The 57151-nt window shown below is 38.8% G+C and overlaps 3 protein-coding genes across 5 annotated transcripts; 1 reads left to right on the forward strand and 2 right to left on the reverse strand.

The window, feature by feature from the left end:
- Positions 1–1849: 1849 nt before the first annotated feature.
- LOC127160925 (complement C1q-like protein 4) lies at positions 1850–3196 on the reverse strand. 2 transcript variants are annotated; one of them, XM_051103555.1, is made up of 4 exons: positions 2921–3195; positions 2707–2769; positions 2483–2614; positions 1850–2394 (listed from the first exon to the last, which is right to left on the reverse strand). In XM_051103555.1, exons 1-4 carry the CDS (start codon positions 3087–3089, stop codon positions 2117–2119), a joined length of 642 nt encoding a protein of 213 aa, XP_050959512.1. In that variant the 5' UTR covers positions 3090–3195; the 3' UTR covers positions 1850–2116. The 2 variants fall into 2 exon arrangements, with proteins under 2 accessions (XP_050959512.1, XP_050959513.1); XM_051103556.1 differs by lacking the exon at positions 2707–2769 and having other exon boundaries at positions 2921–3196.
- A 3910-nt stretch (positions 3197–7106) lies between these two features.
- LOC127160924 (complement C1q-like protein 2) lies at positions 7107–44700 on the reverse strand. Of its 2 annotated transcripts, XM_051103553.1 has the most exons (4): positions 44420–44691; positions 44205–44267; positions 43981–44112; positions 43331–43900 (listed from the first exon to the last, which is right to left on the reverse strand). In XM_051103553.1, the coding sequence occupies exons 1-4, from the start codon at positions 44586–44588 to the stop codon at positions 43623–43625; spliced, it is 642 nt and encodes a 213-aa protein (XP_050959510.1). In that variant the 5' UTR covers positions 44589–44691; the 3' UTR covers positions 43331–43622. The 2 variants fall into 2 exon arrangements, with proteins under 2 accessions (XP_050959511.1, XP_050959510.1); XM_051103554.1 differs by lacking the exons at positions 43331–43900; positions 43981–44112; positions 44205–44267 and adding exons at positions 7107–7650; positions 7741–7872 and having other exon boundaries at positions 44420–44700.
- Positions 44701–47547: 2847 nt separating this feature from the next.
- Positions 47548–54025, forward strand: cuzd1.1 (CUB and zona pellucida-like domains 1, tandem duplicate 1). The gene has a single exon (XM_051103552.1). The coding sequence runs from the start codon at positions 48983–48985 to the stop codon at positions 54023–54025; it is 5043 nt and encodes a 1680-aa protein (XP_050959509.1). The 5' UTR covers positions 47548–48982.
- The last annotated feature ends 3126 nt before the right edge of the window (positions 54026–57151 follow it).

Raw genomic sequence — 57151 nt, forward strand, 5'->3', positions numbered from 1 at the left:
TTAGACTGATGTTGTGAGAATTTGTTTATTTCCATAAGCCATCGGGACAAGTCAGATATAGAACTGAGTGCACTAAAACTGCATTTTCAGCATTTTGCAGATTATTAACTACATGCAGACCTACATGTAAATGCATTAAAATAGATTATTAAAAACTTTTTCAATCATGCAGACCTAATATTAATCATTATAAATAAGTCTAATCTGACCTGTATTATAAACTCATGCTTCCTGCATACTACTTATAAAGTTGCTCTAATACATGTTCTCTTCTCTACTTTGGGCATAAATAAGTCATCTGTAGAGCAGCCTCATCCTTATAACTTTGACCTCAAATTATTGTTAAGCACAATTACACTTATTTCTGGTGCAATGGGGTATTTATAAAGGTTGGTGATTCAGATAGTATCATAACAGTGTCTGTGTACTGTGTTGATGTACTTGCGTGAGTTAAGGCAAATAAATGAAGTTTGTTAGTGATTCACTGGCTCAAAACGTCTTTTCTTAGCAGGTTTGTTCTTTCATTTGTGATTGGATACATTTTTACATATTTGTTTGGAGAAACTGCAATTTGGACCTTCAACTCTCCACTATGGAAAAATATCCTGTAATGTTTTCCTCAAAAACATTAATTTCTTTTCAGCTGAAGAAAGAAAGACATGAACATGTGTTCTTGGATCACATGTCAATTAATGTGTGATTATGATCTCTATCTTGTGATCTCTAACTCGTAGAACTGTAGCAGAATAATTTTCCATCAACTAATCTGTTCGCCCAGCAAACATTCAGTATAATGTAGCATCTGGACCAATCAGACATACAATTATTTGTTACATTTAACAAATAATCTTTAAAACCAACAACCCAGCTATATGCTGGAGTTTTGAAGACAACCCCCCAAAGCAACTAACACCCCAAAAGGGCTTAGTTGCCAGGGTGACCATCTGATATCACAGGTTTTATTGCTTCAAGGAATGCAAACAGAGCACACTACATTTCTCTATAGGAAAGACACAATGCCTAAAGAAATGGACTCTTTCCTATTCATTCACAGACAAACCTTTCTTTGACCTTCCTATCACACATAGCCCAGGTCATTGTGTACAGTACTACTGCATTGTATTTTAATTTTGTCTGTTGTATTTGTATTTGTCTTTCTACTGTTTTATGCATGCATTATGATAGATGACTAGTCATATAACCCACCTATGTCATGCTTGGTTTCTTTGAATTCGTATTTTGATGATCTAAAAGAGTAGAGTCGTAAACTTTCCCTCCAGAGGTGAAAGTTACCATTGGTTCGTGGACCTCCACGAAGCTTAAAGGCAAATGGTTGACCGCCTCCCTTTTTCTTCTCTTCCTTTCTATTCTCTCCTTCTTCACTCTCTTCACTCGTCTGCAACATCTTCCGATTGCTGCCCGTGTGGAGGAACCCACGGGGAGCCTGAGCCGGCACAGGGCGTGCCCGGCGTGCCCGACAGGCCCAACACTGGCTCTCGACCACAAAGAGCTAGACAGTTCCACTTAACCCTGGAATTCATCTTTATGACTCGCCTCAGTCAGTCAGTGGTTCTTGGAGAACCTAAGAAGATGAGCTAGAACTCTTTAGGACTTCCTTAAGCGTGCGCCAGGCCTTGCGGCCTTGTCTTTCCATTCCCCAAAGATCACAGGACTTCAGCTGAGTCCCTCTCAGCTCTTGGTTCTGCCAAATAATCAAAACCTGTTAAAAAGCAAGTCTTGTCTGGTAAAAACCATTGTTTGTCTGGTACCTAAACCCGTATTAACAGTCTTCTGTCAGCCAATACATTGACTGAGCAATGACAGAGAAAAGCAGAAGCAGGAGACAGACTGATGCTGATAAAGAGTTTATTGAATAGTCTAGTTGCATATGTTTCAATGCTCAGACTTCGTTTGATGAATACAAATCCAACAAGCCCACTTATCTCTTATTCATGTAGACAAACAGCCCTTGAAACAGTCATAAGACTAAACAACAATGGAAAAATAATAGAAGAAAGGAAACAAAACACAAATGTATGGTCGCTGTTTTGAAGCAAAAGACACACAGTTTGCATTTGAGGATCCTTAGGTTATGGGTTATACAAGATTCAGACATTCACATGGGGAAAAGCAGAAAGCCACCGAAACTGGTGTAACTTGCTGGATCATCGTAAACCCAGGTGTTCGCCCAAAGTTGGGTATAAATTTGATCACCGGTCTCCAGTGTGAGAACAACACCATTGCTGCCATTACCATTGGAGGTAGGCTTCCAAGCAAACACAGAGCACTGGGTTTTACCATTCTTCAAGAGACTGACTGCCATATTGGTTCCACCATGGGAATGAGCGTAAAATCTGAAGTAATAGGCTCCTTTTTTTGGTGCTGTGAAAATACCTGCAATGTACATGTAAAAAGTAGCCACAGAAAATTATATGTGAACAGGATTCTGCACTTGTCATGATATTCTCTTTATAGAACTTACCGGTATTTGAGTCATAGGCACCTCCAATATTACTGAAGACTTTTTTGTAGATCAGAGTTTTCGCAGCATTAATGGGTCCAGTGTTTCCTGTTCCAGATTCCAGAAGTCCAGCAGAAAAGGCGACTTTTTTGGCTGTGAATGAACAAAAAGACTGGTATAAAATATACAAAAAAATAAAATACGTAATTACATTTAAATGTCAACAAAGTGTGCCTTTTACTTGCCTTCGTTCTCTTTCTGGAAAGATTCAAGCTTATTTTGTGAATCTTGTACTGTGGTTTTCAATGCTGTTTGAATACACAAAGATATGATAATGTCACAGCGTTGCTAAACAATCATTTTAAACTCATGCGCAAGTTGCAGTTTCTTTAAAATAGGTAAATAAATAATAGTTTTCCACAATGATGTTCAAAAAATGTAGTTACTGTTCCACCTTACCTTCATTTTCACTCAACACTTTGGCCAGTGTTTCTTCTAACTTTTGTATCCTTTCATTCATGCTTTTCAGTTTCTCAAGCTCAGCAATAATGTTCACAGTTGGTGAAAAGAACTCCTCTGCAAGTGAACTCCCAGCACAGAGCAGCAGTACCATTTGTAACACCGCCATTGTCAGTTATTTTTCAGGTCCACAAATTACTCCTGTAATTATTCTACAGTTCAGCTTGGACGCTATTACAAATGCTTTGAAACCTTGTATTATGGTTGCACAAGTTTGTAAACAGTTGTACTTTAGATGATGTGGAGTTTTGTTTATTTTAGTAATCCATTAGGACACATCAGATGTACAGATGTTGAGTGCACTTAAAGTACACTGTCAATAGAAAAATAGAAGTTAATTTATTGATTACAGTTAGTATTTGTAGCAGTATAAGTCATCTTTTTTAAATGCTCTATATAAGTTAAAGTACAAATATCAAAAAGTTTTTCAGTCAAGGCAAAATCAACGATGGTTCTGATGTCACCGTCATCACAGATATTTAAAGTTTTAGCGACTTCCCCAAATGAGGTCATCCAGACTGAGAATGCCCCCAGATTGATTTTGGGACAGATTGTTTTTAGTTCAGCTTTAGTTTAGTTCAGTTTTTAAACTTTCTTCTTCTTTGTCTGTGTCTGACCACATGTGGATAAGAATGAAAGCGAAACATAATTCAGTGATGTATTTGGTTTATTTAATTAAATGCTCAGCATTTCATATGCCAGAAATGTGGGTAACACTTTAGAATAATGGTCCATTGTTAACAAGTATCATGAAGTAATAGGTACTACATTAACACTGAGCTTAAAAATACTAACTAATATGGAAGCAAGATGAACTAAGTAGTAAGTAATAGCACATTTAGGACAAAGGTAGTTCCTTATTAGGTATTCAGTAATTACCAAATAAAAAATCCTTATTAAGAATTACTTGATAAACTAACTATGAACTAACTATGATCAATTAATACAGAATAACCAATTAATTAGTAATCACAACAGTACTGTCTAAAAAGTGTTAAATTACTTGTGAATTTGATGTCGATCCCTCACTAATTACTCAAGAGTTACCTTGTCAGCCCACAGTGATCTGGGTCATTATGAAACCCGTCAGTAATTACTCTAGCATTACGTTGTCAGCCCTCAAGAACTACTAGTGATCTGGATCAATATTTTTTTTAAATGAAAGACATGTTAAAGGAGAAGTCCACTTACAGAGCAACAATTTACAAATAATTTATTCACCCCCCTGTCATCCACGATGTTCATATCTTTCTTTCTTCAGTCATAAAGAAATTATGTTTTTTGAGAAAACATTTCAGCTTTTTTTTTCCATATAATGGATTGATATGGTGCCCTGATTTTAAACTTCCAAAAAGCAGTCTAAATGCGGCTTCAAATGATCCCAGATGCGGTTGTAAGCGATCCCAGCCAAGAAAGAAGGGTCTTATCTAGCGTAACGATCGGTAATTTTAATAAAAATAATACAATTTATATACTTTTTAATCTCAAATGCTTATCTTGTCTTACTTTGCCTGGACTGTTTTTGTTCTGGTTCTGGTATGTCGGGTATGGTATGTTGAAAAACTCCCATCTCATGTTCTCCCTCAACTTCGTAATCGTCCTATATCGCTGTTTTACCTTTCTTGTTAGGGGTTTTGATCTTTTCTGCATGTTCACTTTGCAAAGACTGGGTCGGAACTTCTGCAGCGATGTAGGATGATTTTGAAATGATTTTTGAAGTTAAGGGGGAAAATACGGTCAGAGTTTTTCGACATTTTTCGTCTATTTTTTTTAATGAAAATAACCGATCGTTTCGCTAGATAAGACCCTTCTTCCTCGGCTGGGATTGTTTACAACCACATTTGGGATCGTTTGAAGCCGCATTTAAACTGCATTTTGGAAGTTCAAAATCGGGGCACCATAGCAGTCCATTATATGGAGAAAAATGCGGAAATGTTTTCCTCAAAAAAACATAATTTCTTTACGACTGAAGAAAGAAAGACATGAACACCTTGGAAGGCAAGGGGGTGAGTACATTATACACTGTAAAAAATAAAAAACACACTTTGTTGAGTCAGCTTAAAATAATTTGTTACCCTGCTGCCTTACAATTTTAAGTTCAGTCAACTAAAATAAGTTTAGTCAACTTGAAATCTTAAGTTGTACTAAGTAACAATTTGTGTTTGCTAAACTTAACAGATGCGTAAGTAACCCAGCTGCCTTCAAATTTTAAGTTGATTCAAATCAAATATCTAAGTTGTCATTTAGTATAATTTAACATTTCAAGTTGAATAAACTTTTTGAGTTGACTGAACTTAAAATTTTAAGGCAATCAGGTTACAAATTATTTTAAGTTGACTCAGCAAATTGTTTTTTACAGTGTATGTGAATCTTTGTTTTGGAAGTGGACTTCTCCTTTAACAAGTTAAACAACTTAACTGCTCACTAATACTCAAGCATCACCTTGTCAGCCCCCAGGAACTACTAGTGATCTGGATGTTTATTTTAAAGTGAAAACACATTAACCAGTTACACTTTATTTTGATAGTCCACTTTAGACATTCTACTAGCTGTAAGTAACTTTGCAACTACATGTCAACTAATTTTTATTAATTTGCAACTACATGTCTACTAACTCTCAGAGCAGACTTTTAGGTTAGGTTTAGGGTTAGTAGAATAAGTTGACATAAAAAGTTTAGAAGGGTGTTAGAAGATATTAAGCAGACAGTCTACTAATACTCTAATGACAAGTTGACATGCAGTTGCAAAGTTACTTACTGTTAGTAGAATGTCTAAATTGCACTATTAAAATAAAGTGTTACCCATTAACCCCTCACTAACTATTCAAGTGTTACCTTGTCAGTCCACTTGAGTATTGGTGACATGTTAAGTTATTTAACTTGTTAATGTGTTTTTCACTTTAAAATAATGGTCCAGGTCACTAGTAGTTCCTGTGGGCTGAAATAATTTATATTAAATATAATTTAATATATTTCATATCTGACATATACTGTACAGTCCTACATTTCTGAGGCCCTAGTGATATTTTAACCTAACAGACAATTGTTTTATGCTTAACACAATGCAGTCAATGTCTTTATTAAGGATGCAAATTGTTTTTGACAAGAGACCATCATTGTTTATATTCATATCCTAAAGAGAAGTCTTTGCCAGGATACTGTCACTAGGTGCTTTGGAGTCGGAGACATTGAACTGACACTGAATACAGCTCATAATAGTGAATTAATCCAATCATAGGCTTGTCAGCATCTCTTCATAGTTATTTTAAATTTTAAATGAATTATTATCATTGTTATTATTATTCTGCGTTTAAGTTTAAAATAAACTACTTTTGGTGAGAGTATAGTAGACACAATCTCAATCTGTAGCCAACTTATTTGTGGGCATATTCATAAATTAGTCTCCACAAAGAGCCTATTTGAGGTGCAAGCTTCTGAAAAAGGCATTTTATGACCATGTTAAGAATAAAACAAGACAGTAGTTTACTTTTAGACATGTTACTGTTGTTATTAGTAATTAAGTGATTATTCTTTATTAATTGATCATAATTAGCAAGTAGTTCTCAATGCAAATATTTTTGTTTGTAATTACTGAATACCTAACAAGGAACTACTTTAGTCCTATATTTGCTTTTACTTACTGTTTAGTTAATATTGCTTCCATATTAGTTAACAATATTAAGCTCAGTGTTAATGTAGTACAACCTATTACTTCCTGCATAGTTATTTGTTAATAACGGACCATTACTCTAAAGTGTTACCGAAATGTGTTCTTAGAAAAATCATATGATCTCCCTAACTAAAAAGCAATAATCTCTCTTTCTTTATGCCTATTATTTACTCTTATTTACTAAAATGTAGTTCACTTACATGTTAGATCATGCTTCCATGCCAGATAATAAAGATCCAGCCCTGGACGCCAGATACTGTTAGAAAATATCCATTTATTCTGGTACCTGAACAACTTGTCAGCAAAATTGCCTAATAACCAAAACCTGTTAAAAAGCAAGTCTTGTCTGGTAAAAACCATTGTTTGTTTGTCTTGACTGAGCAATGACAGAGAAAAGCAGAAGCAGGAGACAGACTGATGCTGATAAAGAGTTTATTGAATAGTCTAGTTGCGTATGTTTCAATGCTCAGACTTCGTTTGATGAATACAAATCCAACAAGCAGTGTTATACCAAACTGCTTCACAACAACATCCCATAAACTTTGAATTTCCATAAACATTCCCACTTATCTCTTATTCATGAAGACAAACAGCCCTTGAAACAGTCATAAGACTAAACAACAATGGAAAAATAATAGAAGAAAGGAAACAAAACACAAATGTATGGTTGCTGTCTTGAAGCAAAAGAGGGTTATATATATGGGTTATATAAGATTCAGACATTCACATGGGGAAAAGCAAAAAACCACCAAAACTGGTGTAACCAAATGGATTATCAAAAACCTGGGTGTCCGGCATAAGCTGTGTATAAATTTGATCACCGGTCTCCAGTGTGAGAACAACACCATTGCTGCCATTACCATTGGAGGTATGCTTCCAAGCATGCACAGAGCACTGGGTTTGACCATTCTTGAAGAGAGTGACTGTCATTGTGGTTCCACCATGACAATGAGCGTAAAATCTGAAGTAATACACTCCTTTCCTTGGTGCTGTAAAAATGCCTGCAATGCACATGTAAAAGGAGCCACAGAAAATATCATCATGTGAACAAGATTCTGCATTTGTCATGATATTCTCTTTAGAGAACTTACCAGTATTTGGGTCATAGCCACCTCCAATATTGCTGAAGACTTTTTTGTAGATCAGAGTTATCTCAGTATTAATGGGCCCAGTGTGTCCTTCTCCAGATTCCAGAAGTCCAGCAGAAAAGGCAACCTTTTTGGCTGTGAATAAACAAATAGACTGGTATGACACATATAATTAAAAAAATATGTAATTTAAAACATGTTAATAAAGTGTGCCTTTTACTTGCCTTCGTTCTCCTTTTGTAAAGATTTAAGCTTATTTTGTAAATCTTGTACTGTGGTTTTCAAAGCTGTTGGAATACACAAAGATATGATAATGTTGCAGTATTGCTAAACAATGATTGTAAACTAATGTGCAAATTGCAATTTCTATAAAACAGTAGTTTTTCCACAATGATGTTCAAAAAATACAACCACAGTTCCACTTTACCTTTATTCATTTCTTCTAATTTTTGCATCGTTTGATCCATGGTTTTTAGTTTCTCGAGCTCAGCATAAATGTTCACATTTGTTGAACATGAATCTTTTGCAAGTGAACTCCCAGCACAGAGTAGCACCAGTACCATTTGTAACACCGCCATCATCAGTTACTTTTCAGGTACACAAATTACTTCTGTAATTATTCCACAATTCAACTTTAAACTGCAAACATTACAAAATCATTAATACATTTTCTTAAGGTTGCATAAGTTTGTAAACATTTGTACTTTAGACTGATGTTATGAGAATTTGTTTATTTCCGTAAGCCATCAGGACAAATCAGATGTAGAACTGAGTGCACTAAAACTGCATTTTCAGCATAATAAATGCATTAATAGATTATTAACTACATGCAGACCTAATATTAATCATTATAAATAAGTCTAATCTGACCTGTATTATAAACTACTTAAAATACTTACAATTGGACAGAAGTTGAAGTACAAATATCAAAACCTTTTTCAATCAAGGCAATATCAGCGATGGTTCTGGTCCGTACTGAAGCTCTTCAGGTGGTCATGAAGCATCATCTAATGTCACTGTCATTGTCACGGATATTTAATGATAAGTTAGTGACCTCCCCAAATGAGGTCATCCAGACTGGGAACGCCCCCTTTTAAAAAGGCCTGTTTAATGTGTTAATATGCACTGACAGAGCTCCTCTCCTCTTTGCTTTTCATCCATGGCAGCATGCTTCCTGCATACTACTTATAAAGTTGCTCTAATACATGTTCTCTTCTCTACTTTGGGCATAAATAAGTCATCTGTAGAGCAACCTCATCCTTATAACTTTGACCTCAAATTATTATTAAGCACAATTACACTTATTTCTGGTGTAATGATGTATTTATAAAGGTTGGTTTTACAAGGAAATTTAACAGTAAAATGCTGTTTTCATATAATAACAGTAAGTTACTGTATTTTGCAATGCATTGTGGGATATGTTGATCAGCAACAGTATGACACTGTTGTTTAACAGCATAATACCATATTTTCCATTGTACATGTGCAGGGAAAGGAAGACATTTTGGTTTATCTGCACGAGGTCATTTTGCAGCTCTGCCTTTTATTGTTTTATTTCTAAAGTACTTATTACTTTTAAAAATTTATGTTTCAACATCAAATTAGGCTTTTGGGATTTAAATTGGATTCGTGACCGTGTTTTAATCAGCAAGTTACGGTAGGAGTGTCAGCCCTTCGTACAGACTGGCATCATATAACACACAACTGGTAAGAAACTTTTTTTCTCTAACCCGCACATCTTAAACTTTATCTGAGTAAAAATATGACGTTTTGTGAAATTATGTTTTTGTTTTTTCTTTTGTGGTTACAATTTTAGCGTGAGGTTCAAACCGGCTATTATCTGCTGCAGTTATTTGCAACCACACTTTTGGTTTTATCTTACCGCGTACACTTCTAAATATTAACATTATAAAGAGCCACCAAAGCATAATTTGATGAAAGGATAGCATGTTTTAATCATGGAACAGTAACCAAATAAGATATGATAGCACTGTTAGCTCGTTAGCATATACTCCGACTGCATTTTATTTGTTATTTATTACCATCACACAATTTATGTAACTGAAACATGCTCCGAACTTCATCTAAGCAAAAGATACACCTGTATGAACAAAATTCATAATTCTTGCACGATTACTGTAAACGTACTCAAAACGCTGCTAAGGATTGCAAAAATAGCAGCAGATTGACGGAAAGAATCTGTCGGGTTTTATTTTATTTTTAAACTTTATTTTTAATGTTTTGTGTGTGGGATGTCTGTAATTAGTTAACTAAAGAAGCTATCTATTCTTTACATTATGTTTTCCTTATCCTTGTAGTTCAAAGGCTGACTTTGTAGAGAAGTAAATGACTCATTCTTTAAGACAATGTAAGTTTGCCTATTGTTTGTTCATGAAATCATTCACTAAAAATCTCATTATTTACTCAACCTTATGCTGTCTTAAACTCATAGGACTTTCTCTTGGAGGACAAATGAAGATATTGTCCTGGAGAACTGATGTCTGTTTTGCCCATATGGAAGACCAGTGGGACCCAAACCTTCGAGCTGCAAAAGGAACATAACGGTATAATTAATTACCAGTAATTTTGTCTGATATCAAAATATCAGACCAAAGAACCACAAATTAGAACCTGGAACTGCAAAATTCAAAATTGTTTTCACCCAAACAAATTGAATCACTTCAGAAAACTGGCTAAACCATGCAATTAATTACCTTTATCCTCCATTTACTGTATATCTGTTGGTATTAAAGTTTGGTCCCCATTTTCTTTTGCATTGTAGGGACAAACAGACATCACATCTCCATTAAATATCATCTATCGCATCATCAGAATTTAAATCAGCATACGGGTAAGTAAAGAAGAAAATTATCAGTTTTGAATTCTACTCTGAGTATAATAGTTTTATTGCCTCTGTAGAATATTGCAACAAGTAGCACATTAGTTTTGTTGTTGTTGTTGTTGTTGTTGATCATTTTAAATTGTTTTCTTTACTAATAGATGTCTGCCACTCCTTCTGACCTTGAGAAAATGGGTGACCTGCCTGTGACTCCTAGCTTGATCCTTCTTGGTAAGTATATGTCTGCATTTTGTTTCACTAAAACAAAGCTACTAGTTTCTATGACTTGTGCAGTGTATTCCGAGGCTTCAGTCAAAGGAGAAGTCCACTTCCAGAACAACAATTTACAAATAATTTACTCACTCCCTTGTTATCCAGGATGCTCATGTCTTTCTGTCTTCAGTCGTACAGAAATTATGGTTTTTGAGAAAAGCATTTAATGATTTTTCTCCATATAATGGACTTCATTGGTGCCCTGATTTTGAACTTCTAAAATGTAGTTTAAATGCAGCTTCAAAGGGCTCTAAATGATCCCAGCTGAGGAAGAAGGGTCTTTGACCGAAATGATTGGTCATTTTTAAAAAAAAAAATAAAAATGTATACTTTTTAAGCACAAAAGCTTGTGTAGCACAGGCTCTGGGATGCGTGTCCACGATGCTATGAATTAGTGATGGGTCGTTCTTGAACGATTTGTTCATTTTAAACAAATCTTTAATGTGACTCGGGAAGAATGAGTCGTCTCAGGGAGTGATTCGTTCAGTCGCGCATGCGCAACATCCTATTAGGTTCTGTGCTGGAATTAGTTCACCTGTTTCGAGTCTTCGGGTTTTTCGAGTCTTTGGTTCATCTTATGGGGCTGTCACGTGATGAAGAAACGATTCAAACCTGAAAACTTGTCAGGTAAGAGGTGAGGTGAGCTAATCATAGACTAAAGACCCAGGTAAACAATGAATGAATCTTTTCTGTTTCTTATAGCATTATAGTTTTGTCTTGTTTGTAGTGTGATCAACGTTTGTGTAAGCAGTAGATGTATTAGGGAAGTGACACGTAACATTTTAATTATATTTTGCTAAAATGAACGAAATGACTCGAAAAAAGATTTGTTCATTTTGCTGAACGAGACTCAAAGGTCTGAGTTGGTAAAATGATCTGAACTTCCCATCACTACTACGAATCACGTGTAAGTTCATCGTCTGTGTACTGAGTATGGCGAAAAACTCCATCTTATTTTCTCCTACAACTTCGGAATCGTCTGACATCATTGTACTTTTTTGTTTGTAAACAGCGTTTGACTTACTTGCACTTTCTTAGTCTTTGCGCGTTCGCTTTGTAAACACTGGATCTATAGTTAAGCGTGACCTTTCGACGTGATTCAATAGTATGTAGTGTCCTGAACGCGCATCTCAGAGCCTGTGCTACACAAACTTTTGTGTTTAAAAAGTATACAAATTTTTATTTTCCAAAAAAAAATGTCAATCTTTTCGCTAGATTCTTCCTCGGCTGGGATCGTTCAGAGTTCTTTGAAGCTGCATTTAAACTACATTTTGGAAGTTCAAAATCGGGGCACCAATCAAGTCCATTATATGGAGAAAAATCCTGAAATGCTTTCCTTAAAACACATAATTTCTTTACAACTGAAGACAAAAAGACATGAACATCTTGGATGACAAGGGGGTGAGTAAATTATTTGTGAATTGTTGTTCTGGAAGTGGACTACTTTAATTATAGGCTAGTTTTTAGTTAGAAAGTTCAATTTGACCAAATCAAATTATACACAAGAATATGTTCTGAAGCTTTTTTCTTCTAATTTTTCAGATACTTTATTGGAATAAATCCAGAAAAGAGGATCAAAGCTGCATGGAGAAAAGAGGTGTCTAAAATAACTGGAAAAACTGCAGAAGAAGACCCAAGATGATGAAGAAGAACATCAGTTCAGAAGTATCTCATCCTTAACTCAACCTTATGCTGTCTCAAACCAGTAGGACTTTCTCTTAGAGGACAAATTAAGATATTGTCATAGAGAAATGTTTGCCCATACAATGGAAGACAAATGGGAACCAAACATTTGAGCTCCAAAAGGAACATAAAGGTACGATTAATTAAAGACATTAGTCATTTCATCTGATATCTTTTATAAACCATTTGTTTAAAAAAAAAAAAAAAACATTAGCTGGTGTTCACTGAAACCTAATTTGAGAGTACATTTGTATTTTATGAATAAATAAAGACTTATGCATGTTTGTATGTTTGTATGCATGCCTGTTTTAGGGAATATTGTAAAAGTTTATCTAGTGTTATATCAGAATAAAATAACAAAACATAACTGGACTTTGTTCTTTTTGTAATAGTCAAATAGAAAATGCAGGGTATAATATGCATTGAAAATTGAGATCATGGAGTTATGAGTAGTATGTATTTTAACAGATACAGTATACTGTAGATGACAAAACGGCATTTTGCTGTTAATTTAAAAAACAGTAGCACATTGTATTTTTACAGTAAAATGCTGGCAACCACAGCTGCCAGTAGATTACTGGTTTTTTTTACAGGGAATTTTTTTACAGTGTAATTTAACAGATAAATGCTGCTAAATTACAGTTGTATACTGTAGATGACAAAACGGCATTTTGCTGTTAATTTCAAAAACAGTAGCATTGTATTTTTACAGTATAATGCTGGCAACCACAGCTGCCAGTAGATTACCGTTTTTTTACAGGGAAATTTTTTACAGTGCACCCTCCATAAGGAGGAAAAGTCTCAAAAGGCAATTGCAAAAGAAGCTGGATGCTCACAGAGCGCAGTATCAAAGCATATTAACAGAGTGTTAAGAGGAAGGGAAAAATGTGGCCGGAAAAGGTGCACAAGTGACAGAGATGACCGTAGCCTTGAGAGGATTGTCAAGCAAGGGCGGTTCAGAAATCTGGGGGGAGCTTCATAAGGAGTGGACTGAGGCTGGTGTCAGTACATCAAGAACCAGCACATACAGATGTGTGCATGACATGGAATTCCATGCGTCAAGCCACTCCTGAACCAAAAACAACATCAGAAGCGTCTGTGCTGGGCTAAGGAGAAAAAGTACTGGTCTGTTGCCCAGTGGTCCCAAGTCCTGTTTTCAGATGAAAGCAAATTTTGCATTTCATTTGGAAATCAAGGTCCAAGAGTCTGGAGGAGTCTGGAGTCATCTGTAGAGCAGCCTCATCCTTATAACTTTGACCTCAAATTATTATTAAGCACAATTACACGTATTTCTGGTGTAATGATGTATTTATAAAGGTTGGTGATTCAGATAGTATCATAACAGTGTCTGTGTACTGTGTTAATGTACTTGCGTAACTTAAGGCAAATATGAAGTTTTTTAGTGATTCACCGGCTCAAAACATGTCTTTTTTTAGCAGGTTTGTTCTTCCATTTGTGATTGGATTCATTTGTACTTATTCCCACCCCGTGAGTATAATGAGAATGCTGTTTGGAGAAAAGAGAGGGGAGACAAAGTAGAGAGGTCTGTTGTTTCTCTGTGAGTTTTAAGCCTAAAATAGAGTATCTAACTGCTAGCTAAGAGTTTTAAACGGACATTTTAACAAGTGTTGTGGCCACTTTTGTTCATTTGGTTGGTGATTTATCCACTTTATTATTCAATGCGGACGTAAGCCGTTTTCGGTGAATGTGCGAGACTTCCAGTTCATTAGCCACTGTAGGGAAATAATGAGAAAGTGCTGTAAACTGTTTGCACTTAAAACCAGTGTGTCCTTAATTAGGATAGAACATTTTAAAAGGCTCTACCCAATCCCATCTGAGGAATAAGGGTCTTATCTAGCGAAACGAGCAGTCATTTTCTAAAAAAAAAAAACATATATGCTTTTTAACCATAAATGCTCATCTTGCACTGGCTCTGCGATCACGACTTCAAGCATTATGTAATCACGCTGGAAAGGGCACGTGTGACGTAGGCGGAAGTACCAACCCAGTGTTTACAAAGCGTACGTGCAAAGAAAGTCAAATGCCCTTTACAAAAAAAGGTAAAACAACGATGTCAGACAATTTTGAAATTGGAGGAGAAAATGAAAATTTTCACCCTACCCTACCTTTTTAAATCGCGTCGGTACTTGACTACATGACTACATAATGCGTGAAGTCATGGACACGCATCCCAGAGCTAGTGCAAGATGAGCATTTATGGTTTAAAGAAAATATGTCATTTTTATTTTTGCCTTTTAGAAAATGACCGTACGTTTTGCTAGATAAGACCCTTATTTCTAGGCTGGGATCGCGTAGAGTCCTTTGAAGCTGTACTGAAACTGTAATTTGGACCTTCAACTCATTTGTCCCTGTTAAGGTCCACTATATGGAAAAAAAATCCTGGAATGTTTTCCTCAGAAACATTAATTTCTTTTCAGCTGAAGAAAGAAAGACATGGGGTTGAGTAAATTATCATGAAATTTTAATTCTGGAGTGAACTATTTCTTTGAGGTACGTGACTGGTGTGTGAGTGGGCCCACACATGTATATTGACTGCTAATATTTACTTTCCATTTATTTGCAAGAAGTAAGGCTTGGTGTTTTATAATATTGTTTGGGATAGTGAAAGTGCATTCTGAGGAACTGATTTTCTCATGTCAATTTACAGGTATGTGCCAAAAAATTAGAATATCGAGGGAAAGTCCATTTATTTCAATAATTAGTTTTAAAAAGTGAAACTTGTATGTTATATTAGTTCACTACACACCAAGTGAAGTACTTCAGTCCTTTATTTATTTATTTCAATTTTAATGATTATGGATTAAAGATAAAAAAAAACAAAAAAAAACAAATCCCTGTTGTTACAGTCGGAGTGAGACGAGAGGCGAGCGGATCAATGTGCAAACTTTTGTTCAAAGGACGAGACAAAGACATGGTCGAGACAGGCAGTGTCAAACAGTGGCAAACAGGTATTTAGACAGCAAGACGAAGAATAGTCCATAAAGCAGGCTAGGGTCAATCAGCGGCGAACGTTATCCGAAGGGCTAGCCATTCTCCAGTGTATTGTTCAAGAGTGCGTGGTCCTTGTTTGAGTCGGAATAAAATTTTTGTAGTGTCCATACCTGTATAATGTCCATGAAAAAAGCTGCTGGATCCTGTTGTGACCGAGTATTCTGTCATGTGGAGAGGGAGACGAGAGGCGAGGGGATCCATATGTGAGCTTTTATTTAAACGATGAGATAAAGGCATGGTCAGACAGGCAGGGTCAGAATCACAGTAACAAACAGTTATGTTGGGGTGAGGATCAAGAGTAGTCCGTGAGGCAGGCGTGGGTTGATCAGCGGCGAACATAATCCATGACGTGAGACAGAAGAGTAATCCTTATAGTCCAGAAAGGCAAGCGGCGAGACTGACGAAAACGAGGTAGCCAGGCGAGAATACAAAACTAAGGAAACTCAGGAACTCAGGAACACGGGAACTAGGAAACTAGAAACTAGGAAACACAGAAACAAGGAAACTTAGGAAACTAGGAAACAGAGCTAGCACTAGGAGAGCGCTAAACGCAACTGATACAGTTCTCCACCTAACACTCCACAATACTCGGTGCTTACCGAGTGAAAGTCTGGGGCTTAAATAGGGCTGCTGATTGGCCACAGGTGTATGGCGCAATCAGCGTGGTGGATGATGGGAGGTGAAGTCCGGGGTGCAGAGCAACAGTCTGTGTGTGATGATAGAGCGACATCTGGTGGTGAGCGGACCGCAGGTCACCAACCAGATTCATGACATAGCCACCTCCTCCCCAACAAAGAGCGGCTTCCAGACGCTCCAACAGAACAACAGTCCAGGGGAGCGGTGGGGCGGGAGCGAGACAGGACGAGGGTTGGAGGACCAGGTCCATGCGGAGGACCCGGTAACTGAGGCAGGACCGGCAGAGCAGGAACCCTCGAGGGCAGAGCAGGAGCGGAGCAGGAGGCGCAGGAGCCCTCCAGGGCGGAGCAGGAGGCACAGGAGCCCTCCAGGGTGGAGCAGGAGGCGCAGGGGCCCTCCAGGGCAGAGCAAGAGGCGCAGAGGCCCTCCAGGGCAAAGCAAGAGGCGCAGGGGCCCTCCAGGGCAGAGCAGGAGGCAGAGCAGGAGGCGCAGGAACCCTCCAGGACAGAGCAGGAGGCGCAGAAGCCCTCCAGGGCAGAGCAAGAGGCGCAGGGGCCCTCCAGGGCAAAGCAAAAGGCGCAGGGGCCCTCCAGGGCAGAGCAGGAGGCAGAGCAGGAGGCGCAGGAACCCTCCAGGACAGAGCAGGAGGCGCAGAAGCCCTCCAGGGAGGAACAGGAGGCGCAGGGGCCCTCCAGGGAGGAACAGGAGGCGCAGGGGCCCTCCAGGGCAGAGCAGGCACCTGCGTCAAGGACTGGGACCTGGGGAGAGCAGGGATAGAGGAGGCAAACAGAATAGGGAGAGAAGCAGAGAGTTCAAAAGTTAACGCCGCCACCATGGGAGGTTCTACAGCCGGAGCTGACACCTCTGGAGGCATTGGCGCGGCTTCTCCGGCGGAAGAGGCCTCTGGAGCGGACATGAGACCAGACGGGACCTCTGGAGCAGACTTGAGACCAGGCTTGGTGAAAGACGGGAGCTCTGGAGTGTAGTGTGCGGCCCACATACTGAGAACGGTGATTGCCATCACACTGGCAGACGTGTCGTGACGAGACCCTGGACAGACAGAGGAGACGTGAGGAGGCTCTGGACGAACATACGAGACGTGACTTGGCTCTGGAACGGCAGCAATAACTTGACTTGGCTCATGAAGATCAGCTGTGACTTGACCTGGCTCATGAAGATCAACTGTGGCTTGACTTGATTCGTGGTGACTGGCTGAGGCCTGACTTGGCTCATGGGGATCAGCTGTGGCTTGACTAGGCTCATGGGAATCAGCAGTGACTTGACCTGACTTATGAGGATCAGCGATGACTTGACTTGGTTCGTAGAGACCAGCTGTGACTTTACTTGACTCAGGAACGACGGCTCTGACTTGGCTTGGCTCAGGAATGTTGGCTCTGACTTGGCTTGACTCAGGAACGACGGCTCTGACTTGGCTTGACTCAGGAACGACGGCTCTGACTTGGCCTGACTCAGGAACCATGGCTGTGACTTTGCTTGACTCAGGAACCACGGCTGTGACTTTGCTTGACTTGGGAGATACAGCTGTAGCTTTACTTGACACAGGAACAACAGCTGTAACTTGACTGGACTTAGGAAGAGCGGCTCTGACCGGACTTGACACAGAAAACACAGCTTTAACTTGACTTGACCTTGGAAACATGGCTGTAACTTGACTTGACACTGGAAATACAACTGTGACTTGACTTGACAAAGGAAATACAGCTGTAGCTCAACTTGACTTAGGAAGAGCAGCTTTGACTTGCCTTGACACAGGAAACACAGCTTTAACTCGACTTGACACTGGAACAACAGCGGTAACTTGACTTGACACAGGAACGGCTGCTGTAATCTTGCTTGACTCTGGAGTGGCAGCCATATCTTGACTAGGCTCAGGAACAGCAACTGTAGCTTGACTAGACTCGGAAACCTGACTTGACTTGGGAAACACAGCTGTAACTTGACTGGACTCAGGAAACGTAGCTGCAACTTGACTGGACTCAGGAAACACAGCTGCAACTTGACTGGACTTGGAAACTTGACTCAGGAAACGCAGCTGCAACTTGACTTGACTCGGGAAACGCAGCTGCAACTTTACATGGCTCTGGTGTGGCAGCTGTGACGACTTAACACAGGAACGGCAGCTGTAGCTTGACTTGACACTGGAACAGCAGCTGTAGCTTGACTTGACACAGGAACAGCAGCTGTAGCTTGACTTGACTCGGGAAACACAGCTGCGACTTGACTGGACTCGGAAACTTGCCTTGACTCAGGAAACACAGTTGCAACTTGCCTTGCCTCTGGTAACACAGCTGCAACTTGACTGGACTCAGAAACTTGACTTGACTCAGGAAACACAGTTGCAACTTGACTTGCTTCTGGAAACGCAGCTGCAACTTGACTTGACTCAGGAAACACAGCTGCAACTTGACTTGACTCTGGAAATGCAGCTGCTACTTGACTTGACTCGGGAAATGCAGCTGTAAATTTACATGGCTCTGGTATGGCAGCTGTGACGTGACGGAGCTCCGTTTTCGCCGCCTTTTTGTGAACGGGCTCCGTAGTCGCCGCCATTGCATGAGCGCGCACCAGCGCAGCCTCCATTTTGTGAACGAGCATCGTAGTCGCCGCCATTGCATGAGCGCGATCCGGCGCGGCCGCCATTTGATGAGCGGGTTGCACGGCTGGCGTTACCACGATGACGCGTTGCTCCTCCTCCATCCACAGTAAACGACGAACCCACACAAAGCAATACATAATCCATGAAGCGAGACAGAAGAGTAATCCTTATAACAAGCTAGAGTGGCAGGTTAAATTGTCTCAGTCTGGCTTAGTAGGCTTCAGAATCATGTGGAAGACTGCTGACTTGACGGTTGTGCAGAAGACCATCATTGACACCCTCCATAAGGAGGAAAAGTCTCAAAAGGCAATTGCAAAAGAAGCTGGATGCTCACAGAGCGCAGTATCAAAGCATATTAACAGAGTGTTAAGAGGAAGGGAAAAATGTGGCCGGAAAAGGTGCACAAGTGACAGGGATGACCGTAGCCTTGGGAGGATTGTCAAGCAAGGGCGGTTCAGAAATCTGGGGGAGCTTCATAAGGAGTGGACTGAGGCTGGTGTCAGTACATCAAGAACCAGCACATACAGATGTCTGCATGACATAGGCTACAGCTGTAGAATTCCATGCGTCAAGCCACTCCTAAACCAAAAACAACATCAGATGCGTCTTTGCTGGGCTAAGGAGAAAACGTACTGGTCTGTTGCCCAGTGGTCCCAAGTCCTGTTTTCAGATGAAAGCAAATTTTGCATTTCATTTGGAAATCAAGGTCCCAGAGTCTGGAGGAAGACCGGAGAGGCACAAAAGTCAAGCTGCTTAAAGTCCAGTGTGAAGTTTCCACAGTCAGTGATGGTTTGGGGAGCCATGTCATCTGCTGGTGTGGGTCCACTGTCTTTTATCAAGTCCACAGTCAACGCAGCTGTCTACCAGGAAATTTTAGAGCACTTCATGCTTCCTGCTGCCGACAAGCTTTTTGGAGATGATGATTTTATTTTCCAGCAGGATTTGGCACCTGCCCACAAAGCCAAAACTACCAGTACCTGGTTTAATAGCCATGGAATAACTGTACTTGATTGGCCAGCAAACTGAAATGCAGACGAGCTGAAGGCCAATATCAAAGCAACTTGGGCTACCATAACACCTCACCACCTCCATGCCACGCCGCCTTGATGCTGTAATTAGTGCAAAAGGAGGCCCAACAAAGTACTGAGGACATAATACAGTAGATTAACACACTTTTCAGAAGGCCATCATGTGTTTAAGATCCTTTTTTTATTGGTCACATGAAATATTCTAATTTTGTGAAATACTGGATTTTTTTTTTTTTTTGTCTTTAATCCTTAATCATCAAAATTGAAACAAATAAAGGCTTCACTTTGTGTGTAGTGAACTAATATAACATACAAGTTTCACTATTTGAAACAAATTATTGAAATAAATAGACTTTCCCTCGATATTCAAATTTTTTGGCACATACCTGTAAATTGTATCTTTTGTTCCTGGTGGTTTTGGGCTACCAGTTAATGTTAAGTTTATTTGTATATATGATACCTCATTTTGTGAGAATGTGAGTTTCTGAACATGCAGTTTAAAAGGTATTTCTAAGAAAAAAACAACACAACAGACTGTTTGATAATCTATACTAGTCTTCGTTGATTTCTCTGTTATACATATACATAATTCATTTATTTCATTTTCCCTATTTGTTTAAAAAAAATACATCTAATTGTTAGCTTTCTTAAACGTATCTTTTGTGTTGTTTGAGGTTATTCTCTGTTGGGTTAACTGCTATCTGTTATAGGGTAAGTGTACCCATTAAGCCAACCAAAATCTAAGTGTACACCTTCTCACATATTGACATGGTTTGTAAGAAAAAAAATAATTTGTTAAAATGCAAGATTTATCTCTTATTTTAAAATGTAATAACTAGTTGATGTACATTTTAGAATATAAAAATAAGATATTTTATGAATAAAGTAAAAATTCTGGCATCATGTTTTATTCACAAAATAAAAAAAAAAATGTACTGATCTTAAAGAAGTAAAATATTTGTATATTTATTGAAAAAAAAAAAACTTTTAATAATGTTTGCTAGCACTCATCACCTTTCCAGTCATGTTTACAAAGACATGTATGAAGCCGAAATACAGTGTGTATATTTAAGTATTTTTTATTCATGTTAGCTTGTGTTGGCTGTAGTTTACACAATCTAACACAGGGTTAGTTGTAACACACAATTTAAAAATTCCCACACATCCTAGCATAACAAACTTTACGGTTAGTATCTAGTTGCCACGTCAACACTATATAAAGAAAACATTGTGCCAAAATTCAAAAATCTTTTGAAGATATCGCTGAACATTTATTTTATCATAGCAAAAGTAAACTGGCTGAAGTAAATTTTTCATCTCAGTTTAAGTGTTCATTTAAAATTAGACAAATCTGCTATTATTTCAATCACCGATCTGTAATTTAGCAGTTTAGATCAGTTTTTAAATGCTTCGCTAACTAACAGAAGACACTAACCGTTCTTAAATTTCAGTTGCGCAGATGAGGAACGTTGTGACACTGCGTTACAATGTACGCTATTATTAAACTATGCTATTCTATGACATTAACCCCCCGGTTTTACAGACAAGTCTGAGCTGTTTCAACTGAAAGAAACTTGCACTTACTGATCTTTAAATATATCAGTGCCTTTGTTTAGTTTTAAGATGCACACCAGTAATGTTTTTTCTAAGGCACGTTTATAAAAATTACTTAAATGTCCTATTTGAACTATGGCCTAATCCTGGCTTAGTCTAAGCCCTGTCTGTGAAACCAGGCCTATGTAAGTTAAACTATTTACATTCATGAATTTTAATAAGAATCCATGAGAAATTGGTGAATAAAGACTGAGAGTCAATGTTCAGAAATTACTATTTCAAAAATTGTAAAGCATTCTGGCTCATTTATGTGACTCCTGTTCTGTAAGAGCTGTGTGTGGAGGGAGGGGAATATTGTATTCATCTCTGTTAAGAGAGAGAGAGTGTTACACCACTCTCTCATATAAACAGAGATAAAGGATACAGGATGTGGTGTAGTGCAAATACATTGAGTGTCCCTCATTTCCCTATAAAGATTCACAATTTTGCTTATTTTACATGTTTGTATTACAGGTTGGCAACTCTACTGCCAATATTTACTTTCCACTGTCCCCCTAGGGACGCCAATTAAGGTAGTGAATTTAACTTTCGCCAACCTAGGGAGGTGAAGTAGGGTAGTAATGGGTACTCATGTCACAGCTGACATTATGATTCTTGGATCACGTGTCAATTAATTTTTGGTTATGAGTACATCACATAAGAAAGATTGGTGGGATCTCTAACTTGTAGAACCTCTTCTGTATTATCAACACAAGGAAGACACAAGCTGTAATTAAATAAATTTTATTAACAAAAGATAGACAAGAGTAATCAACAACTACTAAATGAATACCATGAATGAAAAAGGAATAAAGTGCATAAGATGCATAAAAAGCAAGTGATAATGTTGGGAGTTGCTGTGTCAGAGCTACGTTATCTGGAAAGATAAACTGTTGCTACTTTGAAACAAATAAGGTAAATAACCTTACTAGGCATCAAACAAATATGTGTAATATTTGTTATCAACTGCAATCAGCTATATAATATCTAATGTAAATTAGAAAATCATATACTGATATATACAACAATGCCAAGGTCTCTGGAAGAGGTTTGGAAGTGATATTTACGTTCTCTGTGGTTGATGAGCAGTCTGGTGGCGGCGACTTCTTCCACTGGTTGCGCTGGTGGCCGTACAGTGGGGAAAGGAGCAGGAATCCGTTTTGACAGCCTTGAAGATGAAGCGCTGTAGGATGCTGATCTCCTGGAGCACCAAGGGTCCTAAGATCTGGAACAGGCAGATGTGGCACTGGAGTAGGTCCTGAAGGTCCTTAGCTTGGAACACGCAAGCAAAAGTACCTGAAGTGAAGGAGCTTAACCTTGTTGCGAATGTCTGTGTACCTTCTGCCTCTCTGGGCTAGAGACTCAGAACTGGGTCAATACGCTTTGTCTCTCTAGGATGGAGACTCAGGACGCTGCATCTGTTGTTGTCTCGCTGGACAAAGACTCTGAACGTAAATTATCTCTTTCCTCGCAGGCTGGAGGCTCAGAACGTGGTCGTATCTGTTGCTGCCTCAAAAGCTGGAAACTTGGACTTGTTATCTGTTATTGTCTCACCTTTGCAGGCCGGAGACTCAGAACGTAGGTGATCTGCTATTGTCTCACCCTGACAGGCGGCAGACTCAGAGCTGGTTTCTGTTGCTGCCTTCCTTGCAACGGGCTGGAGACTCAGAAAGTTGTTGCTCTGTTACAGTCCTTACCTTAACGGGCGGCAAACTCAGAACGTGTTTCCTCGACAGACCGCAGACTCAGAACGAAGGTGTCTTTTGGAAGGGTACCTTTATCCCTTTCCGATGAGGAGGAGATTGCAATTTGGTGCTTCTCCACTTCCGTGCTGTGATTGGCTGGTTCCATCAGAGTGGGGGGACACATGGTGGCCCACCCTTCTTTCCCCCTGTGGAATTTATTTGCATAGTCCAAACACAAAGCTAGAAAAGTGTCACTAAAGTTTTATCGGTGCATTTAACACTTTCCAAACCATAACCAGAATGCATTTTGCAATGTTACAAACACATTAAGTCCAAACATGATGGGAAAAGATTGAACTGTCATGCATGCATTCATTTGTCCATTAAAAGCTGAGTTTGTGTAAGATGTTGCACTACACGTTGCTGTCACAAGGAATACTTATTTCTCTGAATAAGTATAAAATGTGTGTGTTGTAGTGTACATCAGTTTTAAGGTTTGAAAACAGTTATGAATGGATTTGGATGGATCCCCCGATCTCTTTTAGTTTCACCCAATGCTGCTGCATCTGGAGGTCCTAAGGAATTTTATGGTCGGTCACCGGCCAAACCCCTAGGAATCAGTCTCAAGATGGGTAAAGGGCACAAACTGCATTTTGACCAATAGGAAGTTCTGTCCTTCCCGGGCTTTGTACCAAAGGTCTTCTTCTTGTGCTCTAAGTCTAAGAGATGTCTGGCTGTTGTCCTGGCATCTTTATCTGATGGCGTTGGACAGTTTGCTTATGTTAGCTCACCAAGATCCAATCAAAATGTAGCAAACCTCTGTCCACTATGGTCACTATGGCCTCCTTGCCATAAACTGGGCCCTGGAATGTGCTGTCCACTACACCACTTATATTTACAGTATCTCACAAAAGTGAGTACACCCCTCACATTTCAGCAAAATTTTTAGTATATCTTCTTAGGGAATAATACTATAGAAATGAAACTTGGATATATTTTAGAGTAGTCAATGTGCAGCTTGTATAGCAGTGTATATTTACTGTCCCCTGAAAATAACTCAACATACAGCTATTATTGTCAAAATAGCTGGCAAAAAAGTGAGTACACCCTAAGTGATAACAGCACTATGTCATTTAACCATGCAAAGCCACATGTCCTATTCATGTTCATGTTTTTGTCTGCTTGACAAGACCATACAAAGTTGTGTTTTTTGTATTAGAGCAGTTAAAATTTAGTGCTTTGAGTACAATTCTCTCATACTGACCACTGGATGTTCAACAAGGCACCCCATGGTAAACTCTCTGAAGATCTGAGATTAGAATTGTTGCTCTCCACAAAGATCACAAAGTAGTCCTAGGCTATATGAGGTTCAGTAACAACCTGAAACTGAGTTACAGTACTGTGGCCAGGGTCATGCAGAGGTTTTTTCAAGACGGGTTCCATTCGGAATAGGCCTCGCAAGTGTCGATCAATGAAGTTGAGTGCTCGTTCTGTGCATCAAGGTGCAGAACCTGGCTTTAAAAAACAGATGCATGAGTGCTGCCAGCATTGCTTTAGTGGTTGCAGAAGTAGAAGGTCCGCTTGTCAATGCTCAGACCATACGCTGCACAATGCAACAGGTCGGTTTGCATTGGCGTCATCCGAAAGGAAGCCTCTTCTGAAGCTGGCTTACAAGCTGAACACAACCTGTCCAAGAGCATGAATTACTGGAACCATGTCCTATGGTCTGATGAGACTAAGATAAACTTGTTTGGCTCAAATGGTGTCCAGCATGTGTGGTAATGCCCTGGTGAGGAGTACCAAGAAAACTGTGTCTCTCCTACAGTCAAGCATGGTAGCATCATGGTCTGGGGCTGCATGAGTGTTGCTGGTACTGGGGAGCTGCGGTTCATGATGGATTCCATTTATGTATTGTACATTTCTGAAGCAGAACATGATGCCTTCCCTTCGGAAACTGGGCCGAACGGCAGTTTTCCAACATGTTAATGACCCCAAACACACCACCAAGATGACAATTGCTTTGCTGAGGAAGGTGCAGGTGAAGGTGATCTGACCTGAACCCTATTGAGCACCTATAGGGCATCCTCAAGTGGAAGGTGGAGAAGCACCATGTGTCTAACATCCAGCAGCTCCATGATGTCATTATATAGGATTTGAAGAGGATCCCTGTAACAACCTGTGCAGTTCTGGTGAATTCCATGCGCTCAGGACAATTGGACATTGTAGTTGGACAGTGCACAGAGATTGTGGGTATGACGGCTACTTAAAATGGTAATTACTTGTGCTTATACTAATTGTTGCAATGGATTAAAAACTAAAAGATTACGTTATTGGGCTAGTTAACACTACAAAAGACGCTAGCGTAGTAACAGCTCCAGTGCAGTTAGTAAAGCGCATGCTGTAGTCTTTTCAACGTGATTGACCCGGGTTCGAATCTGGCAAACTGTTTTTGTATGAAGGAAATATGAAGGAAATAATCAAAAAGTAAAAAAAAAAAGAATCGTTAAGGTTAAAGTAGGTGTAGGGAGGGCTTATTGTCCCAATAAGTCAAGTCAAGTCAAGTCACCTTGATTTATATACCGCCTTTAACAATACAGAATTGTGACAAGGCAGCTGTACAGTATTAAATAGGAAATAGTACATCAACAGTGCCAAGGGCAACAGTAAACACTCAATTTTCAGGTAAAGGTAGTTTATCAAATACAATAAAATAAAATACAATATTGTGTGAAGATAAAGTGTCCCCAACTAAGCAAGCCAGAGGCACAGAGGACTCACCAGGTCCCATGATCCTGTGCCGACAGCCGTCTAGGTGACGAGGTCTTCACTGGGGATCCGTCTCTTGGGCTCATCTAGTCGATGTGGTCTCCGCTGACATTCAGGGTTGTAGAGGTCGTCTCTAGGTGCTGATCCACCGTCTGGGCTGGGTACGGACTGGATCCGGAGAACTGCAGTGACCATCTAATCTGGAAACAGACTGGATCTGGTGGTTAAGGTGACCTCGGAATAAGAAAGAAACAGACTAATATTAGCGTAGATGCCATTCTTCTGACGATGCACTGAGTACATTGGGTGTCATGGGAAGTGTTCCCGGTTCCGGTTGACCTAATTAGTGCAGCCTAACAATCCTTTAACGGATTTGAATTATAGAAATGTGTTAATGTGTTATGTGTAAGCCAGGTTAAAGAGATGGGTCTTTAATCTACATTTAAACTGACAGAGTGTGTCTGCGTCCCGAACAGTGTTGGGTAGGTTGTTCCAAAGATTGGGTGCTAAATATGAAAATGATCTGCCACCCGCGGTTGATTTTAATATTCTAGGTATTATCAAATTGCCAGAGTTTTGAGAACACAGCGAACGTGAGGGACTATAATGCGATAAGAGCTCAATCAGGTACTGAGGAGCTAAACCATTCAGGGCTTTATAAATAATTAGCAAGATTTTAAAATCTATACAATGTTCAATAGGGAGCCAGTGCAGTGTTGACAGAACCGGGCTAATATGATCATACTTTTTGGTTCTAGTAAGAACTCTAGCTGCTGCATTTTGGACCAGCTGGAGTTTGTTTATTAAGCGAGCAGAACAACCACCTAATAAAGCAGTACAATAATCTAATCTTGAGGTCATAAACGCATGAATTAATGTTTCAGCATTTGACATTGAGAGCATAGGTCGTAATTTTGATATATTTTTGAGATGGAAAAATGCAGTTTTGCAAATACTAGAGATGTGGTTTTCAAAGGAAAGACTGCCATCAAATAGCACACCTAGGTTCCTAACTGATGACGAAGAACTGACAGCAGCATAAGGCAGCATCAATTTAATAATTTGAATTAAAACTATAATTTATGCTCAGTACATTATTACTGCATACTGTTTTATAATGTACTACAATACTGAGGTGCAGATAATTGCCTCTGTTTGCAATAAGTATTATAAATAGCATAAAAACCTGCTATTTTAATGGTGTAAATAAAATCTGTAGCTATTTGCATTTAGTGTACACCTTTAAAAATAAATGTAATTTTACATGTAAATGTCTGTATTTTTTTTTACAGTATTTTACCTTTTTTTCATTATACGATGAAATACCTGTTGTTTTACAGATATTTTCTGTATTTTAAAGTTCCACCATTAAATTTACAGATAATTGCTCCTATTTTGATATTACATACATTTTCTGTTTTTTAAAAGGAAATTTTCCGTATTTTCACAGAGTAATGTGTAATTTAACATAAAATGTCATGTAATAAATACAGATTATTCCTGTACAAAATAAGAAAAATTGAACCACATATCATTTAGTTAAAGTGTTTTTATTACCATTGTAAATCGTTAATTATGTGAAGGTTAATGTGAGGTATTAAGGTCAAATAATAGTATTTGTACATACAATAGCCTACATGCACTGCTAGTAAACAGTAGGTTTATAGAGTGTGTGTACGCGCGCGCGCCGCGCACAATCCGCTAATGAACGCAGATTCAAATTTGCCGCTAGTTTAGCTCTGCCCACGACGGTTGGCTGGGTTGTGTAGCGACGCATTTGTGTTATTTAGTTTTGAAGCTAAAGCTAATGCATTAGCATTTCTAAACAAGCTTTAGTAAACTTGTTATTCGTATCAACATAAATTCGAGTGTATATAAAGTTAAAGTCTTTGCTTATCCGGAAGTACCCGGCAGTTTTTCAAACTCTTAAAATGCGGGACATTTTGAGAAGCTGAACGTGGCTAACGTTACCTAAGGGATATCAACGTTTTTAGAGCGAATTCAGTAGGCTGTACACTTTATTGATTATGAATATGAACGCAGCGTGATAACGTTAAATCGCAAGGTAGGCGCTTTCCCCGTTTCATATTCTCCTGTACATATATATTTTTAAAAGTACTCAGAATTTGGTCCTCCATTGTCACTAATGTGTTAAGCGTTTTGTAATGGTTTTCTATGGGAAAACGCTCAATCTAACTTGCAATTAAAAGGCGTTGCATTCACATTCTGGGCGCGTTTGCTTGCCTAACGTTACATCTATATTATGCACGTGTAAGTGGATATAAGTCTTATAAGTAATAATAATTGTTAGAATCTTTGAGCTCTGATTAGGAATGAAACGCACATCTTGAAGCCTGAGGCTGAGTAAACTGTCATTACATATGGGATCGTTGATTATGAAAACTGCATCCATCCTGGACAGTTACACTGCTACTGTAGGCAGTAATATGATGCAGCTAAGTCAAAGTAAGTAATATAAATTTACTTTCTATAAATTGAGCTAAAGTCACATGGTGGACCAAAACATCACTGTTAACCTTTCCTGCTCAGCATCCAGATCATTGTCTCAGTGGAGTGTATAGGCTGTAATGTCTGAATGAAATACAAAGTATTCAATTATTATTATTATTATTATTATTATTATTATTATTATTATTATTATTATTATTATTGGTTTCAGGTCATGTGGAAAGACTGTGGAGATTGACAGCAGATAAGCATGGCAATTCAGGTGTGGAACTTTGGTTATTATTGATATTATTATTATTATTATTAAATATGTAATCAGCATAGACAAGTTTTTTTCATGCCATACGATAATACAACAAATTCTGTATTTTCTTTTTATGCAGCTGTTTGTTTCTTTCTTTTTTAAATGGTTCTTTGTGTATAATTTTCAGTTTCTAGTAAGGGGTGAATAAATTAACCATTAGTGTAATTAAAATCAGTGTAAAACGGCTGCATGAAAAGATGTCTGTGAATTTTATTGTTTGACAATCATTGTCATTTTATGCAGAAGCAAAAGTTTATAGTTAAACTCTAGTGTTACCTTTATGCTTTCTACATTATATTTTTGAATAATCAGAATGTTGGTATACCCACTTAGATGCATTTTATGCCTCAACAGATCTTGGACTCCAAAAGTGATTTGCAGAAGACATCATGGAATGCATGGGGGTGGGTGAGGCATCAAGGGCTTTAATTCAGGAACCAGTATTGAAATCAAGGTATCGTTAATGATATTGAACATTTTTGAATGTTTACATTCATTTTTGGGTTAACTAGGACCATTAAAACATGTCATTTGGGCCTAGAGTTAAAAATAATTGAGTCTGTCATTCAGAAACATGGCTTTTCATATTACTGCTATTGTAGTGACACACATCTCTCCCTTTCATTCCAGCTGATTTTTCTGACAGTTGCTGCTCACATCTCTGCCTCCTGAACAGAAATGCCTTGCTGAATGTTGAATGACCATCAAGTCTACCTTGCCAAGACAGAACTGCTCATGTTTTCAGCCAACCCAACCTTGGTGTTACAGTGGACACATATGAACTTCACTGACCACATTGCAGTGGCCCGATCCTGCAGATTTGCCCTTATGGGTCATGCAACAGAACTCTTTGTCCAAGCTCTTATTCTCTCTAGACGGGACTACTGTACTGCTCTCTTAGCAGACCTTCCAGCATATCCTGCCAAGCCTCTGCAACTAATGCAGCATATGGCACTGAGTGCAGTCTTTAATGAGTTGAAGAGAGTGACGTCACACAAAGCATAATTTTGCACTGGTTGCCAGTAGCCATTCACATCACATCGCAAAGAGGTACAAATTCACTTTCACAAACCTTTATTTTGACTGTTTGTCGCTGTTGTAATAAACTGCCTAACTCTGCCCATTTTCAAGAAATGGCTAAAAAAATTCATTTTTTTGTTTTTCATGAACGCTTGACCAATTTAAGGGATAGTCCACCTAAAAATCAAACCGAGCCTATGATTTACTCACCCTCAATCCATTGTATGTGTACATGACTTTCTTTTTTTAGACAAACACTATCGGAGTTATATCAATAAACATCCTGGCTCTTTTAGTCTTTAAATTGGCAGTGAATGGCTGCTATGAGTTTGAAGCTCAAAGTGCATCCATCCATCATAAACATACTCAACATTGCTCTGGTGGATTAATAAAGGCCTTCTGAAGTGAAGTATATTTTACACCTTATAAAGTAAAATAACTAAGGTTCAGGTCAAACAGCCATACAGAGTCAACTTAAGCATAACTTGCACGATGTAGGATTGTAGCTTAGCATGTCATGTCTTAGCATTTTGCCAGGAGCAAGTTTTTTTTTTTTTTTTTTTACTTTAAAAAGTGTAAAATATGCTTCGCTTCAGAAGGCCTTTATTAACCCCCTGGAAGTATGTAGAGTACGTTTATGAAGGATGGATGCATTTTTGAGCTTCAAACTCATGGCAGCCATTTACTGTCATTATAAAACCTGGAAGAGCCAGGGTGTTTATTAATTAATAATTGTCTGAAAGAAGAAAGTCATATACACAGAAACTATCCCTTTAATACTAACACTTTCTGTTTATTAAACTGCTATGTCTACTGAGTTAGACTAACTGGGACTTTGTATGTTGCTTTGGATAAAATGTAATTTTAAATGTATACAGGTATACTGCAGTTGTCTCTTGTATGTAGGTATTTCTGTATGTTCTAAATTATGTACTAAACGGGTTTCCTATAATTTTATTATTCATTTAACATGACATACAATGCTTCTGTACAATGACTAATACTGTGACTGTAGAATATGTTGTTAATTTGACAGAAATTGGCTGAAAATGTTGCTGTTGTTTTTATGCATTTCTAAGTACTGTGCTCTTTTCTCTACTGTCCAAACATTTTAAACTGTAATGTTTCTGGAAAATGAATGATTAAAATGTAAATCTACAGACGTTGTCTTTGTATTACGAATTTACAACATTTTTATGCAACATTTCTTGATTATTGTAGTTAATAATATCTGTATTTTAACAAAATGATTCCAGGTAGACATAAAATAACTGGTAAAAGGTAATATATACCTTTTAATTTTTCTGTAAAAAGAAGGATTAATCCTTTAAGAAATATGTGCTTACTGCGTTTTTATAAATTATTTCTTAGTTATTGTACATGGAAAAACTGTCGTTTTTTTTTACAGTGTAAAAGGATTTTTTTTACAGTGTAAATAGAACCCATTGCTATTTGCACTTAGTGTAAATAGCATCTATTGTAGAGAAGATATGCTATTTTCACTTTTAAACAGCATCTATCGCTATTTGCACTTAGTTTTAAATCATCCTACATCACTGCAGTACCGGCCCAGTGTTTACAAAGTGACCATGCAAAGAAGTTAAAACTCAGATGTAGGACATTTTTTAAAGTTGGAGGAGAAAATGAGATGGGAGTTTTTCGACATACCCTAACTGTCTTGAAACCGGAGTGCCCAGAGTACACTCAGAGCTAGACAAGATTAACATTTGAGGTTAAAATATATATATTGTATTTTTTTTTTTTTTTTTTTGAAAATAACCAGTCCTTTCGCTAGATAAGACCCTTCTTCCTTGGCTGGGATCATTTAGAGCCTTTTGAAGATGCATTTATACTGCATTTTGGAAGTATATATGGAGAACATTCCTGAAAAGTTTACCTCAAAAAACTTAATTTCTTTACGACTGAAAAAAAAAAAAAAAAAAAAAAAAAAACATGAACATGAACATATTGGATGACAAGGGTTTGAGTAAATTCTAAGAAATAAAGGGAACACTAAAATAACATCCTAGATCTGAATGAATTAAATATTCTTATTAAATACTTTGTTCTTTACATAGTTGAATGTGCTGACAACAAAATCACACAAAAATTATCAATGAAAATCAAATTTATTAACCCATGGAGGTCTGGATTTGGAGTCACACTCAAAATTGAAGTGGAAAAACACACTACAGGCTGATCCAACTTTGATGTCCTTAAAACAAGTCAAAATGAGGCTCAGTAGTGTGTGTGGCCTCCACGTGCCTGTATGACCTCCCTACAATGCCTGGGCATGCTCCTGATGAGGTGACGGATGGTCTCCTGAGGGATCTCCTCCCAGACCTGGACTAAAGCATCCGCCAACTCCTGGACAGTCTGTGGTGCAACGTGGCGTTGGTGGATGGAGCAAGACATGATGTCCCAGATGTGCTCAATTGGATTCAGGTCTGGGGAACGGGAGGGCCAGTCCATAGCATCAATGCCTTCATCTTGCAGGAACTGCTGACACACTCCAGCCACATGAGGTCTAGCATTAGGAGGAACCCAGGGCCAACCGCACAGGCATATGGTCTCACAAGGGGTCTGAGGATTTCATCTCGGTACCTAATGGCAGTCAGGCTACCTCTGGCGATGGAGGGCTGTGTGGCCCTCCAAAGAAATGCCACCTCACACCATTACTGACCCACTGCCAAACCGGTCATGCGAGGATGTTGCAGGCAGCAGAACGTTCTCCACAGCGTCTCCAGGCTCTGTCACATCTGTCACGTGCTCAGTGTGAACCTGCTTTCATCAGTGGCGAATTTGCCAGTCTTGGTGTTCTCTGGCAAATGCCAAACGTCCTGCACGGTGTTGGGCTGTAAGCACAACCCCCACCTGTGGAAATCGGGCCCTCATACCACCCTCATGGAGTCTGTTTGTGACCGTTTGAGCAGACACATGCACATTTGTGGCCTGCTGGAGGTTATTTTGCAGGGCTCTGGCAGTGCTCCTCCTGTTCCTCCTTGCACAAAGGCGGAGGTAGCGGTCCTGCTGCTGGGTTATTGCCCTCCTACGGCCTTCTCCACGTCTCCTGATGTACTGGCCTGTCTCCTGGTATCGCCTTCATGCTCTGGACACTACGCTGACAGACACAGCAAACCTTCTTGCCACAGCTCGCACTGATGTGGCATCCTGGATGAGCTGCACTACCTGAGCCACTTGTGTAGGTTGTAGACTCCGTCTCATGCTACCACTAGAGTGAAAGCACCGCCAGCATTTAAAAGTGACCAAAACATCAGCCAGAAAGCATAGGAAATGAGAAGTGGTCTGTGGTCACCACCTGCAGAACCACTCCTTTATTGGGGGTGTCTTGCTAATTGCCTATAATTTCCACTCGTTGTCTATTCCATTTGCACAACAGCATGTGAAATTGATTGTCAATCAGTGTTGCTTCCTAAGTGGGCAGTTTGATTTCACAGAAGTGTGACTGACTTGGAGTTACATTGTGTTGTTTAAGTGTTCCCTTTATTTTTTTGAGCAGTGTACATCTTTTATATTTATTCAGAGGGCGTGTACTCATTTATGCTGTGCACTGTACATATATGTATATAATTTATTCATTTCATTTTCCCTATTTGTTTAAAAAAGTTAATCTAATTGTCTAATTGTAGCTTTCTTAAACTTACCTTTTGAGTTGTTTGAGGTTATTCTCAGCTGAGTTAACTGCTATCTGTTAAAGAAATATTTCTGTTGGAGGTAAATCCACTTAATTTGTGGTACAGTAGGGTAATATGGTAATATGGTATGATAGGGTAATAGGAGGGATGTTAATATCAAGTTGAGAGACAAACAGTTAGAACCCAGTACTCCACCCAACTGAAGGTTGAGGGTAGGCGTCTCAAGACTGACTGCCATTGTGGTTCCACCATGACAATGACTGTAAAATCCTAAGTAGCCTATAGGCTCCTTTCATTGGTACTGTGAAAACATCTGCAATGCACATATACAAAGCCAGTATTTATTAGTATTAATGGGCCCAGTGTTTCCTGATCTAGATTCCAGAAGTCCAGCAGACAAGGCAACCTTCTTGGCTGTAAATAAACGAATAGACTGGTGTGAAATGTATGATTAAAATATAAAATGTGTAATTTAAGATATTTTATGAGAACAAAGTGTGAATTCTACTTGCCTTCATTCTCTTCTTTGAAAAATGCAGCCACTTTTCACCTTCCACCTTACCTTCATTCTCATTCAATGCTTGAATACAGTGTTTCTTCTTTTTGTATTTTTTTCTATCCTTTCATCCATATTTTTCAGCTTCTGGAGCTTCACAATAATGTGTACATTTGGTGAAAAAATATGGCAGCGCCTAGTTGCACATAGATGCTATCTATGCTAAGTGAAATTTGCATATTTCCATAGCGACATATATTTTCATAGCCATGGATGCTATCTACACTAAGTGTAAAAAGCAATTAGATGCTATTTACACTAAATGCAAATGAAGAGTGCAGATGCAAAAGCCTCTAAAATTCCATCTGACATATTTCTTTAAAATCATTTCTTTCTGGCTACTTTGTATAGGTTTCTATGTAAGTACTGGTACTTCTGACTGGGTTGAGGTTGGAATTTAGCGAGTTTGAAGTAAAAGTATTTGATGGACGTATACTATGTGTCAGGAGCATTCACTCAGTATCATTATCTAATTTTTGACTGAGATGTCTTTTAGTTGGTTTTGCATCTGAACTCTTAAAATAGAATTTGATACTGTTTACACTGTGTAAATAGCAGTATTTCAGCAATGTATAAATAGTATCACATACTGTCCATCCTAAATAGTATTTGAAAATAGAAATAGTATGTTCCAAATCGTAGTATGTTGAAAAGACTATGCTAAAGATTCCTGGATGGTCTACTTCCGGTTAGACTTAAAAGTGCAGATCTACGCACACTCTTAAATTTTAAATTAAAATTAAATTTAAATTTTTAAAGGAGTTTAAATGTGTAATGAACAAATATTTATTTAATATTACCTACCTTATATTTCATCTGCAGCAACATTGCAGACTTTTATAATGACACGTTCGGTCATTAACTTTTAAATGCATCATTATGCAAACACATGAGCCGTTCTCGGCATGAAAGATTTTGACAGGCAGATCAGCCTTCCTCTTCATTTCTGTCCAGTACGGTAGGAGAGAAATGAAATGTGATAATGTTAACTCTGACACGATGATTGACAGGGCTGTTTAAACAGTGACAGGATGCATATAACTAAGCAACAGAGCGTCCGTAATATGCAGTTATGATGAAGTAGTATGTCCCAAAGTACTCAATAGTGCACGTTTTCTTCACAAAAAGAGTACATACTTTTAGGGCATAGTATAAGTATTGGGACGCAGAATTAGATTCTATTTACACTATGTAAAACGTATTTTCTTTCCAATAAGTGTAAACAATAGATGATGTTCATACTTAGACTAGCCTAATGAATGGCAGATATTTGTACCTGAGTATTGTAGTAAATTATAAAGACGTACTACCTTACCCAGACACATATTATTGAATAGCCCTGAAAATATTTATTTCCCTTTTTCCATTTGACAGAGCTATCACGTGAAATACTCAACAGTATAATGACATGCTGAATAAGAGCTCTATTCCAGTCTTTAATTTGTATCATATTCATTTTACCACTAGATGGTGCCATAATGAAAAATATGAATATTGATTAGTTCAGTATCCATTTCAACCCAAGTGGTCAAAAAGGAGATCTTAAATGCTATCAGTGTGATATAATAACATGTCTCCATTTTAATTTTCACATGGTTTACTTATCATTTAGCATACATTTATCATTCAAAGCCATTTTCCATGCAACAGTATTTTCGAGGTTTGTAGAAGCCACATTTCACATTTCTGGGGTTCGTAGAAGTTGTCATAGTTGGGTAAACCTCTATAGTGGTGAATGGAAACTACCAAATATATTTTTGCATTCCTTTTTGCTCCAATAGCATAAGAAAAATACACAATAGTGTTTCTAACAGTGTTAAGAGATAATATATATAGGTATATATATATATTTGAGAACTACAATTTGTTCTCATTGCATATCATCAGAAATAGGTCACATCAGATACACAAAATAAGTTGTGAACAAGGTTTCATATTGACTCCAAGTGTTCTGACGTCATATCAGAACAAACACCATCACCATTTAATGAAGGATTATGCTAAATGGGCTGATGGTTTTGACACAGTCAACACCGGATATGCAGTGACATCCAAGCACTCTCCTTTTACTTACGACCCTCCTTTCATCAAATGCTCTGCTTCGCCTCATCATTAACCGCCAGCTGACAACTAAATAGGCATTAACTCCACAGGCCACTAAATAAAGAGGCCTGAAGGGACGAGAACATGTAATAATTATCATGTATAATTAATAATTAATACATATAATATTAATTCATAATAATTAATTTTTATTTTTTGTTTTTAGAAAATGACCATTCCTTTCACTAGATAAGACCCTTGTTTCTCAGCTGAGATTGTGTAGAGCCCTTCGAAGCTGCACTGAAACTGCAATTTGGACCTTCCCCGTTAAGGTCCACTATATGGAAAAATATCCTGTAATGTTTTCCTCATAAACATTAATTTCTTTTCAGCTGAAGAAAGAAAGACATGAACATTTTGGATGACATGGGTTCTCATGAAATTTAAATTCTGGAGTGAACTAATCCTTTAAGGTGTGTGACTGGTGTGTGTGTGTGTGTGTGTGTGTGTGTGTGTGTGGGCCCACACATGTATAATGACTGCTGCTATTTACTGTGAGCTTCTGAACATGCAGTTTAAAAGGTATTTCTAAGAAAAAAACAACGCAACAGACACTTTGATAATCCATACTAGTCTTTGTTGATTTCTCTACATATATACAAATAATTTATTTCATTTTCCCTATTTGTTTAAAAAGTACATCTAATTTTTAAACTTTCTTAAACTTACCTGCTATTTGTTATACGGTAAGTGTACCCATTAAGCCCACCAAAATCTAAGTTTAGGTGTTTCTCACAGATATTGACATAGGTTTATAAGAAAAATCATTTGTTAAAATGCAAGATTTATCTTATTTTTAAAATCTTATTTTAAAATGTAATAATTAGTTGATGAACATTTTAGAATATAAAATTAAGATTTTATGAATAAAGTCAAAAGTCTGGTATGGGCTTAATTAAAGCCCACATCCTGATTTATTCACAAAATATAAAAATGTACTGATTTTAAAGAAGTAAAATATCTGTATATTTATTTTTTCTTTACTAATGTTTGCTAGCTCTCATCACCTTTACAATCATGTTTACAAAGACAAGCATGAAGCTTAAATATATTGTGTATGAAGAGTTCAGATGCAAAATCAGCTAAACGCCATCTCGGTCAAAAATGAGATAATGATAGTGAGTGAATGCTCCTGACACATAGTATACGTCCATCAAATACTTTTATTTCAAACTCGCTAAATTCCAGTCTCAGCCCAATCAGAAGTACCAGTATGTACATAGAAACCTATACAAAGTAGCCAGAAAGAAATTATCATTTTAAAGAAAAACATCAGATGGATTTAGAGGCTTCTGCATCTGAACTCTTCGTATATTAAAGTATTTTTCATTCATGATTAGCTTGTGTTGGCTGTGGTTTACACAACCCTTATAGTCACAGCGACGTCTATTTGATGTCTGCGTTTACATCTGGATAACATTTTTTTTGGAGTGTTTGCTCATCTGCAATACGTCATTTTTGCAGATTTATTAAAAAAGAAAAACTGAAATATCACATGGTCTTAAGTATTCAGACCCTTTGTTCAGTATTTAGTAGAAGCACCCTTTTGATCTAATACAACAACAAGCCTTTATGGGAAAGATGCAACAAGTTTTTCACACCTGGATTTGGGGATCCTCTGCCATTCCTCCTTGCAGATCCTCTCCAGTTCTGTCAGGTTGGATGGTAAACATTGGTGGACAGCCATTTTTAGGTCTCTCCAGAGATGCTCAATTGGGTTTAAGTCAGGGCTCTGGCTGGGCCATTCAAGAACAGTCACGGAGTTGTTGTGAAGCCACTCCTCCGTTATTTTAGGTGTGTGCTTAGGGTCATTGTCTTGTTGGAAGGTAAACCTTCGGCCCAGTCTGAGGTCCTGAGCACTCTGGAGAAGGTTTTCATCCAGGATATCCCTGTACTTGGCCGCATTCATCTTTCCCTCGATTGCAACCAGTCGTCCTGTCCCTGCAGCTGAAAAACACCCCCACAGCATGATGCTGCCACCACCATGCTTCACTGTTGGGACTGTATTGGACAGGTGATGAGCAGTGCCTGGTTTTCCCCACACATACCGCTTATAATTAAGGCCAAAAAGTTCTATCTTGATCTCATCAGACCAGAGAATCTTATTTCTCACCATCTTGGAGTCCTTCAGGTGTTTTTTAGCAAACTCCATGCGGGCTTTCATGTGTCTTGCACTGAGGAGAGGCTTGCGTCGGGCCACTCTGCCATAAAGCCCCGACTGGTGGAGGGCTGCAGTGATGGTTGACTTTCTACAACTTTCTCCCATCTCCCGACTGCATCTCTGGAGCTCAGCCACAGTGATCTTTGGGTTCTTCTTTACCTCTCTCACCAAGGCTCTTCTCCCCCGATAGCTCAGTTTGGCCGGACGGCCAGCTCTAGGAAGGGTTCTGGTCGTCCCAAACGTCTTCCATTTAAGGATTATGGAGGCCACTGTGCTCTTAGGAACCTTAAGTGCAGCAGAAATTTTTTGTAACCTTGGCCAGATCTGTGCCTTGCCACAATTCTGTCTCTGAGCTCTTCAGACAGTTCCTTTGACCTCATGATTCTCATTTGCTCTGACATGCACTGTGAGCTGTAAGGTCTTATATAGACAGGTGTGTGGCTTTCCTAATCAAGTCCAATCAGTATAATCAAACACAGCTGGACTCAAATGAAGGTGTAGAACCATCTCAAGGATGATCAGAAGAAATGGACAGCACCTGAGTTAAATATATGAGTGTCACAGCAAAGGGTATGAATACTTAGGACCATGTGATATTTCAGTTTTTCTTTTTTAAAAAATCTGCAAAAATGTCAACAATTCTGTGTTTTTCTGTCAATATGGGGTGCTGTGTGTACATTAATGAGGGAAAAAATGAACTTAAATGATTTTAGCAAATGGCTGCAATATAACAAAGTGTGAAAAATTTAAGTGGGTCTGAATACTTTCCGTACCCACTGTATATATAATCTGTCCTCACTACTAATCCTTATATATAGAGAGAGAGAGAGAGAGAGAGAGAGAGAGACATTCACAAGGGGAAAATCAGAAAACATCATCATAAACCCAAGTGTTGTGCCAAAATTGTGTATAAATTTGATCACCGGTCTCCAGTGTGAGAACAATGGCATTGCTAGCATTATCATTGAAGACAGGCTTCCAAGAATGCAGACAGCACTGGGTTTGACCATTCTTCAAGAGACCGACTGTCATTGTGGTTCCACCATGACAATGACCGTAAAATCTGAGGTAATATGCTCCTTTTACTGGTGCTGTGAAAAAACCTGCAAAGTACAAAAGTAGACACATAAAATATCATCATGTGTCAAGGATTCTGCATTTGTCATAATATTCTCTTTAGAGAACTTATCAGTATTTGAGTCATAGGCATCTCCAATATTACTGATGACTTTTTTGTAGACCAGAATTTTCGCAGCATTAATGGGCCCAGTGTGTCCTATTCCAGATTCCAGAAGTCCAGCAGAAAAGGCAACCTTTTTCAACACTGCCATCTTCAGTTATTTTTTTCAGGTAGTCAAATTATTCCTGTAATTATGCTGCCTTCATTTTTTATTGGACATTTCTCACTTATGAAGTCGTGATTACGAGCTTGTCATATTCAAGTGCTTTAATATCGGAAAGAATAAAATGTAGCATCCCATTGGTTGACAATCATATAAACATTCACTGCACTACATATGCAGTTTGCTGACAATTCTGTAATTTAGGTCAAATATATGCTTATTTCACTGCTTATAAAACATACAATATGTTTCGAAAGATCGTTCATATCTAGCCTATAAATACACTATTTTAGCGACAAGACAAAGGGATGAAGTTGTTGTGAGAACTGCACTGACAGCCACAATTTTTGTCCTCTCCATCATGTATGTTTAAAGTTCATGACCCGCTCAACTCGGAAACTCTGGTTTTCCCAGTAGTATTTCCAGTAGTATTTCTCTAAAATTTCCCAGTAGTAAATACGACTTGAGAGGCGTTCACGTCTAATGCTGCGTTCAAGTCCCTTTGGTCGGAGCAAGATGACGATTTACCTTTTCTACATAAAATTCAACGTTTTTTAAACTCTGCATCTACAAAATGATGGTGCATCATGGTGTTTTTGCTTTTTGTGTTTTTATTTAATTTATGAAAGTGATGTAAACGGCATAATTACATATTCTGGTAATATACAATATATACAATAATATAATATTTTGTATATGTAACTTTTTATTTTACGTTTATTGTACATTACAAAAAATACTCATTTTATTCATTCCAACAAATTTACGATCAATACAGATGCTGCATATCTACTGTCTTTGGCTTTTACTGGACTCGTTTTGGACCGATAAAGAGAAGCACCCGGCTATGCCATTGTAATGCTTGGAAGTGCCAGGATCATTTTTTAATATAACTCTGACTGTATTCGTCTAAAAGAACGAAGTGAGTAAATAAAGGGCTTATTATCATTTTTGGGTGAACTAACACTTTAAGTGCACTGAAAGTACATTTTTAGCATAAATGCATTAATGGATTATTAACTACATGCAGGCCTATTATTAATTAATATTTTAAGTTTAATCTGACCTAATTTACAAGAACATTAAAATACTTACAATTGGACAGAAGAATCTCTGTGGTCTTTTCTGGCTCAAAGTCATAAATCAATTGCCCGGAAGGCAGATTTTGTTATAAAATCTGATGTCACTGTCATGTTGCAGGTAGTGATGAGGTGAGGACTCTAACACAAAAATGTAAACAAATAAATAAGGGAGCAAACGAGGAGGGACAGTTGGAACAACTAAAGCAATAATCAGGTAACAAGATGGGGGGGGGGGGATGCAGCAGAGTAAATCAAAGCCATATGCTTACACAAAACAAGAACACGCGACCAACTCATGAACCGCGTGTTCACGCAAAACAGATAAGAGAGACACTAAACACATGCATTTACAGTAACCACGAGTGTCTCTTATCTGTGAGCTCACGTGTTGAGTGTCTCTCTTATCTCTGAGTGCACGAGTTGAGTGTCTGTTTCCTCTTGAGAGACAATATTATACATAGATGAGAAGCAAACAGGTCTGAAGATCCACCACTGTGAATCCGGCAGAACTGTAATAGAGAGCACCAAAAGGTTAACAATCGTCTTTGTGGCTGTAACAAAAGAGGCAAGGGGTTCATAGGGGGTCGCTGTAATCCAGACAGGCAAACAGTTCAGAGACAGCATCCCTGGCCATGACAAGGCAAACAGAGAGTTTAAGAACAGCCTCCATGGGCATGACAAGACAGGCAGTGAGTTCAGAAATGACGTCCTTGGTCATTACAAAACAGAGAGTTCAGAAATGGGCACCACCACCTTGAGAGGAGCTGAAGCAGACGCTGCCATATTGGGAGGTGCTTGAGCAGGCTCTGGATTAAATTCATAGACTAGAGCGGGCTCAGGATCAGGCTCATGGACTGGGGCAAGCTCTGGAGTGGATCATGGGCTGGAGTGGACTTTGGATTGAACTCATAGACTGCAGCAAGCTGTGGAGCAGATTCATTGACAGGAGCAGGCTTTGAGGGCTCCTGGACTGGAGCAGGTTCTTGAACGGAATCAGAGACTGAGGCAAGCTCTGGAGTAACCTCGTAAACTCGACTGGGCTCTAGACTGCACTCATAGACTGGAGCAGACTATGGAGCAGACTCATAACCTGGAGCAAACTCTGGAGTAAACTTGTAGACTTGAGTGTGTTCAGGAGCAAATTCATGGACTAGAGAAGTCTCTGGATTGAACTCCGAGACAGGCTCCATGTGGTAAAAGGTGCTGTGAGCAGTGAGATCGGGTTGCTCTGTAGTGGCTTCTGTGGGCGAGACAAGGTTAGCGGGCTGCTCAGTGACAGCCTTTGTGGCTGCAGCAGTAAGAATGGGCTGTTCTTTGGCAGGCTGTTCTGGAGAGGGTTGCCCAGGAACCTCTTGGGACCACCGAACTTGGGATCAAAGGAGTCGGGTCCTCCAGGACCACCAGTGGTAGGTGGCAGAACTCGAATGCTCATTCTCTCTTTATGGCTAGTGCGTACTGTCACGTTACAGGTAGTGATGAGTTGAGAACTCAAATGCAGAAATGTAAATGGACTTTTATTATTACGTAGTAAACTAAAGGGGGGTCACGTGATGTCATTCAAATGAGAGGAGCGATCCACGACTCTCCAGTGGCAAAACATCGCAAATAAAATACAACACAATAAAAGACAACACAAAGCGCATCAATAAAGTCAAAACCTGAGTATCGGGGCAAAAGACAAACTAGCATCGACCAAGACAAAATTATAGAGTGCCCTGCATTGTTTAGATGAACAGCCAAAGTGGATTATCTGGAAAACAGTTCAAGACGACAGAACCTGATCATTCTAAACTTTACTGAAGAAGCGGAAGGTGCAAACCCAACTTCTTCCAATCCTGGCTACCCACCTTTGTTGGCGTAGAAGAGCAGCTGGTTCGCCTGGATCACAGTCACAGATTAGGAAGGCCTAGTTCGCAGCTGCCTCAATGGTCGGGATGCCGCCCGAGGGCCGGTGATAAAAAGCTACATTTAGTTTTACACATCAAAGACAAAGAATTTACTTTCTACTCAGCTCCACATAGTCTTTTTCAAGGATAGACTTTTTAAAAATCTAAATTAGCCTTGGATAGAATTATATCATGTGATATTGATCTAATCTCCATTTCAGATCATGCACCCAACTGTAAAATTTGAACTCCCCCTTTAGGGATCCCTCGTGTGAAGTCTGGAGGCTCAATTGCTCTCTGCTTAAAATAAAAAAAAAAATCCTAAAAACCAATGATTCACTGATGTGAATAGGTTGCTTAAATTACATTTAACTAATAACAATTTACTTATTACTTAATCTATGAATCATATAGAATGTTCATTAGTTGCTGATGTAGTAATCATTAATAAATGGTTTAGTTCTTCATGAATTATGCGTTAAATCTTGATTATCTGTGAATTAATGCATATTTGTGCACCCGTATTGTAAAGTGTTACAGAAAATGTCAATAAAATATTAAATTACATTTTCATTTTTTTTTTTAGTTTTGCAAACATAACACTCATGCAGGCTTGATAACACTGGCAAATATTTTATCACGACAATATCAGTGATTTTTTTTAAGATTGCTAGTGAAGACAGTTTGTTTTCAGTTTAGTTTTCCATTCTTTTTCATTCATAGCACCAATAACATGAATCTGACATGATTCAAACATGAATAACATGAGTATGATTAATATTTTTTACTTTAAATGTCTGATTTTAACCATTTATTATGAATTTTCTGCTTCTTTGTCAGTGTCTGACCACATGGGGTAAAGAATGAAAGTGAAACATAACTCAGTGACATAATAGTTGTTTTTTTTAATTAAATGTTCAACATTTGATATGCTAGAAACATGGAAAGTGCTACTCTTGTTCTTAGAAAGATCATGAGCTTAGCTCCTTTACTCTTCTTCACTCTGTTTTGTTTAGACTTAAAGCTATTGTAACAAAAGCAATAATTTCCCTTCTTTGTGCGCAATGTTTACTCTTACTTACAAAGATATAGTTCACTTACACAGGAACAATTAAATTCCATAAAATAATTTTCACATTGTGTACTGCACTGGATATGGGTTATTAAAGACATTCACAAGGGAAAAATCAGAAAACCACCAAAACTGGTGTAACTTGCTGGATCATCATAAACCCAGGTGTTCTGCCAAAGTCGTGTAGAAATTTGATCACCGGTCTCAAGTGTGAGAACAATGCCATTGCTAGCATTACCATTGGAAGCAGGCTTCCAAGCATGCAGAGAGCACTGGGTTTGACCATTCTTCAAGAGACTGACTGCCATTGTGGTTCCGCCATGAGAATGACCTTTAAATCTGAAGTAATACGCTCCTTTCATTGGTGCTGTGAAAACACCTGTACAAAGTAGCCACAGAAAATGTCATTATGTGAACAGGATTCTGCATTTGTCATGATATTCTCTTTAGAGAACTTACCAGTATTTGAGTCATAGGCACCTCCGATATTACTGAAGACTTTTTTGTAGACCAGAATTTTTGCAGTACTAATGGGCCCAGTGTTTCCTGTTCCTGATTCCAGAAGTCCAGCAGAAAAGGCGACTTTTTTGGCTGTGAATGAACAAAAAGACCGGTATAAAATATGCAAAAAAATTAAATACGTAAATACATTTAAATGTCAACAAAGTGTGCCTTTTACTTGCCTTCGTTCTCTTTCTGGAAAGATTCAAGCTTATTTTGTGAATCTTGTACTGTGGTTTTCAATGCTGTTTGAATACACAAAGATATGATAATGTCACAGCGTTGCTAAACAATCATTTTAAACTGATGCGCAAGTTGCAGTTTCTTTAAAATAGGTAAATAAATTGTAGTTTTCCACAATGATGTTCAAAAAAATGTAGTTACTGTTCCACCTTACCTTCATTTTCATTCAACACTTTGGCCAGTGTTTCTTCTAACTTTTGTATCCTTTCATTCATGCTTTTCAGTTTCTCAAGCTCAGCAATAATGTTCACAGTTGGTGAAAAGAACTCCTCTGCAAGTGAACTCCCAGCACAGAGCAGCAGTACCATTTGTAACACCGCCATTGTCAGTTATTTTTCAGGTCCACAAATTACTCCTGTAATTATTCTACAGTTCAGCTTGGACACTGTTACAAATGCTTTGAAACCTTGTATTACGGTTGCACAAGTTTGTAAACAGTTGTACTTTAGACTATGTGGGGTTTTGTTTATTTTAGTAATCCATTAGGACAAGTCAGATGTACAGCTGTTGAGTGCACTTAAAGTACATTGTCAATAGAAAAATAGAAGTTCATTTATTGATTACATTTAGTTTTTGTAGCAGTATAAGTCATCTTTTTTAAATGCTCTATATAAGTTAAAGTACAAATATCAAAAAGTTTTTCAGTCAAGGCAAAATCAGCGATGGTTTTGATGTCGCCATCTTCACAGATATTTAAAGATAAGTTTTAGCGACCTCCCCAAATGAGGTCATCCAGACTGAGAATGTCCCCAGATTGATTTTGGGACAGATTGTTTTTAGTTCAGCTTTAGTTTAGTTCAGTTTTTAAACTTTCTTCTTCTTTGTCTGTGTCTGACCACATGTGGATAAGAATGAAAGCGAAACATAATTCAGTGATGTATTTGGTTTATTTAATTAAATGCTCAGCATTTCATATGCTAGAAATGGGGGTAGCACTTTAGAATAATGGTCCATTGTTAACAAGTATCATGAAGTAATCGGGTTGTACTACATTAACACTGAGCTTAATAATACTAACTAACATGGAAGCAAGATGAACTAAGTAGTAAGTAATAGCACATTTAGGACAAAGGTAGTTCCTTATTTGGTATTCAGTAATTACTAAATAAAAAATCCTTATTAAGAATTACTTGATAAACTAACTATGAACTAACTATGATCAATTAATACAGAATAACCAATTAATTAGCAATCACAACAGTAACGTCTAAAAAGTATTGAATTACTTGTGAATTTGATGTCGATCCCTCACTAATTACTCAAGACTTACCTTGTCAGCCCGCAGGAACTAGTGATCTGGACCAATTATTGTAAAGTGAAACCCGTCGGTAATTATTCAAGCATTACGTTGTCAGCCCTCAAGAACTACTAGTGATCAGGATCAATATTTTTTTTAAATGAAAGACGTTAAAGGAGAAGTCCACTTACAGAGCAACAATTTACAAATAATTTATTCACCCCCTTGTCATCCACGATGTTCATATCTTTCTTTCTTCAGTTATAAAGAAATTATGTTTTTTGAGGAAAACATTTCAGTGTTTTTCTCCATATAATTGATTGATATGGTGCCCTGATTTTAAACTTCCAAAATGCAGTTTAAATGCGGCTTCAAACGATCCCAAATGCGGTTGTAAACGATCCCAGCCAAGAAAGAAGGGTCTTATCTAGCATAACGATCGGTAATTTTAATAAAAATAATACAATTTATATACTTTTTAATGCCAAACACTCATCTTGTCGGTTCTGGTATGTCGGGTATGGTATGTTGAAAAACTCCCATCTCATGTTCTCCCTCAACTTCGTAATCGTCCTATATCGCTGTTTTACCTTTCTTGTTAGGGGTTTTGATCTTCTTTGCATGTTCACTTTGCAAAGACTGGGTCTGAACTTCTGCAGTGATGTAGGATGATTTTGAAATGATTTTTGAAGTTGAGAGAGAAAATACAGTTGGAGTTTTTCAACATACCCTAACTGTCTTGAGTCAGAATACACAGAGTTCAGGGAGAGAAAGGCAAGATGAGCATTTGAGATTAAAAAGTATTTAAATTGTATTTTTTTTAATGAAAATAACTGATCGTTTCGCTAGATAAGACCCTTCTTCCTTGGCTGGGATCGTTTACAACCACATTTGGGATCGTTTGAAGCCACATTTAAACTGCATTTTGGAAGTTCAAAATTGGGGCACCATATCAGTCCATTATATGGAGAAAAATGCCGAAATGTTTTCCTCAAAAAACATAATTTCTTTACGACTGAAGAAAGAAAGACATGAACACCTTGGAAGGCAAGGGGGTGAGTACATTATACACTGTAAAAAATAAAAAACACAATTTGTTGAGTCAGCTTAAAATAATTTGTTACCCTGCTGCCTTAAAATTTTAAGTTCAGTCAACTAAAATAAGTTTAGTCAACTTGAAATGATGTTTGATAACAAAGTTCGGGAGGAGCACGATCAGATAATCAACTAATTTGGCACAGGTGCAAATCGTTTAGCTAATCATCCAAACTAGCACAAGTCATATATATGCACATAGCCGACTTACCTCCGTCATTCGACTGCTTTTCGGCATCCCCCCTCCACCCCAACTCCTTACTTTTAATCTATCCTCATCCTATACTTGGGATGGGGGGGAGTTCTCTGGGTTCGGGCCATATTCCGGGCTCGGAGCCCTCCCCCAAAATATGCTTACTGTTTACTCAACCAGATTAGATGTAGGGGTGAACTCGTGAAATGTTAAGTTGTACTAAGAAACAACTTAGATATTTGTGTTTGCTAAACTTAACAGATGGGTAAGTAACCCAGCTGCCTTAAAATTTTAAGATGATTCAAATCAAATATCTAAGTTGTCACTTAGTATAATTTAACATTTTAAGTTGAATAAACTTTTTTTGAGTTGACTGAACTTAAAATTTTAAGGCAATCAGGTTACAAATTTTAAGTTGACTCAGCAAATTGTTTTTTACAGTGTATGTGAATCTTTGTTTTGGAAGTGGACTTCTCCTTTAACAAGTTAAACAACTTAACTGCTCACTAATACTCAAGCATCACCTTGTCAGCCCCCAGGAACTACTAGTGATCTGGACGTTTATTTTAAAGTGAAAACACATTAACCGGTTACACTTAATTTTGATAGTTCACTTTAGACATTCTACTAACTATTAGTAACTTTGCAACTGTAGGGGATCTACACGTTCTTTTTCGCAAGAGCTTTTATTTTGAAATTCGTCGCGGGTGCCGCCATTACTATTTTCTTGCGTGAGTGTCAGACGCACAGAGAAAGAGCGAGAGAGAACAGAAGCAGCGGTGAGCCGATGAAGAATGCACTGATTTTGAGAACTCTTATCGAGTTAAAATTTAAGTTTAGATTAGTGTCATGCATTAAAACTGCATGTTGATGCATCTAAGTCTTCGTTTTCCGTAACGAGCCTGTTATTTATAGTAACGTGACAAGTTTATATAGTGCTCGTACGTGAAACAGCAAACAGACTGTTAAGTGTTTAAAAAGTCATTCAGCGTTGGAGTTGAATACTGCCGTGTTTCCGTGCGTTTGCATCCAGTTTTGTTAGTTCGTACGAACTCAAAACGTGGTGAATGTGTTGCTTATTTTTTTGTGAGGAGAGTTAAGCTGATTCGTTAGATGGGATCGTATGTTGTTCGTGCTCTTGGACCGATCTTCGTTGGACTGGATTGCGGCCTCGTCGGATCAAGGTGTTGTCTTTAGGATCACGGGGGGCAATTGTTGAAGATCCTAGAGTTAAAAGAACAGTACCCTGCCTATTCAGACACCTTTCAGCGCTCCATCTATGTTCCAAGAGTGGTGATGTGCTTCATTTTCTTAATTTTCCACTGAATGCTGGTAAGCAAGAAATCTTTTCTTTAACACGTGTATAAGGACTGAACTGTGCTTTAAGAGAAAACTCTCATACACGGAACTGTAACGTGAATTTACCTGCAAGTCTATGAACCGTCCAACTACTGAATGGACTGAGTATAATTTTCCCCGGATTTTTGAAGTGAACTTTTCAAAGTTTGAGTTGAACTGAATCACACTGATTGTGAATGTGAAACCTTTCAGTGCCATAAAAGAAGAACTCCGATTGTTGTTTAAGTTTCAACAAAAACACTAACGCATTGTTTATATTTTCTTTATTGTTGTCAATCTTTCATTTTACTCCAAATTTACTGAATTTGAAATACCTTTACTTTTCCTGTGAAGAAACTAAAGAAAGAAGTAATTTATTCTGTCTCTTGAGTCTAATGTTTTTCATCTGGATATTTCTAGTTAGTTAAACTAAAACTGTGGTTACCAAATTGAGTCTTTTACACTAAGGAGTGGGGGCGTCTCATCTATCCTGTTAGATTTGGAGAAGGTGGGTTTTGCAGTTGAAAGCTAGTATCTTTAAAGTCATCTGTACACACACACACTCCAGGTGCCACCGTGTATAGAGTAAATCCTGGAGCCCACTACACCTCATCTATAGCACCACACCGCAACACGATAGACACCAACCAATAACCACTTGTTGTACTGAGACCTAAAGCATTGGGTGGGGGGACTAAGATCCTGTTGCTCACTCAGTCTTCCTTAGGTGTAAGGGTTTAATATTTCCCCCACAAGGCGGTGGCATATTCCCCTCCGTCACATATTGGCGTCACGAACAGGATCAACTCCTGATTCCTGATTTAGTGCAAGTTTCTGGTCATTGAGTCGACGTCATGGCTGAACTGGAAGAATTAAAGAGACAGTTCGAAGAGATGCAACGGCGGTTCGGTGAGCAGACAGGCATGTTAGAGCAAGCAAGAGCCGAACAGAGGGAGGCGCTTTCCCTTGCTAAAACTGTTATTGAACAGCAAGCAGCTGCTCAAAGAGCGCCATCTACCGTGTACATCCCAAGAGATCGTAAACTTCCTGAGTTCAGCGGATGTCGTTCCAAGCCTGGTGAGTTGAGTATAGAAGAATGGATACATTCCATGAAGTCTGCCTTCAAGGTGATGAAAATTCCTGAAGAAGACAGAATTGAGTTTGTTAAGCAATATTTAAAAGATGAGGCAAAGATGACAGTCAAGTTTATGCTCAATGGAAAGGAGAAGTCAGTGAATGATATTTTCGATGCTTTGGACCAGACATATGGGGACAAGCTTCCCATTGGCAGCAGACTAAAAGAGTTTTATGACCGCAAACAAATGCCTGGAGAAACCATCCGTTCTTATGCTTATGATTTGCAGGAGAAGCTGAGTATCATCCAGACCCGGGAGCCATCCAGAGTTCCTGATGCTGATGGCGTGTTGAAGGAACAGCTTGTGTTAGGCCTCAAAGATGATTCGCTACGGCGTGAAATGAAAAGGAGAGTTAAAGCTGAGAAGGATCTGACATTCATACAGCTTATGCAGGAAGCTATTACTTGGTCAGAAGAAGAGGAGGTGCAGGTTCCAAGCAATCTAAGAACCAGTAGTCGTTCACGCGGTGTTGTTCATGCTACCACTGCAGCAGAGAGCCCTTCAGTCCCTCTAACCCTGGAGTCGCTTCATGAGGCAATTCAACAGATAGCTGCCCGACAAGAAGAACTGTTTCAAATGGTAAACAGCACAGAAAAGGTGAAACCTCCTGCGAAGGAAAGCAAGCTAAAAAGTGCACCTTTAAAAGATAGTGAAGGAAGATACATCTGCTATACTTGTGGTAAGCCAGGGCACACAAGTCGTCGTTGTCTTCAGAGCAGAGAAAATTTAAGTAGAGTGCAACCTCACATGGCAGAGATGGAAAAGACAACTGACCGAGACACGTCAGTGCTAGAGAGTCCAGGTCCATCCGTTATTAGAAGTCATACTGCAGACTGTGATACAGGGAATGTTCCCAAAACTCTTTGTGAAAGTGCTTTTGGAGATTGCCTAACCATTGAACTGAAAATTGCTGGTGTCAGAACTGTCTGCCTCTTAGACACAGGGTCAGAGGTGACTACTATCACAGAGTCACATTTTCAGAATCACTTTGGAGAAGTTGTGCTGTCGTCCTCCAACTGGGTCCGACTTACAGCAGCAAATGGCCTAGACATTCCCATCATAGGATGTCTGGAGGCCGACATAGAGTGTATGGGGAAGATGCTACATGGAAAGTGCGTGTTTGTGATCAAAGAGAGTGATTCCAATAGAACAGAGTTGAAAGGATTGCCTGGCATTGTTGGAATGAATGTGTTGAGCGATCTCAAAGATCTATTCATGGCCACTGAAGGTGTAAGGAAGATGGACAGGTATAGCCATGGTTTCGAGGAAGCAAAGGTCCAGCGAGTGTTGGCTAACATTAAGATGCAAACTGAGGCACTGAGCTGTGGTGACAAGATTGGCTTTGTGAAGGTAGCTGGGAAGCAAGCAATCACTATTCCACCATTCAGTGAACGTGTTTTGGAAGGCCGTTGCAGAGTACCACCAAAAGTGAGCTGTCAAGTGTTGGTGGAGGCTTCGTCAAATGTAAGCCTGCCTAAAAGTGTTCTGATTGCTAATGTGCTCGCCAAGACAGCTGATGGCAAAGTCCCTGTTAGAGTGTTGAATTCTAGTGAAAAGCCGGTAAAGCTTCCGGCACGATGTAGGATCGCTGCGCTGTCCAAGCCACAGGAAGTTGTGTCAAAAGAGCTTGTCGAGTTTGAAGAGAAAGAGGGTGCTTTGCATGTTAAGGCTGTGCAGCAACGTCAAGTGAAAGAAGAGGTAAGCAGCATGGAGCAATTGCCAGTTCCAGTGAAAATAAATTTAGAGAACCTCACAGAAACTCAACGCCGCAAACTTCAGGACCTACTGGTTAAGCACAGTGATGTGTTTTCAAAGAACGATTGTGATCTTGGTTATACGACAGCCGTCACCCACAGTGTTCCAACAGGAGACGCTCCTCCTATTAAGCAAAGACATCGTAGAATTCCACCTCAGGTGTATCAGGAAGTGAAAAAACATGTTCAAGATTTGGTGTCTCAAGGTATTCTCAAAGAAAGCTGTAGTCCGTGGGCATCTCCAGCTGTGATTGTGATTAAGAAGGATGGCAGCATACGCTTTTGCTGTGACTACAGAAAGTTGAATAAAGTGACCTGTAAAGATGCTTATCCCCTCCCGCGTGTGGAGGAATCATTGGATGCCTTGGGAAACGCGCAGCTGTTTTCCACCCTTGATCTTACTGCTGGCTATTTCCAAGTAGCGATGAGTGAAGAGGACAGAGCAAAGACAGCTGTCACCACTCCCTTTGGACTCTTTGAATGGACCAGAATGTCCTTCGGACTTTGCAATGCTCCTGCGACATTTCAACGTCTGATGGGGGTGGTGCTGGGTGATCTGACGTTTGATATATTGCTCATCTACCTTGATGACATTATCATCTTTTCGAAAGACTTCGATAGCCATTGTCAAAGGCTAGAAATGGTGTTCAACCGGTTGAGACAGCATGGTTTGAAACTAAAACCCAGTAAGTGTTTTCTTTTGAAACCCGAAGTGAAATTCTTGGGTCACCTAATTTCTTCCCAGGGAATAAAGGTGGACGGAGAGAAAACCCAAGCATTGGAAACATGGCCTGCACCCAAGAGTGTCAAGGAGTTGAGGCAAGTACTCGGATTTATGAGTTACTACAGGAGGTTTGTTCCTAGTTTTGCTCAGTTGGCCCGACCTCTTCATGCCCTGGTTGGTAAAGGAGGGAAAGGAAAAACGGTTGAACCACTTGACTGGACAACTGAGTGTCAAACTGCATTTGATAAACTCAAGCAGTGTTTAATGTCTCCACCAATCCTCGCATACCCGGATTTCAGTCAATCATTCGTACTCACAACTGATGGAAGCCTGCATGGTCTTGGGGCCGTGTTAAGTCAACGACAAGGGGGTGCTGAGCGTGTGATCGCTTATGCAAGTCGGGGCCTTCGTGGTTCAGAAAAGAACGACCGAAATTACAGTTCTTTCAAGCTAGAGTTGCTTGCCTTGAAATGGGCTGTGACCGAAAAGTTCAAAGAATACTTGATCTACTCCAAGTTCGCTGTGATAACAGATCACAACCCTTTGCGTTACTTGGAGACCGCAAACTTAGGAGCTGTAGAACAACGATGGATAGCTCATTTGGCAGAGTTTGATTTTGAGGTTTATTATAAGCCAGGACGACAGAACATCAACGCGGATGTGTTATCAAGAATTCCATCTGGTCAGGAGCCAGAGCAAGAGGACTCCTCTAAAGATTTCATCAAGATGAACTCGGATGAAGTGCGTGCATGCTTGTGGCCAGTCGCTGGAAAGCAGCAGAAAGTACAAGCATCGGTTCAAGTGTCGATGTCAAAGAAAATCCCTGGATATAGCTGGAGTGACATAGAAGAGCAACAAAAGATTGACCCTAATATAGCCCCTGTCTATCAGGCTGTATTAACCAACAAGTGTCTGAGTCCAGTTGAACAGCGCAACATGGATGTGGAATTAAAGAAGCTTGCTAGACAATTCATAAGACTCAAGCTTAAAAAAGGAGTGTTGTTCCGTACTATCTTTGATCCACGGGACGGAGAAGAAATTTGTCAATTAGTGGTTCCAGAACCCATGCGTTACAAAGTCTACGAGAGTCAACATGATCATTGTGGCCATTTTGGAGAAAGAAGCACGCTGGAGCGCATGAGACGGAGCTATTACTGGCCGACAATGAGTAAGGACGTTCAAAGCTGGGTCCAAGAATGCAAGAGATGTGCCCTTGCGAAGGATGTTTTCCCTAAGATTCGAGCCCCAATGACGTGCACTAATGTGTCTGCACCGCTGGAAGTCCTTGCTATGGATTATACTGTCTTGGAGGAATCTGTAGGAGGATATGAAAATGTTCTCGTCTTAACAGATATGTTTACTCGTTTCATGGTGGCAGTGCCAACCAGGAATCAGACTGCCAACACTACGGCAAAAGCCCTGGTGCAGCATTGGTTTGTCCATTATGGCTGTCCAGCACGTTTACATTCTGACCAAGGTCGATGTTTCGAAGCCAACGTCATCAAAGAACTGTGTAAAGTCTATGGAATAGGAAAGAGTCGCACAACTCCTTACCACCCGCAGGGTAACTCTCAGTGCGAAAGATTTAACAGAACCATGCACGACATGCTAAGGACGTTACCCCCAGAAAGGAAAAGGAACTGGAAAGAGTATCTACCTGAGTTAGTTATGGCATACAATAGCAGAACCCACACTTCAACTGGCTACTCACCGTTCTATTTGATGTTCGGTAGGGATGCACGAATGCCGATGGATATCCTCAACGGAAGAGACATTGAGAATAGTGGAGTTGACAATCTCGATGATTGGGTGAAAAGCCATCATGACAGATTGAAGACCGCTGTTGAAGTAGCCAACCTGGCAGCCCAGGAAGCTGCAAGACGAAGAAAAAGAGCCTATGATCGCAGATCATATGGAGCACTAATGAGACCTGGTGACCGTGTTCTGTTACGAAACCATTCACATAGAGGAAGGAAAAAGATACAAGATCACTGGGAACCCTTGCCTTATATTGTGGTGAAACAGAATCATACAGACACCCCAGTCTACACAATTCGTCCAGAGAAAGGAGGCCCTTGTAAAGTTGTACATAGGGATCAACTCAGACATTGCACTTTTCAGTCATCACAACCACTTCCCATATCTAGACATGAATCCAGAAAAACACAGGTCAGGCACACACTGATTCAGAAGATCCCGACCTTCTTGCAGTCCCTGTTGTTACAGTTGCACCTGCTACACTCACAGACACGGGAGGTAGAAGGGAATATGAGGGTGAACTAGACACAGACATGAGGGACCATGATGATGTAATGTCAGCTGATGATTCAGTAGATCAGTCTATACGTGAGTCAGTAAATTCAGGTGGTTCTGAAGCTGAAAGTGAAAATGAAAGTATTCCTGAACCTAGACGTTCCCAGCGTCGGAACAGAGGTACCTTACCTGTCAGGTATAGGACTGACTATGTCTTGAAATAATCTTATGCAAATCTAGGGTTTTGTAAGTTTTTATTGTAATGTGAATGTTTTTCAATCTTTCTAATTGGAAGTTTTCATTGATGTACTGATGTTCACACTGAAAAATGTTTACCTGCTATTCTCTGTTCTTCATATTTTGTTGAAGGGACGGAGTCGCTGAAAGGAGGTCCGATGGTGTGGCAGGGTTTAGCAGGGGGGAATGTAGGGGATCTACACGTTCTTTTTCGCAAGAGCTTTTATTTTGAAATTCGTCGCGGGTGCCGCCATTACTATTTTCTTGCGTGAGTGTCAGACGCACGGAGAAAGAGCGAGAGAGAACAGACACAGCGGTGAGCTGATGAAGAATGCACTGATTTTGAGAACTCTTATCGAGTTAAAATTTAAGTTTAGACTAGTGTCATGCATTAAAACTGCATGTTGATGCATCTAAGTCTTCGTTTTCCGTAACGAGCCTGTTATTTATAGTAACGTGACAAGTTTATATAGTGCTCGTACGTGAAACAGCAAACAGACTGTTAAGTGTTTAAAAAGTCATTCAGCGTTGGAGTTGAATACTGCCGTGTTTCCGTGCGTTTGCATCCAGTTTTGTTAGTTCGTACGAACTCAAAACGTGGTGAATGTGTTGCTTATTTTTTTGTGAGGAGAGTTAAGCTGATTCGTTAGATGGGATCGTATGTTGTTCGTGCTCTTGGACCGATCTTCGTTGGACTGGATTGCGGCCTCGTCGGATCTTGTCTTTAGGATCACGGGGGGCAATTGTTGAAGATCATAGAGTTAAAAGAACAGTACCCTGCCTATTCAGACACCTTTCAGCGCTCCATCTATGTTCCAAGAGTGGTGATGTGCTTCATTTTCTTAATTTTCCACTGAATGCTGGTAAGCAAGAAATCTTTTCTTTAACACGTGTATAAGGACTGAACTGTGCTTTAAGAGAAAACTCTCATACACGGAACTGTAACGTGAATTTACCTGCAAGTCTATGAACCGTCCGACTACTGAATGGACTGAGTACAATTTTCCCCGGATTTTTGAAGTGAACTTTTCAAAGTTTGAGTTGAACTGAATCACACTGATTGTGAATGTGAAACCTTTCAGTGCCATAAAAGAAGAACTCCGATTGTTGTTTAAGTTTCAACAAAAACACTAACGCATTGTTTATATTTTCTTTATTGTTGTCAATCTTTCATTTTACTCCAAATTTACTGAATTTGAAATACCTTTACTTTTCCTGTGAAGAAACTAAAGAAAGAAGTAATTTATTCTGTCTCTTGAGTCTAATGTTTTTCATCTGGATATTTCTAGTTAGTTAAACTAAAACTGTGGTTACCAAATTGAGTCTTTTACACTAAGGAGTGGGGGCGTCTCATCTATCCTGTTAGATTTGGAGAAGGTGGGTTTTGCAGTTGAAAGCTAGTATCTTTAAAGTCATCTGTACACACACACACTCCAGGTGCCACCGTGTATAGAGTAAATCCTGGAGCCCACTACACCTCATCTATAGCACCACACCGCAACACGATAGACACCAACCAATAACCACTTGTTGTACTGAGACCTAAAGCATTGGGTGGGGGGACTAAGATCCTGTTGCTCACTCAGTCTTCCTTAGGTGTAAGGGTTTAATATTTCCCCCACAAGGCGGTGGCATATTCCCCTCCGTCACACAACTACATGTCAACTCATTTTTTAGAAGAGTGTTAGAAGATATTAAGCAGACAGTCTACTAATACTCTAATGACAAGTTGACAGGAAGTTGCAAAGTTACTTACTGTTAGTAGAATGTCTAAATTGCACTATTAAAATAAAGTGTTAGCCATTAAACCCTCACTAACTATTCAAGTGTTACCATGTCAGTCCACTTGAGTATTGGTGACATGTTAAGTTATTTAACTTGTTAATGTGTTTTTCACTTTAAAATAATGGTCCAGGTCACTAGCAGTTCCTGTGGGCTGAAATAATTTATATTAAATATAATTTCATATATTTCATATCTGACATATACTGTACAGTCATTCATTTCTGAGGCCCTAGTGATATTTTAACCTAACAGACAATTGTTTTATGCTTAACACAATGCAGTCAATGTCTTTATTAAGGATGCAAATTTTTTTTTGACAAGAGACCATCATTGTTTATATTCATATCCTAAAGAGAAGTCTTTGCCAGGATACTGTCACTAGGTGCTTTGGAGTCAGAGACATTGAACTGACACTGAATACAGCTCATAATAGTGAATTAACCCAATCATAGGCTTGTCAGCATCTCTTCATAGTTATTTTAAATTTTAAATGAATTATTATCTGCGTTTATTCTGCATTTAAGTTTAAAATAAACTACTTTTTGGTGAGAGTATAGTAGTCACAATCTCAATCTGTAGCCAACTTATTTGTGGGCATATTCATAAATTAGTCTCCACAAAGAGCCTATTTGAGGTGCAAGCTTCTGAAAAAGGCATTTTATGACCATGTTAAGAATAAAACAAGACAGTAGTTTACTTTTAGACATATTACTGTTGTTATTAGTAATTAAGTGATTATTCTTTATTAATTGATCATAATTAGCAAGTAGTTCTCAATGTGAATATTTTTGTTTAGTAATTACTGAATACCTAACAAGGAACTACTTTAGTCCTATATTTGCTTTTACTTACTGTTTAGTTAATATTGCTTCCATATTAGTTAACAATATTAAGCTCAGTGTTAATTTAGTACAACCTATTACCTCCTGCATTGTTATTTGTTAATAACGGATCATTACTCTAAAGTGTTACCGAAATGTGGAAAGTGCTACTCTTGTTCTTAGAAAAATCATATGATGTCCCTAACTAAAAAGCAATGATCTCGCTTTCTTTATGCGTATTATTTACTCTTTTTCACTAAGATGTAGTTCACTTACATGTTAGATCATGCCTTTATGCCAGAAAATAAAGATC

Source organism: Labeo rohita, unplaced genomic scaffold, assembly GCF_022985175.1.
Source record: "Labeo rohita strain BAU-BD-2019 unplaced genomic scaffold, IGBB_LRoh.1.0 scaffold_494, whole genome shotgun sequence".
NCBI classification, from domain to species: Eukaryota; Metazoa; Chordata; class Actinopteri; order Cypriniformes; family Cyprinidae; genus Labeo; species Labeo rohita.

Coding starts and splice junctions, on each gene's coding strand:
- LOC127160925 (XM_051103555.1), bottom strand. CDS start 3,089: ATGGCGGTGTTACAAATGGTACTGCTGCTCTGTGCTGGGAGTTCACTT. Junction 2,770..2,920: donor AGTGTTGAGTGAAAATGAAG/GTAAGGTGGAAC, acceptor GTATTCAAACAG/CATTGAAAACCACAGTACAA. Junction 2,615..2,706: donor TTTCCAGAAAGAGAACGAAG/GCAAGTAAAAGG, acceptor GTTCATTCACAG/CCAAAAAAGTCGCCTTTTCT.
- LOC127160924 (XM_051103553.1), bottom strand. CDS start 44,588: ATGGCGGTGTTACAAATGGTACTGCTGCTCTGTGCTGGGAGTTCACTT. Junction 44,113..44,204: donor TTTCCAGAAAGAGAACGAAG/GCAAGTAAAAGG, acceptor GTTCATTCACAG/CCAAAAAAGTCGCCTTTTCT. Junction 43,901..43,980: donor TGCCTATGACTCAAATACTG/GTAAGTTCTCTA, acceptor TACTTTGTACAG/GTGTTTTCACAGCACCAATG.
- cuzd1.1 (XM_051103552.1), top strand. CDS start 48,983: ATGGCTGAACTGGAAGAATTAAAGAGACAGTTCGAAGAGATGCAACGG.